The sequence below is a fragment of the Leptopilina boulardi genome, unplaced genomic scaffold, assembly GCF_019393585.1.
Source record: "Leptopilina boulardi isolate dan_hultmark-lab unplaced genomic scaffold, ZJU_Lbou_2.1 LbouV2_54, whole genome shotgun sequence".
Classification (NCBI taxonomy): domain Eukaryota; kingdom Metazoa; phylum Arthropoda; class Insecta; order Hymenoptera; family Figitidae; genus Leptopilina; species Leptopilina boulardi.
The window spans coordinates 1,498-73,586 of record NW_026137999.1 but is presented as its reverse complement, the minus strand read 5'-3'; the positions used below and the strand labels follow the sequence as shown (position 1 = coordinate 73,586).

Genomic DNA, 72,089 nt, shown 5'->3' with positions numbered 1-72,089 from the left:
TGGTCGAAATTAAAAGTTACGAATTGTTTATTTATTCAATTTTTCAAATGACATAATGGAGACATAAACAAATTTCGCATCATCTAAAATATTGTTTGAAAAAAATTTTATTTTAAAGATTTTTAATTTATACAAATTTTTAAATTTCTCAATTTTTATTTGAACAAAATCTCATTAATCTACATTATTATTATATATAACTTTTATTTGTCCAAACTTATATTAAATCGATTTATTATTGAACAGAATTTTTATTTAGGTGATCAGTATTGTTCATTATTGTTGAAAATAAATAAATAAATGTGTGGCGGACATAACTTGACTTACTATTTGTGAGAAAGTATATTTTAAATATTTTATGCAAAACCGGTCGGTTTTCGCATCGTTTCCTCCGCGTTTTCGAGCAGCAAAGTGGGGGTTTACTGTAGTGGAGAGTTTTACCGTCCACGGACGTAAAAATATAGTTTACCGGACTGTTTCGAGACCTCAAACGCACACTATTGGTTATACTCGCATCACTCTCTTACCGTGCATGCGCAGTTGACGTGACCGATGTTTGTCAAACGCATAGTATTGCTAAGACCATTAAAGCGTGTTGAATCGTGCTCGCCGGCAACACACTGTGACACTGTCGTAGTTAATTAGTTGCAGTTTCATTTTCTCATCCAAAAATTTGTGGTGGATTCTATCGAGGATTCAATGGATTGTACACCACCCGACTTAAGGGAACAGGTAGAAAATGCTACCGCGGATTCGCTACCTTCTAAATCGAAGGATAAATACGAAGCAGCGTACGACGCTTTTAAAAAGTGGCAATCTGGTCATAAAACGACATCGTGCTCGGAGAATACTATGTTGGCCTATTTTAAAATTCTCAGAGAAAAAATGTCACCATCAAGTTTGTGGTCAATATTCTCTATGCTCAAAAAAACACTTGTCCTTAGAGAGAAGAAAAGTATTAACTCTTATGGAACTTTGATTGCCTACATAAAAAAGGAAAATGTCGGTTTCGAGTCCAAACAATCAAGAGTATTCACCAAAGATGAAGTAAATCGTTTCCTAGCAGAAGTTCCAGACCTTGATTATCTAGTTATGAAAGTAAGAACTTTATAAAAGTATTAAAATATAATTTTTTATTTGATCTTACATGAACATAACCTCAAATTCAGTGTTACAATTTTAATCTGTCAAAATTTACTTTACGCAGTGCCAATATTTTCCTATTATTAATTAGAATTTAAAGTGTTAATTTAAATACCTTGAATTGTGCAACTTTTTTATTTTTTCTTTAATAAATATGTCTTTTTATGAATTTAGTTTAAAATGAGAATCAATTTGCCTTTTATACTAAGATTTTTTTAAAAGAAAAAGTAAATAAAAATGTCGCTTAATTCAGATTTAGAATATTTTGTACAAAATTATAACTATTTTTACGAATTTTTTTTTAATAATAAATAATTATTTTTCATTTAAAATTTAATTACGACCCCAGTAAAAAAAAAGAATTGGGAGTAAGCGATAAGAATTGGTGGTAACTTAAGCTGAATGCGGTTTGGCGAAAAAACCGAATTGGAACGTTACGGTGAATTATTTTTTCTTACCGTGAATTCTTTTTTCTTAAACATTTGAATTGACGTTTGTTTATTCGAGTTTGCATTATAAATGAATAAAATAAATGCTTCGAAGTCTAAAAAAGCCGATTTGAAATAAGAAATATATAACTTAAAAAAAATAAATAAAAGCGAAGTGTGACAGATTCACCGACGATTTTATCAAGTGAGTAGTGTTCATATGATAAATTTACCATATGAGTAGTACTCACATGGTAAAATTGTCGGTAAATCTATCACATTTCACTTTTATTTCTTTTTAAAAAATTATATATTTCTTATTCCAAATCGGCTTTTTTAGACTTCGAAACATTTATTCTTATTCATTTATAATGCAAACTCGAATAAACAAACGTCAATTCAAATGTTTAAGAAAAAAGAATTCACGGTAAGAAAAAATAATTCACCGTAACGTTCCAATTCGGTTTTTTCGCCAAACCGCATTCAGCTTAAGTTACCAGCAATTCTTATCGCTTACTCCCAATTCTTTTTTTTTACTGGGACATTAATAAAAAAATTAATAAATTAAACTTTTAAAAATAAAAAAATTCATCCTTCGAAATGTTTTTTCTGTTCTAAAATTGATCCGAGGCCTGTAATTAAAAAAAGATAAACAAATTTGAAATATTAATAATTAAACTTAAATAAATTATTTGTAGGTTGCCTTAGTCATCGGAATCATGGGGTTATGTAGATGTCAGGAATTAACTGATCTGTTAATTGGAGACCTTAAAGAAGAAGGAAACCTCATTGTCGTCACTTTGCGAAAAACCAAAACAAACAAGAAACGGAGCTTTGTCATCCCTGAAGAATACGTAGGAGTCATCAAGGAGTACAAAAATCTTCGACCTCCAGAAACAAAACTCGATCCCTTTTTCTTAGCTTACAAAAAAGGAAAGTGCAGCAACTAAGTGATTGGTAAACACACGATTGCAGCAATTCCCTCGCAAATAGCAACGTATTTAAATTTAGAAAACCCGAAAGAGCACACTGGCCATTGTTTTCGGATTACCGGGGCCACAATTTTCTCTAATCAAGGAGGATCTATGTTAGATTTGAAAAAATTGGGAGGGTGGACTTCAGACAAAGTTGCTCAAGGGTATGTTCAAGGTTCGATTCACAACAAAGAAAAAATCAGTAATGTTATAGCTTCTGCCCTAAATTCGAACAAAAATAAAAATCGTGAAGCTCTCATCCCTGTGAACAAAGAAATTCAATTCGAAAAAAATCTTTAGAAAGAATCGTCAATGCAATCGGTGACAGTGGCGGCGAAAGGAGAAATGGTATTTAATAATTGCGTTGTTCACGTTCACAATTATGAAAATAATAACAACTAATGTAAATTCTTATCTTTTATCGATATTATCAAAATCATTAACACTTTATAATATCTGAACCTATGTTAAATATATAAATAATTACTTTTCATCAAATTTTTTTATTATATCCCTTAATAATTGCCATTAATTCTTAAAAATTGTTTCTTCTTTATTCAACATTAAAACGAACAAATTCAATATTTAGATAAATTCTATATTTTTTAAATTAATTTAACTTCATAAAATTATAGACTACATTTTTTTTCATTTGAAAAACTAAAATTATTTTTCATTTTCAAAATCAACAGATTTGACTATAAAATGAAAAGAAATTCTATTAAAAATAAATGTTAAAAAATTGCAGTTTAAAAATATACTTCAATATAAAATTTATAATTTCATAAATTTATGTGACTGAAGATTTATTTTAAATTTTACTTATAATTATTTTTTATTCCTCAGGCACGAAACTCTTATGAGCGCTTGACAGTGGTTCTGTGTTTACTACGTGTTTCTTTTAGTTTCTGGTGTCTTTGGAAATAAAAATTTTTTTTGACGATTCTTATTTCGAAAACCTCCCGGTTTTGCATAAAATATCGTGTGTCACTCCTCAGCAAAGTTTTGACGTCCTTGCTCGATGTTTGCAGGACGTCAAAAGCACACTTTGCTGAGTCGTACAACAATATACTATAGTATTTAATATTTAATTTGAAAATTTACTACTGAATATAATTTTATAATTGTTTAGAGTATTTTTCTAATGTATATTTTGTTTTAAAAGAAGTTACAAGCTCCAAAAAATTACAAAATTTTATCAAATAGTAACAAATTAAATAATTCTTAATGTTGGTAAGTATACATCAAAATTTAATATTCAATTTTTTTTAATTGCAATAATAGTTTCTTCTTTCCAGATAACAATATTAACAATAAAAAATGATGTTAAATAAATTTTATTTAAAAACAAAATTATTTGATAGATGTATGGTTTTTATACATTATGAAAAAAAATATTTTAAAAGAAGAAACAAGTCTTTTTCTAAATTGCAACATTTTTAAGACGGTTTTTATTAATTTTTTTATAAGATTATTAATATTGATTTTCGGTTTTGAGAGGGCAAATTTCTGGAACTCTAAAACAATTTCAGGAAAAAGAGAAAGAAACTTGGGCAAGACTGAGATGTGGGAACATAGAGCGGGTAGGGAACAAAGGGCTCAAAGACACGAGATGCAGGGTCTGTAAATTGGGCGAGAAAACCTTGACCCACATTTTAACCTGCACAGAAGTAAGGAAAACTGTCGGAAAAGAGATGACATCCGAAATCGAGAAATGGGCGGAAAATAAGTCAGAAGTTGAAATAGAGTGGGAGCTCCGTAAAGACCTGATAAAGGAACCGAGCTTGTCGCTTTGCCACTTTTGTAATAGATTTGAAACTCAAACCAAAGGCTTATTGTAATCTAACTAGTTCAAAGTCAATCTATTTAAGATTTTTAAATTGTAATTCTAAATTAGCCTTAAGAACGGTATTAATTATTTTATTATTCTACTATTTTACTATTCTATTTTAAATTTCAGTTTTGTAATTAAGAGGGCAATTAATATGTAAAAACCTAAAGAGATGTACATAGAGATAAATAATAAATGTAAATATAATATTGTTTGTCAGTACTTTTGATGTGCTGAATATAACATAATTAATTATTAAAATCTTTACCATTTATTAAAATTTTAAAATTTTAAAAATTTACATTAATTAAAATTCAAATTGATTAAAATTTAGCCTAAATAAAATTAGGTTAAAGTGGAATAAAATTTTGTCATTAATTAAAATTGAGATTTTAATTTCCATTATTTCTAGATTCTACGTAAAATAAATAAACATTCCATCAAATTACAATTAATAAAAAATTCGGAAAAAATTTAAACTTTATGCAAGGAAAATTGGTTGAAATCTAAATTCTGATAAATTAGAATCTAATAAAATTAAAACAAAATTTAATTTTGTTAAATTTTTGGTAGTCACAATGTTAATTTAAATTAGAATTAATTGAAATTATCTGCTTTAAAATTAAGATGATTTTTTTTTAGTCAAATGAAATTTTTATTTTTGTGAATTCAAATTGAATATTATTAAAATTTTGATGAATTGGAATTTCAGATACTAATAAAAAATTAAGTTAATTTTCTAATTATAATTTTGACCAATAAATAAAAATTTTGAAAAATTGAAGAAATTTGTTTAAAAAATTTGTGAAATTAACAAAAAAAGGTGGGAAAGGTAATAAAATTTGAAAAAGCTGGAAAAATATAAATCACAATTTCTTTGGATGAATAGCATTTAAAAAAGAACATTATAGTGGGTACAAAAATAGAACTTTTTTCCAAAAAATACATTGATTAATATTATGTAGAAGACCATGCTGAGTTGTTGGTATTGTAGAAAGTATGCTTCTGCGGCGTTTAATTTAAATGATAAAACGTGCTCCAAAAATTCCAATGGAGTGAATCCGTTGACTTGACTTAATATTTCCCAGCTATGAAGAAGCAATCTTTGTTTTTGCAAGTTGACAACCTTTGGCAACCTAGTTATGGAGTAACCTCTTTCTAAATATATATCATGTAATAAAAATATATTAATTTAAATTTAGAAATTCGAGTTTTAATATTAGGCTTTAATTTTTTCAATAAATGTACAATGAAACTTTTTATGTGTACAGAAAGTATTATATAATAAACAGGGGTTAGAGTTATCCTTTTTTAAAAAAAATAGGTGAGAAAGTGAATTATTTACTGAAAATAGTTGACAAAATAATTCGTATGTTTTTAAATTTTGTTTAATGGAAATCTTCCATTTATGATTACACCATTAATATGTAGTATATAATTTAGGTCAATTGATTTTTCAATTCATTGAAAATTAAATCAATTACAATTTGTAAGGAATTGAAATTCGAATAATGTGACTTCATTTAAACCAATTAAAATTTTTAACAAGTTAAAATTCAGCACAATTAATAATTAAACTAATAAAAATTTAGTAAAGTTGAAATTTAATTTGATTAATCATTAGATTCAATTTTTATTATTATCAACTTATTGTTAATAAAAATTAAATAATTGTGTTTATTTATCAATAAAGAATTCAGTAGGATAAATTTTAAAGAAAAATAATTTAAAGTTACTTAAAAAACTTTTAATACCCTATTTTCAAAAATTATTAATATTCATAAATTCAATTGAATTAAAATTTGTATTGACAAAAATTTGAAGAAATTCATATTTAGATACATTAAATTTTAGATTGGTTGCATTGATAGTTAATACTTTAATAAGGAATTTAAATTTCATCAAGAACTTTGAGAAGAAATCATGTTAAACAAATAAATTATTTTAAACATTTATGAGCTGAAATTAATCTATCTAATTTGTTAATTAAATCATTTTTGAAGAATTATATATGTAAATTAATCGAATTGTATTTTTTTTCGTTTAATGGATGTTTAATAAAATATTATAGAATTTAAAAAATATATTGGAAAAGAAATCAAGATTGGAGTTATCCGTTTCACGTAGTAATATGCGTAATATTAATAGAATATAGATTGTGTATTTGTGAAATTCCATATCGCTGCATTAATTCCCAATTTTTCGTTTAGAGTTGTGTTCCAAAAAGTTGTTAGTACGATCGACTGCATTTATAGACGCTATAAACTTGTGGAGTAATTCTCCTTATCCATATTGTTGAGTAATAATTCAAAAATCGAAGAAGAATTCTTCTTTTGTCTGCATTTAAGGAGTTACAAATCTGTTCGCATGTCTCCTCAATTTGATTTGCGGGTTATTGGTAATCAATCAATTTTGCAATCGGTTTATTATAATAATTCATAAATAAATACTTTAATCCTGCATTTTTTGTTTATTTACTTGAAACAATTTGGGGGAATAATTAGCGGGCTGGCGAGTAAAAAATGTTTTAAATTTTTGAAATTATAAAAGAATGAGAATTTGTGGTAAAAATCGTTTTCAAAATCGAGAATTTTAGAAATTAAAATAAAAAAAAAATTAAGGAAATAGAATTTTTCTTTAAAGTGAAGAAATAAAAAAGGAAAATCAGTAACTTTACAAATTACAAAAAGAGAATTTGAGAAAAAAATCGAGAATTTTGTATCGTTTTTGTAAGAATAAATAAATTTTAGAAATTTAGAAAAATTAAAAAGAAATTCTAAAGAAAAATGTAGTAGATTTTATGCAGGAGTCATCAATTTGTATTTAAAATAATATTAAAAACTTTAAAATTATGTAAAAAATAGGATTTTAATAATTGTAAATACTTAAAAAAATTATTAATTGAAATTTCCATTATAAAAGTCGATTAATTAAATGCAGTTGTGATTGTTGCATATTAAATTTCTTCTCTGTTTTAAAAGTAATTATAAATGTTTTTGCAAAATAGGTGCGCATTTACTTACGTAAAATTAATTAATTTATTGCAAAACTTTAGATGTGGAAATGTTTAAATATCAAACAAATATAAAAATAAAATCAATAAATAGTAACAAAAGTGAATATTAATTACTTGTCAGTGATGACAGTGACATACATGAAAAATAATGCCAGGAAATTCTTCCCTTAAAGCCCTTCTAATTGCCGCTTCAAAATCTGTCATTCCTTCGTGAATGTGGAATTCAGGAATCAACCTGCGGATTTCTCTAAAGACTGATTTGTAGGCTTCAGTGGTTTTCCTTGACATCAAAGTCCAAACAACAGGAAAAGACTAAAGAAACAAATAATTAATCTTTTTTTATTATTCAACGTAAGTTTCTTTTTAATATGCATTCGATTAATTAGAATTTTTAGTGCTTTAAACATAATGTTCAATTTTCGTTTATCCGTTTTACATAAAAAAGAATTATCTTTCTGGAAGCTTCTAAGAATTTTCTTCAGAACATTAGTAAATTAATTTTAATTAGTAAATTAATTAAACTAAATAAATTCAAAACTTCACAATTGTTTTCAAATGGTGAATAGAAAACAACTAGGGATATAGAAAATGTACAAATTTAAAGGAATATGTTTGACAACATTTCTTGTACTATCAGAAAAAAGATTGACGTTTTTTACTCCTTTTTTATTTCACATTTAATTAAAAAATGCCAAAAATATCAAAGTTTCTGTGGCTATTATTTATAACAATGTTTATTATTTAATATTTTTACATTAAATTATTTACGTTTTTCTATTAAATACAAATAATTACTATAAAAAACCTACCTTATTATACTTTTTCGTCATTATCGTCAAAAACTGTTGAGCACCAATTGATGCTGGCGTTACTTTAAACGTTGCACCAATAAAGAAATATCCATTTACTGATACTTTTCTGACAAAGTTAGGATCCATGATTATAACCAACTCCGATAAATCTCGCCCAACAGCATGTGTAATTCTTATTTGTCTATCATTGTAGTTAATGAAGTGTTGTCACTCCTCTCGGTTAGCCGTTTCAGCGTACTCACGCAATGTTTTCACAACTGGAGGAGAACAACTTTGTCTCCATTTATACATCGAATTTTCTACTCTGCTAAACGTGGCAGAGACTGAAGCATCTTAATGACTGAATAATGAATTAATTTAATTGGATTTAAATTAGCTGTCAAAAATGATTTTTTTAAGTTATAAAACTGAAAAATTGACTCACAATGTCCGTAAATACAACTATTTAAAAAAATCATTGCATTCGCTTGGAAATTGTTACTCGGGGATTTTCGGGGTCGCAGATTACTAATAAGATGTCAGATTTTTAAAAATTAAAAATGGCGTATCCAATATGTTGTATTGAATCGATTTTTAAAAAAGTCGTCCGCCATTTTGGATCCTCCATTTTGATTTTTTATAACTGACCTTAGATTCGTAATCAGCGACCCCGAAAACCCCCGAATAACAAGTTCCAAGCGAATCTAATTATTTTTTAAAATAGTTGTATTTACGGACATTGTGAGTCAATTTTTGAGTTTTACATCTTAAAAAAATCATTTTTGACAGCTAATTTAGTTTGTTGTTGTCAATATCGCTATATCTTCGTGAAGTACACGGATCAAGCTTTAATTTGACTCTTAGGACAAGTCTCTAGCACGTCGGGTTTGCCCGGTAGAAATTTTCCAAAACTGCCAAAAACGTGATTTTTGGGACTTTTACCCCCACTTTTCTCAAAATCCTGACGTGATGGGAGGTTTTCGTCGCCAGATTCGGATTCAGCGCACCAAAAACTACGGAAAATGACACCTCGATCTCTGACATCCGAAATTTTTTTTAGTAGCCTTTGTTTAATAGATGTTATTGATGTACTGCGAAATGAAAAAAGTGTGACGCAGTGAAAGAGCATTTTGAGTTAAAAGCATCCACAATAAAAAAAAACTAAAAATCGGACAAGTACGAGTGCAACTCTCACTCATACCGAGGGTTTCGTACGTAAATTTTTGAGGTTATGTTTGAGGTTATGTTCGTTTCAAGACTCTGAATATAGCCGCAAGTCCCCTCCCCTCCCCCGCCAGAAATGACCTAAATTTTGAGGTTATGTTCGTTTCAAGGCTCTGAATATAGCCGCAAGTTCCCCCTCCCTCTTCTCATTTCCCCTCCTCCGCCAAAAATTAACCTAAATTTTGAGGTTATGTTTGTTTTAAGACCCTAATAAAGCAGTAAGTCCTTCCCCCTTCCCTCATCTCTCTTTGTATTTCCCGCCAAAAATAGGGGGGTTGGCGCGCGAAGCGCGCAGGGGGGCGTAGCCCCTCTAGTATATATATATGGCACGTTTCACGTCAACCGACCCAGAGCTCCATCCAAAATTCTAATCAACGAAAATCAACTTATTACGGCTCAAAATAATCTTCAGCTCATACTGCTTTGAATAAAAAGTAGTGAATTAAAAAATTCAAAATGGCGTCTTTACTGTACCATGTTTTGCAAATTTTTTTACTAACTCAGCAAACAAATGTATTAATTACCTTGAGAAAAAAATTGCAACTTGTTGGATAATGGGTCACTCTTATGTTTTTGGGGTCGCTGATTACAAATCTGAAGTCAGATTTTAAAAACTTGCAAAATTCAAGATGGCGGATCCTATATGGCGGACATTTTTATTAAAATTTGATCAGATTCGCTTGAAACTTGCTACTCGGGGGTTTTGGGGTCGCTGATTACGAATATAAAGTTAGATTTTAAAAATTCAAAATGGTGGAGCCAATATGGCGGATGAAATTGTAAAATTTGTTTTCATTTATAAACTTAAATGTAATGAGGCTGATTTTTGAGGTTAAGGTTTTAAGAGTTAATGACAGTTTTTGAAATTCAATTTGAGAATATTTGAAAGTTTCAGTTGTGCTTAAATTGTAAAAAAATGATATAGAAAAAATTTTTATAAAGGAAAGAAAAAATTTTTAAAAATTAATTTAAATATTTAAAGGACGAGATTCTTGGAGTTAAGGGTAGATTTTTCAAAATGTAATTTAAGGCTATTTAAAAGCCTCAAATTAGCTAAAATTATAAAAGATTTATGTAGAGTAAATTTTAAAAAATATTAAATTTCTATATTAAGGGGTAGTTTTGGGGATTAAGGGTAGTATTTAGAAAAACTACTTTTATGATATTTAAGATCCTTTAAATGAAGCCTAAATTTGTATGGAAGAAAAATTTAAAACAACTAATTGAATAATGTGAAAGGATTGGTTTATGGAGATAAGGGTGGCGAATCCATCCAATTTTTAAATACTTTATTAGCCATTTTGGAACCACCAATCTTATTTTATAAAATCCAGATTCAAATTCGTAATCACCGACCCTAAAAATTCCCGAGTAACAAGTTTCAAGCAAATCTGATAATTTTTAAAAAATTTTTGGTCGCCATATTGGATCCACCATTTTGAATTTTTAAAATCTGACTTTAGATTCGAAATGAGCGACTCAAAAAACCCCCGAAGAATAAGTTTTAAGCAAATCTGATTATTTTTAAAAAAATTTGGTCGACATATTGGATCCGCCATTTTGAACTTTGAAAATTTTTAAAATCTGACTTTAGATTCGTAATCAGCGACGCCAAAAACCCCCGAGTAACAAGTTCCAAGCAAATCTGATAATTTTTTAAAAAAATTTGGTCGCCATATTGGATCCACCATTTTGAATTTTGAAAATTTTTTAAATCTGACTTTAGATTCGTAATCAGCGACGCCAAAAACCACCGAGTAACAAGTTCCAAGCAATTCTGATAATTTTTAAAAAATTTTTGTCGCCATATTGGATCAGCCATTTTGAATTTTTAAAATTTTTAAAATATGACTTTAGATTCGTAATCAGCGACCCCAAAAAACCCCGAGTAACAAGTTTCAAGCAAATCTGATAATTTTAAAAAAAAATTTGATCGCCATATTGGATCCACCATTTTGAATTTTGAAACTTTTTAAAATATGACTTTAGATTCGTAATCAGCGACGCCAAAAACCCCCGAGTAACAAGTTTCAAGCAAATCTGATAATTTTTAAAAAAAATTTGGTCGCCATATTGGATCCACCATTTTGAATTTTGAAAATTTTTAAGATTTGACTTCAGATTCGTAATCAGCGACCCCAAAAACGTAAGAGTGACATATTATCCAACAAGTTGCAATTATTTTCTCAAGGTAATTAATACATTTGTTTGCTGAGTTAGTAAAAAAATTTACACAGTAGAAAATAAGTGAATAGACTTTCCAAAGCCGTAAAAAGTCTAGAATATCAAGAGATATCACGTTAATAAATATTATTATTTAAAAGACTTTGCAGTTAAGTTTAAGTTTTCATACATAAAAAATTAGCATAAATAAAAAATATACCGGTTTTTTTAGACAAATCGAGAAAAATAATAAAATTTCATATTCTAATTTAATATAGAAATTAATCAACTAAAATAATCAATTTACCTGTTCTGTTTAATTAAAAATGTTATCTAAAACAATTTTTGGCTACTTATGAAATAAAGTTTGTTAAAACAAGGAAAAAGGGGACTCCAACAGTTCCTTGGAGTTTGTAATTGGGTGCGTGAATATGTTCCCGATTTTGCAGAATTAACATCACCGCTCACTGATCTACTAATAAAGAATCGTAAATGGATTTGGACCGAGGAAGCAGATTCAGCATTCAAAAGAATCAAAGAGCTTTTCAAAATGGATCTACGCTTAGCTCGACCAGACCCTCATTTGAAACTCCAACTCCACACCAGTCTTAGCGAAAATGGAATGGGCGCGTTGCTCTTTCAGACGCACCCAGATGGACACAACCAAGTAATCAGTTACGCAAGCGCTAAACATCGCGACGTGGAGAAGCGTTACCGTTGTTGTGGGTTCCTGAAGGACCTCAGCAGGGGGTGTTGTTTGAGTTCCACGACGTTGATTTGGCTGGTCATCCGGGAGTTGACGAAACATCAAGAGCGATACAGGAGCATTTTTATTGGGTGGGAATGCATGAACAAATCAAGAACTACGTACGATCATGTCGCATTTATAACCAAAAACACCGTGGGACATGATATCAGTCGATTTAATGGGGCCTTATCCTCGGTCCAGTAGAGGAAAGAAATTTTTATTCGTCGTGACTGATCTCTGTTCGAGGTGGGTCGAAGCGTTCCCACTAGGAAATTCAGCGGCTTCTAAACTCGTTAAAGTTTTAGAAGTAGAGGTATTCCAACGTTTTGGTTATCACCGCGAAGCCAGATCCGAAATCTGAAAGAGAGGTTCGATTACGGGAAGTCCGCGAGCACCAAGCTTCTTATCAGAAAGACTCTGCTACCCTTTCTGTTAAAACGCCGCGCTTTAAGGAGGGAGATTGGGTGAGAGTCAGGGCGCATCACCTCTCCGACAAAGAGAAATTTTTTAATGCAGGTTTGGCAATTAAATGGGAGGGCCCTTTCCAAATCATTCAAGTGTTGAGTAGCGCAGTGTATCTCGTTGCGTTGGGTGAAAGGAGAGTGAAAATTCATGCTAGGGACCTGCGCCCAGCTCAATTCGAGGAACAGCCGGTCGTCTTGCCAAGAGGAGAAGAACCCAGAGGTAGATCAGATTTGGATGAAGTTGAGTCTCCCAAGCGAAGAGGTCGCCCCCCAAGAAAAGAAGAGAGAATCTCGAACCCGAATTTGTCGAAAAATCAATGGAAGTTCAAGGCCAGGAGTCCACCATATTCGAAAATTGTAAACTCCTTTATGATAAAGACGGATACCTTCAGGTGTTTACCGACGGCGCTTGTTCATTCAACGGCACGGAGCGTGCTTGGACCGGGGTTGGAGTTTATTTCAACGAGCTACATCCTTGTAATATTTCAATGCCCGTGGAAGGCAACCAAACGTGCAACGCGGCCGAGCTACGATCCGCGCTGTTGGGCGCTCAACAGGCTCTGAAGATGGGTGCTAAGAAACTCACTATTAATACTGACTCCAAACCCTTGATAAACAGTTTCCAACAGTGGATACCTACCTGGATTGACAGGGGCTGGGTTAATACCCGAGGAAAACCGATAAAAAACAAAGAAGACTTGATCCATTTACACAAACTTCTTGGATGTTTTGAGTCGGTGAAATGGAATTATGTGCCGAGCCACGGCGGAACACCTGGAAATGAAAGCGCGGATAAATTGGCAAAGGATGGAATTCAACGAATTTCAGAAGAACAGCATCTGGCGTCCGGTAGCGAAGTAGCGTATAATGACGGAAAAGTGAATACGTCATTAATCACCCACGGAAGGTATAATTTACGACCTCGAAAAAAATGAGAAAAGAAATTCGTGATAGCCCGAATCAAGTGGCCAAGTACCGGCGAGTTCGATTGTTTCTTTTTGTCATTTGCTTCTATTTTTTGTATATATATATAGATAATTTTTTTTTACTACTTTTTATTTTACCGTTGTAAATATTTCAAAAACAAAGTTTTACTTCATTTTTTGTTCTCGTTACTGTAAATATTTACTAGTTGTGATTTCCGTGTAAAAGGAACTTATGTTCGAAAAAATATAAATAAAATTTCGCGGTACACGTTTAAGTTCAGAATAAACGAACGGCGCATGCGCGTGGGAAGTACATATGGCGACTCATAAGCAGAGACGCCCCCCTCCCTTTCCTTCTTTTACTGCATCATCTTCCTTCCGACGATCAGTTTTTCGCAAATAGCGACCGATGCAACATCAAAGACGGAGTCGCGGAAAAATGGACGCTGTGATAACTACTGTCGTCAAACCGCCAAAACGACCCTCTCAAAACAAAAGGAGGACCGAGCGACGCCGTCAAGCCTGGGAGGAACAGCTTCGGAACCCCGATGTTTACATTCCCTTACCGGTAGGACGTCGACGAAAGAAAAGAAAAAGTAAAAATGTTATGGTTAACCCGTCCATCGATATCTCAGCACCTGAAAAAGAAAATTCTGCCAAGACGGTTTTGGAAAATGTAGCGCCGCTAACTCTCTTTCCTGTAAAAATGGGGGTTCCTATCGAGTGCTCAACATTAGACCCAGTACCTACGGCTCTTCCTCCGGTAGTAACTGTAGCTGCAAATACATTTCAAGTGGTTACTCCTTTAATCGACTCGAGCATCATTTCCCAAGTGACGCCCGAACCTGATGCCGCAGTCATTTTCCCGTCGTCAGTGCGGCGAGAACCGTTGGACGAGGACGTGCCTATTCTATCACTACCTGAAAATGTGCCGTCAAACAATATTCGCGAAACGGGCATTCCGACAGAGGGCTCACTCCGCGACGACCCCACAGCCAACACCGAGATGTTACTATTTTCAATCGAAGAAGCCATCCGCATTTTATCCCCCCCCAGTCCAGCACCAACTTCTACAACAGCTGCTATTGAGGATGATGACATGGATGTCCTCGAGCTGCACACCTCTCCAGTCAAGTTATCCCCACTCCGCCTTGCGTTTTTTCGAACGGGTGAACCGACTCATCCACAACAAAAGAACCTCCTGCCAAAATCTTCCGCGACGCGATCAGTCTGGAAAGTCTCATCAGAAACGATAAACGAAAATTTGAAAATAACCCTTTCCAGGAACAGTTCAGACAGAAAATTACCAATCAAGGCACAGTGGGAAAAAAATGACCCTCTGTGGACAAAAATCTACCGACAACACAAATCTTAACCGATTTTAATATTTTTTTTTTAAATACTCGGATAGGTTTTTCGTGTAACGCACAACTGCGATAAATTTGATTTATTTAAAACTAACCTTAAAAATGATACCTATATATGAAATTACGTTATTAGGATGGTTTAAAAAATGAAAAAATAATTAATTTTGATATAGCAGAGAGTATTGTGAACCCTTTTTGATCACTGAATGCGAATTTGACATTAAAATTGCAAAATTTTAAAATTCAAAATGGCGGATGCAATATGGCAGGCAATGTTTTATAAAAGTCACCAAATTCACTCCCAAGTTGTTATTCACGGGTTTTTAAGGTCGCTGGTTACGAATCTGAAGTCTGATTTCAAAAATTCAAAATGGCGGATCCAATATGTCGGATTAAAAACTCATTGAATTTGCTTGAAAGTTGTTACCCGGGGGTTTTTGGGGTCGCTGATTACAAATCTGAAGTCTAATTAGAAAAATTCAAAATAGTATTAGATTAGAGTATTATATTATTATTAGATTATTAGTATTAGATCTGCCATCTCAAATTTAAAAAATTTGACTTCAGATTCGTAATCAGCGACCCCAAAAACCTTCAAGTAACAACTTTCATGCAAATTCAATGAGTTTTTAATTTTTTAATCCGACATATTGGATCCGCCATTTTGAATTTTTGAAATCAGACTTCAGATTCGTAACCATCGACCTTAAAAACCCCTGAATATAACAACTTTCGAGTGAATTTGGTGACTTTTATAAAACATTGCCTGCCATATTGCATCCGCCATTTTGAATTTTAAAATTTTGCAATTTTAATGTCAAATTCGCATTCAGTGATCAAAAAGGGTTCACAATACTCTCTGCTATATCAAAATTAATCATTTTTTTATTTTTTAAACCATCCTAATAACGTAATTTCATATATAGGTATCATTTTTAAGGTTAGTTTTAAATAAATCAAATTTATCGCAGTTGTGCGTTACACGAAAAACCTCTCCGAGTATTTAAAAAAAAATATTAAAATCGGTTAAGATTTGTGTTGTCGGTAGATTTTTGTCCACAGAGGGTCATTTTTTTCCCACTGTGCGACGTCAATTGGAAGCGCAGAACAATATGTTTAGAGAAAATCCGTCAACATTTTTGGAACCATCTTCTTTTGATAAATCTTCCAACATTGAGCCGTACCCAAATCCTCTCCACGAAACGGAAAGGGAGAAAAATCTAAAGAAACAATTGAAGGTAGGTTAAGGGATCTCACACTTTTTTCCAAGTTCCTTATTTGCTATTTTCTGAGTAATACTATTTTTCAGGTTATGAAAAAACAACTTTATTATAAAAATAATTTTCAACGAGGTGGTAAAAATGGGCGTGGCGGTAGAGGTGGGAGTAATAATTATTATTATTAGAAAAGATACCTGTTGTTCCTTTATTTTGTCAATTACATTTGTAAGTGGTAAGTTTAATTTTTTTAATTAACGCGATTTTCATATAAAAAAGAAATGATGTTTTTTGTTGTGTTTTACAATAAAGCATTGTAAAACCGAGTTTTCCTATAAGCTATTTTACCACGATGCTGTATTTCATGTTACTTAAATAAAAAAAGAATTAAAATATTCTATTTAATTACTACTTTTTATTGTAATATTAGAATTTTAGAATAAAAGTGAATAGTGTAAATTTTTTTAATTTCATATATCAGAATATATTGCAATAAAAATTAAAGAGTAAGAAAACTAATACATATTTATACGTGAAGATACTTTACAACTTTGTTTATAATATATAAAATATTTTCATAATTATTGTAGTAGAGCGTTATATTCAAAATATGTTTTTTGTACTGAATATACTTTAATTATTTCTCTTTGTTAAATAAAATTTACTTTTTGTAATATTAAGATTTTTAACTTTTTATCCTTGTTCTAAATTTATAGAGTTTAAGTGTTTTATTTTGTTTTGTATTCTATAATATCTAATATTTACCTATCCTTTTAATTTTAGTACAAAATGTTCGCAGAACTAACTTCAGAAAACGTAAAACTGAACATTTACAAATTAACTTGAAACCTATTCGTTATTGTGCCTCACAACATCCAGCAATGCAAAAAGTTTCAAAAATTCGACAAGGCTCAGAAATAAAGTATTCCATTGAATGTACCACTGATGTCCGTAGATATCCTATGGACATTTCAGCGATATCCCAATTTACGGAAACTGCCGAAAAATTTATGATGGATTTTTGAAAGATGTCCAAATAGATAGTCAGTTATTCTGAAAATGTCCACGTGATATTTTGAGATTTCGCCAGGTTATCCTAACTGTCACTATGTACACTATTTTTTATGGATAAATGTCGATCATTCAGTAGATAACTCTTATACATATCTTGAAAATATTCTATCAATATTTACAAAAGATCTCCAGAATAGCTACAGTATGCAGTCCTTAACTTACTATACAGATAATATGCTTATTGCAAAAGTGAAATTATTTTTGTAAATTAAATTTATTCATATATTATACTCAGTTAATATGAAAAATGAAAAATTTTATGAGCATTATTACCATGCGGAAAGAAAAGATATGATTGACTCAATCATTTATATGATAAATATGGTATATTCATTTTCTATTGTTACCACATTCATATTTCTAGATAACGTAGCAATTTTATGGTTGATACCGATTCACTCCTATGGTTGACACTTTCATACATTGTAATTACAGTACAAAATAATAAATGCTAAACCTGACACCTGGTTATCAAAAGAAAGAATTTTAGTATTTGCACTGTAAAAAAGTACTAAAATAGTACCGATTTTATGTATCAAAATAGAACATAATGACAATTAAACACCTAAAGTCGGTATTAAATTAATACCTTCCGTTTTACAGTGTGAAAGTATCAACTATAGAAATCGATATAACAATCATTAAAGTAGTAAGTCAATTAGAGATATAGATGTGACCATTGAAAATGGATGTAAATTCTAAAATATGTATCTCGCAACCAGTAATATGAAACTGTCAACTAGAAAAATATAGTCTTGACAGTATAAAATAGACATCTATTATTTATCAATGTGAATAGATATAACAACTATGCTCTATTTTCGTTTCTAAAATCATAATAAAATAAATTTATAATTATGATAATTAATCATTTATTTTAATCGACAACTAGCTAAAATTATGAACGCTATACTATGATAAATTGTGGAAAAATCAAAATTTGTATGTATCAAAAGATGACGTTGGAGGGATGTAAAATAAATAAATAACAATAAATAAAATAAATAAATACTAAAAAATATTCAAATTCATTTTTAATAATTTGTTAACTTTTGTTAAAGATAGTAAACATTTTCTAAATCACTTGTATTCAAATTCTGAAGGTTAAAAAATTCCGATCTTGAAAAGTACACAGTTTTTTTTTAAATTAAGTACTTTATAAAGAGAAGCAAATTTTTCAAAAACAACTACATTTTAAAAGTTTCATCAATCTCAAAATAGAATTAATTTTTTGAAGCACAATCTATTAATATAACATTAAATTTTCTTAAATATTTACAATAAAAGAAACTTCTTTCAAAACAAATCAACATTTATTTAAAAAACAAGAATACATAATTAATTATGCATTAACCTTTGATTAATTACTTAATTAATTAATTTATGGAAACCTATGATGTTTAAATAATTAAAACTACTCTAGCCGTAAAATAAAATGTGACTATGTTAGAGAATTTTAGAAGAAAGTATAATCCTACATTGAACTGATAGCTTTATAAGGAAATCAGTTTTGAAGTTTAATAATCCATGAATACGACGATTATTATAGATATCAGAAAAGGTATAGAATAAAGACAAAATTAATGTTTTTTAAAAATCAGTTTTTTTATTTTGAATGTAATAATAATACCATACTCACGGTGAGTTGTTCTGTTGATTTGAAATGCAACACACCATTCGATTGAGATCTGACCTTATATTAAATACAATTCAGCCAGACCAGAATCAGACGGGGCGTTACACACATAAGTTGTATTTTCTGCAGTTTTTTACCTACAAAGAACTAAATGTAAATTAATTTAAATATATTGAATAAATGCATTTGCGTATTTTGTTTTTCAACACTTGTATAATAAAATTTAATTTTAACATCGTTTCCTTTCTATTATTGTAAATCTACACAAATATTGTAAATACGAAAAAGAACTAATATATATTTTTAAAATAAATAACGTGTTTGCAATTAATATGAAAATATTTATCAAGAATATGCAAACATCATTATTTTAACTATTTTAGTTAAAATCAAATGGAACGTAATATGAAATAAGACATTCATGTGTGTACTTTATTGTAAAATTTGATATTTGCATTTAAAACTTTTGAATTATATATGTGCATTCATGTATATTGAAATTTCATTTTTAAATGTAAGAAAATATTTCTTTCAATTCTTTTAACAAAAAAACAAATAAAATGTACATTACTTTAAACCTATTAAAAATTGTCATATTGTATACTTTGGTAATTCAATATCCAAGTTGTATGACATTCCTTTTAATACGTATTTGCAAAATACATAGACTTATTTTCATGCCTATAGGATTAAGCATGATCGTTTTGACTGCTTTCGTCAAACTAAAAAGGAACGTACATGAATTAAAACTTTCATGTAATTAGTACAAAATATGTACGTCATTACAAATTAATTGTAAAATTTAAGAAGTGACATATTGTATTATTTTAAATCGATTTTTGGAAGACAGGTGAATAAAACACATTCACATATATAATGACAACGTTTCGGAGGCACAGTTCGCCACCATCCTCAGGTCACTTTATTACATTCTAAACAAATTCAATACATACAGAACAAACCAAAAAACTAATTTAAATTATTTAAAAATAATATTTACCTAATTAAAAAAAAAAAAAAGAAATTGCACCAACACTTCATCAAAGGAGTAAAAAATTAAAAAATAAAAAATTGTAAAAGTTTAAATTATAAATCACGAACATGATTATTGTAAGCGATTAGTCAAACTGAGTCTAACGGTGACAATTTTCACATTATATACAGAATAATGGGTCAATGAACCTTCATAGAAATATTATGAATATAATCATTGTTTCAATTTGCTAAGTAAAGGAAAATAAGTATTGCTAAGAAATTGTACATCTTCTTTCTTATTAATAGTAAATTCGTTGCTTTTAATATGGATCATTTCTGAAATTAATCTTTTTCTGTAAGAAAATTCGTAATCTATAATTTTTGCATCCTCGAAATTGAAAGAATGATTATAATCAGCTTGATGTTTGTTTACTACTGAATCAGAATTTTTATTATTTTTATGTTTATGATAAAAACCCGTTCTTTCAAAATAAATCAAAAAATAGTTAATGACAAACAATCTAATAACTCGGTTTCTATTTATCATCAACTTCCTAAAGTTTCTATTCCCTTTAATAATATTTACTTTAAATTATCCAATATTCTCAAAAAATACAATGTTTTAACTATTCCACTGGTTCAAAAAAGTTTAGCTTCTGTCATAAAATTGGGTAAAGACTTGACAAAGAAATGGGATAGAACGAGTATTGTGTATAAGTTCAATTGTAATAATTGCCCTGCTACTTATATAGGTGAGTCAAAACGGACTTTAAAAAAAAGAATTAATGAACATAAAAATAATAAAAATTCTGATTCAGTAGTAAACAAACATCAAGCTGATTATAATCATTCTTTCAATTTCGAGGATGCAAAAATTATAGATTACGAATTTTCTTACAGAAAAAGATTAATTTCAGAAATGATCCATATTAAAAGCAACGAATTTACTATTAATAAGAAAGAAGATGTACAATTTCTTAGCAATACTTATTTTCCTTTACTTAGCAAATTGAAACAATGATTATATTCATAATATTTCTATGAAGGTTCATTGACCCATTATTCTGTATATAATGTGAAAATTGTCACCGTTAGACTCAGTTTGACTAATCGCTTACAATAATCATGTTCGTGATTTATAATTTAAACTTTTACAATTTTTTATTTTTTAATTTTTTACTCCTTTGATGAAGTGTTGGTGCAATTTCTTTTTTTTTTTAATTAGGTAAATATTATTTTTAAATAATTTAAATTAGTTTTTTGGTTTGTTCTGTATGTATTGAATTTGTTTAGAATGTAATAAAGTGACCTGAGGATGGTGGCGAACTGTGCCTCCGAAACGTTGTCATTATATATGTGAATGTGTTTTATTCACCTGTCTTCCAAAAATCGATTTAAAATAATACAATATATATACATATGGAAGAATTAAATATATAATTTTTATTTAAGAAGTGACAATTTAAAATTTAAGTTTTTTTATAGTTCCTTTTTCGTCATTATTAATGAAAAGAGTATGGCACATAAACAAAATAAAAAATGCCTATATTTTAATTACGTATTTGCAAAGCTATGCAAATATTTATCATACTCATGAAAGCATGATTATTTTGACTCTTTCAGTCAAATTCAAAAGAAACGCACAAGAATTAAGACCTTTATGTTAAATACATTATGTAAACTTTTGCAGATTATTATTTATTTAGAATTAATTTCTAATGTAAAACACTATTTCTGCGCCGTTTCTTTTCCGTCATTACAATTCGTACACAAATAAAATGGTACTACATTTTCCTAATGAAATGACGTACTTTAAATTAATATGCAAATATTTATAATGCAAGCATGATTATTTTATTCCCTTCAGTCGAAATAAGATGTAGTTTACATGAAATTAAAAATGCAAATTTAATTTCAAGAGTAAAAGGATATTTTTTCATTGCATTTACACATATACAATGTTACTCTTCAATCATAGCGATGAACACCTGAAAAAAACAAAATTTATTGTATTAATAATTTATTCTCAAGACATATTCGATTATATCATACGCATGCCTGCATGATACTCGACACTTTAGTTAACATTTTTTTCTTTTGAGTGTTTGGAATAATTAATTTAACTCTGTATAGTATTTGAAATTCAAAAAGATCTTAAAATTCAGGAAAAGCTGTTAACCTTCTCGTAGATATAATATTTGCAAGATGCTCTCTTAATTTCATAACATCACGAGAAAACTTATATGTAAATGGATCTCTACCCAAACCTATGCTTGTACCTCGTGCTGCCGTTTCCACGCCACAACAATAACCGTCAGGCTGTTTTTGAACTAAAAGAATATGTATGTCCTTTGGAGATAACTTTGGATATTGCTTTTTTATAAATAAATGACATCTGAATGGAGATTGTCGTAAACCAGGTTTTCAAACATACTGTCAAAAATTGTGAGTTTGCCATCTTTGTAAAAGTATATTCTCTAGTGATCAATGCAATTTCCACCAACAATTTGAGCATCACGATTACTCCCGAGAAAAAATAAAAAGTAAATTCGAGATCAATTTTTGATCTACAAAAGTATAAAAAGTATAGCAAAATGAGATTTTCCCATACTTTAAGTATGGGACAAGTAAAGTATTGTAAAAATATATATAAAGTAAATATGAAGTCGTTTTTAAGTATTTATGAAATATTTATAAACTATGGGTAAAGTATATAATTTTTTATAAAGTAATTATAAAGTATTTACAAAGTATATATAAAGAATTTAAAAAGTATATATTTAGTATTTATGAAGTATCTGAAAAAATTTATGAAAAGTACGTAAAAAGTATATATCATATAGTTATTAAGTATATATGAAGTCCTTGTTAAGTATACCTAAAGTATTTGTGAAGTATATGAAAAAGTATACGAAAAGTACATAAAAAGTATATATAGCAAACACTTATGAAGTATATATTAAGTCCTTAATAAGTATACCTAAAGTATTTGTGAAGTATATGAAAAAGTACACGAAAAGTATATATAAAATATTATGAAGTATAAATGAAGTACTTGATAAGTATACCTATAAATTATTTGTGAAGTATATGAAAAGTATATAAAAAGTATACATCAAACAGTTATGAAGTATTTATTAAGTTCTTGCTAAGTATACCTAAAGTATTTTTGAAGTATATTAAAAAGTATACGAAAAGTACATAAAAAGTATTTATATCAAACACTTATGAAGTATATATTAAGTCTTTAATAAGTATACCTAAAGTATTTGTGAAGTATATGAAAAAGTATACAAAAAGTATATATAAAATATTATGAAGTATAAATGAAGTCCTTGGTAAGTATACCTATAAATTATTTGTGAAGTATATGAAAAGTATATAAAAAGTATATATCAAACAGTTATGAAGTATTTATTAACTTCTTGCTAAGTATACCTAAAGTATTTTTGAAGTATATGAAAAAGTATACGAAAAGTACATAAAAAGTATATATACATCAAACACTTATGAAGTATATATTAAGTCCTTAATAAGTATATCTAAAGTATTTGTGAAGTATATAAAAAGTACACGAAAAGTATATAAAATATTATGAAGTATAAATGAAATTAGTATACCTAAATTATTTGTGAAGTATATGAAAAGTATATAAAAAGTATATATCAAACAGTTATGAAGTATATAATAAGTCCTTGCTAAGTATACCTAAAGTATGTGTGAAGTATATGAAAAGTATACGAAAAGTACATAAAAGTATATATCAAATATTTATGAAGTATATATAAATTCCTTGTTAAGTATATCTAAAGTATTTGTGAAGTATATGAAAAGTACATTAGAAGTATATATCAAATGGTTTTGAAGTATATATGAAGTCCTTATTAAGTATACCTAAAGTATTTGTGAAGTATATCTGTAAGTCTTTCTGACGTATATAAGGAATCTTTATGAAGTATATGTAAGGAATTTCTGCAATATTTATTGAAGATAATTTTTTAAGTTTTGAATTTTGAAGAGTAAGGATTATGCTATTTTATATAAAAATTGTAAATAACTGACTATTTAATATATTATAAGCTGATTTTTATTTATTAATATTCTTCACTATCTACGATAATTACAATTTTTATTTAAACGTAAAAGTTACTGTCAAATAATAATTTTCAACAAACAATTATTATTCATATTCTGACAGTGTCGCGGGCTCTATTGCGTAGACGACATTTGGCTCCTTTGGCTTTCCTGCAATTACAAGTTTAAAACAAACTGTAATTAAATCGTTGACATCAATTAAAAGATATTCTTCGTTTTGAGAATTTGTAAATTTGTGAATAAATGATAAACAAGTATTTTGTAACGGAGCAAAGAAGTTATTTGTCGTCTTACACTTTTTAACAATAGCATATAATTTGCAGTTATCATAGCATGCATTACAATTTTTACCACATGAACATTTTGACATTCTGAGGAAACATTGGACCACTCCAATACTTTTAACGCCATTGTATCGATATTTCACACAACATGTTGTGGTTTTAAACTTTGCGTCGTACATTTCTGAAGAATAAACTAGGTTACTTTTCAGAAGTCTGTAAAATACATTTAAATTAGAACCAATGTTAAGTCCAAATGATGTCAAACAATTTCGAAATTTTTCAAATGACTCATTAAACTGTTTACATTTGCCGATAATGGCGATTTTTTCCATCACAAAATATGCTTTTAATCTATGTGTGCCGCTCTTTTCTATTTTTTTGCAAAATTTATAAGCCAAAGAACCTACCTGTAAAACTTTTGATTTTAATTCTGCATGGCACATCAACATATTTGCAGCTGAACATATTTGTAATTCAGCATATTTTGTACCATGAACCATACTTTTCAAAATTCCATTCATACTTTCAAATGCGAAACACGACGTTACCCACAGAGGACCAAAATCTAAAACACCGAGTGCTAAATGACGCAGAGAATGCAAATTTGATGTCATATGGTCTAAGCCATACAAAACTTGGAATTTGCTCACATATTCTTTAAGTGCTCTGTCTGCAAGATCAACCATATCTTTTGAAACGCTTTTTTGACTTAACAAATAAATGGCTAATACAAGAAGTTTATGGTGCGATAAGTATGGTTCTGGCAGAATGTCGTTCAAAATCGGTAAAGAATAATATAGAAGCCATATTTTTAATTCTGAAGCTTTCCAATACTTATGATCTGAAATGTTTCTTGACAGTCTCTTTACAAACGATGGAGGAGTTAAAGATGTTATTCTTTTATCAATAACTTTTATAAACTTTGACAAAGACCAAGATTTTCCATGAAATTTAGAGTGAAACCACAAGAATAAAAGTCGTTTTACAACTCCTAGGAATACACAGTGCATTGCGTCAAGAGTCATCGTTCGAATAAAATCATGAGTTATTTTCGATAATACAGAGGGTCCTTTTACTCCAAATACGGGTTTTTTTTCTTATGAGCCTTTGCAGCGAACTTTTCTGTTTCTGATGACGTCCGTAAGTTCAGTTCATCTTGGTGTGGATATACACGAAGATTTTTTCGCAGTTTTTTGGTTTGGATTTTGCATTTCGGGCAACCGAATTTTGAATTGAATTGCTTCGTATTTAGAAATAAAGATCGCGCAGGTGAATCACAGGTTCCACATATTACAATACCCCTTACTTTCACTTTATTCGTCTTTCCATGAATTGTAAAATTTACACCATTATACAATTTTTGTAGTGACTCTTGAAGAAATTGTAAAAACAGATTAGGAGAAGGTTTTGAAGGACCGAACCATAATCCGGCAAGAATCATATTTTCCTTTTTAATTCGTTCTGCGAATGGTAGCTCATTGATGGTGAAATAAAATGGCCATATGCTAATTTTAGATGACTTGAATAACGGCACACCGTCTGTATTCCACATTAGCGAAATATTGTTAACACTAGACAGAATGTTGCCATTTTTGCTAAGTTTTTTATATATTTTACCGTCATAAATATCTTCCAAGTTATCTTCGTTTTGTTTTTTCCGTGTAAACCTATGACTTAAACTTGCAAAAAAACCGGGTCGTTTGAAAAAGACTTGTAATTGCGTTAAAAGAGGTATTTCGATTAAATAACTTATTCCTTTAAATTTTTTGCATTTAGTACACTTGGATGAACGCGATGGTAGTTTTTTTAAACATTTCGAACAGTAATAATGTCTAACAAGTGGTACTCCAATATTTCTAAAAAATTTTTTAAAAAAATAAAGGGTTTTTTTGCATAAATTTGGTTGTATACAGTGCATTGCAATCACTTCTAGTATGCTTGCTAAACAGGATCCTGTTAATTGATATCTTATCAGAAGAGACAAAATTACGATCATACTTTGCGCAACAGTTAACGGTGCTCCTGGATATAAAAATTTATCGTTTTCATCTTCATCTTCATTTTCGCTGCTGCTGCTGCTGTCATCTTCATTCGAACTACTATTCGTTTCTTCTTCTGATTCGTCACTTTTGACATAATCTCGGTGTTTATTGCAATCACTATTATCATCGCTAGAATCTTCCTTATTTTCTTTATTTGCATGTGTACTTGTGTCTGAGCTGTCAGAGCTACTCTCATCAGTGGATTCGTCACTGGTTCTCGAATTCTCTCTGCTAGAATTCCTCGATTCATGATTTTCAAATTCTTGATCTGCATAAAAATTATTCTAATTATACTTATAAGAATTTTTTTAATTTATAAATTTTTTTAAATAATTTTTTCTGGCTTGCATGACATAGTGAAATTAAAATTGCCAATTGAATTATTGTCTTGTAATAAAAATTACGAAACATAAAAATCTGTGAACAAGAACTATTATAAATAATTTGTTCTGAAAAAGAATTAATAAAATCACGATAATAATTTCTTATAGAAAAAATAAATTATAGTAGACTTTATTCGCAAATTATAAAATTCTGTAATTTTTATTTGAGGACAATTTTATTTCAAAAAGTTTTTATAATTACAAATTTTTACAGAAAAATAAATTTCTTTATTTATTAAATTTATAATTTAATGTAACTATTACAATTTATTTTTTTAAAGAAATTTATAGTGAGAAAAATTATATTTCTCTATACAAAATTATTTTTATAAAAACAAATTATAATTACAATAGTAAATTTCATTAAAAAATTTTTTCAGTATTTTTTTAATTTTAACTTTAAAAAAATAATTTAAACATGTTGTTTTATGTAATTAGTTGTAGGTTCAATTGTAATTTCAATTTGTCATAAATATAAGCAAAGACAAAAATTTTAAGTTTGAAAATGGCTTCATAAAAATTACACATACAAAAATAATTTTTCGTCAATTTTTTATCCGTTTATTTATTTATTTATTATTATTTATGTATTCATAATAAAAAATCCCATTATATTTATCAAATTTGTAATGAAATCAATAACATATGCTCTATATAGTATATAGAAAAGAATATTTTTGAAGTTGAGTGACGTTTTTTACCTGATAAGTCATTACTTGGTGCATTTTCGAAAATGGGATCTTCAGTCTCATCAATATTTTGCTGCAATTTTTTCTTCTTTTTGTAGTCATGAAGAAGGCGATATCGGCTAGGCCGGGAATATTCACTAAATGTACGTATTTTTGGCATTTTTATATTCCAAAAAACTGTTTAATGTTTTGTTGACAAAACAAATAATAATCGACACATCTTTCTTGTTCGCTTTTTTTTCTGCTGGAGCTAAAATCGATGCATCATACAGGGCGAACGTGACGTACAACTAGCGCGCTTATCATTTGTTTTAAAAAAGTGTAATGTCATGCAAACCTACAAAATTTTGTCTCGTTTTGTGGAAAAATACTAAATGTAAAACATACTCAATTCTGCCAGAAAATCGGATAAGGACAATTAAAAAAGGAATTTTTGAAGCAAAGTGGAGAAACAAATATTACCCTGCAAGAATCTTACAAAAAAGTGGTAAGTTAAATGCAAACGTCATTGAATTTCTGAATGCATAATTTTTATATTAACGAATTTTTTTAACTTGAATTTTCCAATTTTTTTAGTTTTTTAGTTTTTTATTTTTTTAATAATTTTTCACTACTTAAATTTTTTAATTTACATTTGTTAATTTTTATTGTTAATTTTCGAATTAAATTTGAATTTTTAATGAAAATTCGATTCTTATTTCATAACCTAATTTTTTTTATCACATTTTGTCACAGCCTTCTTTTACCTTTATATACATGTATAAATACTTTCAATAATTTAAACTTTTTGATTATGCAATTATTGCAGACAATAAATATAAATAATAAATAGTTGGAAATTTCCTTGTAAAAAAAATTTTTTTTAAAATGTTTTTTAAAAAATGTTTTCAAATTTTTTTAAAAAATTTTTTTTAAATTTAAATTTACAATTAAATAAATAAATAAATAAATAAATTTTTTTCAAAAATTTTTTTAAAATTTTCCATAACAAAATTTTTAATATTAAAAAAAGGTTTATAAATCAAAAACTTCATTTATAAATAATAAAAAAATATAAATATTAAATGTAAATAAAATATAAAACAAAAAAAACAAATTTTTAAATATAAAAAATGCATTATAATAAATAATTAATACAAATTTTATATTTTTATATAAATATTAAAACAAAATTTTTTTCTCTTTTTTTTAACAAGTGTATCACATAAAATTTATAAAATACATATTTTGAAAAAAAAGAAATTACATGTAATTTAAAAACTATCTAATTTAATTTAATTTCCACTTAATTTAATTTTCTAAATAAATAAATAAAATTTTTAGAAGACAAAAAGTGGCTTGAATCGTTGACAGTGGCTACAGATGGAACTCTAAGCATTGAAGTTAGCTCGATTAAAAACAATGCTGCAAGAATGGAAGAGAGAAAAAAAGTAGTCGACATGGAAAAAGAAAATGATAAGAATAAAAGGTCTGTTGAAGAGGATTTGGAAAGGGAGTTAATTCAACAATCATCGATTTTTGAAAATTATGGCGAATCATCCATGTGTAATATGGACACTCGTTTACTGTCTCCCTCTAATAATTTGGACGAATCTGACGAGGATTCCAGTACTGAACCTCCTAATTTTGAAATCAATGCTGAAGATTTTGGTTCACAACAAAACCTCAAGAAAGGTTCACCAACAAAACCAGACAACGGCCCGGATTCAAATGCTCCAAGTGGTTCGCATTTCAATGACAGTTTTGCTTCTCAACAGGATGACGAAGAAGGTTTAATATCAAAATAATATAATTTTTAATTTACCTATAACTTATTTTATTTTTAACAATTTTCCAAATCTTTCAGTCACTATTGAAAATATACGTTTTTTGGAGGGGATTTTGAGATGGTCAAAAGATACATTCAAAGAACAAACTGGTCAAGACTATGACAGTATCACTGGACAGCCCTCAAGTTCTCAGGTTTATATGTCTTATCATTTTTATTTTCATATTTATAAAATAATTTATTTGTCATGTACAAAATAAACATATAATTATATTTTTTTTATTAGGTACCGGTTATGGAAGAAAACCCAAGAAATAAAGTCCTTGGAACGTATCGAATTAAAGGACTTGGAAAGGTATACATAATATTTGTAATTATTAAAACTTTTTAAACCTTTTAGAGTATCATCTGAGTGTCTAAAAATTTCCTTGGGATTTCAATATTAATATTTACATCATTTAGGAAAAATTTTAAATAAAAATTTTTTTTTTTTAATTCAAAAATTACATTTGACATTTTCCTCTGGACATGAAAAAAAATAATAATAAAACAGCTAATAAATTATACATATTTTATAGGTTGAAATTGCTCCTGACACAAATATTTGGATGGACAAAGTGGAACTCGAATTTATTAAAACAGAATTTCGAAAAAATCCAAAAGAAATGGCATGAAAACTGATGAAAAATTTGCTGGGTGAAAATAACCTAATTAACATGTCGCCAACTGGAAGAGGAGATCATACGGCCATACCTAAACAAGTCCTAGATAATGTTGAATGTGAGTTTTACGAAAGTAGAAAAAAATAGTCTGTCTTACAATAAACATTCAACTCTCTAAAACTGAATCAGTGAAAATCTACTGGTTCTCAGTGACCCTCTTCTCAAGATATGAATCAGTGAAATTTCATTGGGAATCAGTGAAAAATGACTGAAGTGTCAGTCATTTTCTACTGATTCGACAGTTAAAAAATGACTGAAATTTCAGTAACCATTATTGAAAATTCCAGTCATTTTTTAACTGGCCAATCAGTTGAAAATGACTGAAACTTCAGTCATTTTTCACTGATTTCCAATGAAATTTCACTGATTCATATCTTGAGAAGAGGGTCACTGGGAATCAGTCATTTTTCACTGATTTACCAATGAAATTTCACTGATTCAGTTTTAGAGAGAACGTAGATCATAGAATGTCACATGCATTCACATATTTTAATATTTTTAAATTTTGTTATTAATTTTGATTTTTTCAAAAATTCAATTTCAAAATTTAATTACTTTTAATTTATCTATTCCAAAGTTTAAACATTAGTGATTCAATTTTTCTAAATTTTAATTTTATAATTTATGGAAAAATCGAAAAAATCACTTACATTTAAATTTTCTTCTTCAGTTCACTTTCTAGTCTCCTATTTTCGAAAAATATTTCACCTTTTCCCACTTTTTTTTACAAAATGCATTGTAATTCCTGATTAATTTCTATTGAAAACCAGTTAAACTGTGACACATCTTCTGATTTTGCCCTAATTTTGATAGTTATTTTCGTATTTGTAAATTTTTAAAATTAAAATTGAAGAAAGACAGAAAATAAAAAGGGCTATCAAGAGCCAAACAAATCTAAACAGCCTATTGCAGTTTAATGATTTCTAATTGTCTACTTAATTTCAAAATATCTATAAAAATTCTTTATTTTTCAGCATTTGTGAAGGAAAACGTTAAAAAAGGTTTCAAAATTAAACATCAAGAATATATTAGAACGTTAACTTTAATGTGCAATACGCTTCGCAATCAACTCAAGGCGAAAAACAAAACTGGAAATGATTCAAACAAAGGAAAACAAACCAAAAAGAAGAGAGGTGCAAAAAACAATGAAAAAGTGGACAAGGAAAAACAGAAAAATGGAAAACGCAAGAAAGCCTCGAATGAAAAAGACGAAAATTCAAGTGCTACTAAAGACGAAAATCAAGAAGAAATTGAAAATACAAGAAAGAAACGAAAACAAGATTTGACTGTGATTGATGAGAATCGGAACGAAGAAATTAAGAAAAAGAAGAAAAAGAAGAAGAAACATGAGCATGAACAAGAAAAAGGTGACGAAAATCTGAAATTGTCAGAAGAAACAAGAAATGAAAACGACAATGTGAACTTTAGTAAAGACAGTGATGAGATCTTAAAACTAAAAGAGGGAATTAACAAAGATCAAAGTAAAGAAGGTAAGAAAAAAAGGAAAAAAAAGAGGAAACAAGGTAACGAAGAGAAAGAAGACGAAGATAGTGCAAAATGGACAGAAGAAAGTATTAGCGGAAATGAAAAAGAGAATTTGAATCCCAGTGAGGAAACTGACGAAATTTTGGAAGTAAAAGATGGAATGGGTGAAGATCGAGATGAGGAAAGTAAGAAGACAAACAAGAAAAAGAAGAAACAAGTCAATGAAGAGGAAGAATGAGAAAAAACTGAGAAATTTTCAATGAAGCAGCAGTAGAAATGAAGAAAAGGATGAAGTTTCGAATGAAGAGAATAAAGAAAATAAAGAAACAAAGCTACGAAGAGAAAAAAATTGAAAAAAATATCGAATGAGAATGGAATGAATAAAGACGACAAAATGAGAGATAAATAATTAATTTTTTTAATAATTCGTTAATTAATTTAAAATTTAGAAAAAAAATAATTTTCAATATAGTGAAACCTGTGTAAGTGGGACATGTGTAAACCGTCCCAATTAAAGAGGTTTTATTGTATCTACATTTTTACACTTACACTAAAAAAATTTATTTTTAAAGAACGATGTTAATTTTTAATACAAATTTCATTTTGTTCCGTTTTTAAATTACGCTTACTTAATTTGAAATAAAAATGTTCAAGAAAAATTTTATATTTTTGATTGGCTTTAAATACTTTTAATATACTTTTGCTATATATACCTATAATATGCTATATTTAAATAGTACTTCCAAATTACTATTGATATACTTCAAATATACATTATATATACTTGAGATTGATTATGGAAAAGTTTCATATATACAATTAGTAGACTTTATAGATACATTAAAGCATTTAAAAAACGATTCATATATTTTTGCTATACTTTAAATATATTTTGCAAATATTTAGACAGATAGATACTTCCAATTTAATAACAAAATACTCCAAAAATACGTAAAATATACTTTAATAATACTTTTTTTCAAATGTATTTTCAGCATACCTTTTCCATACTTATACTTGCAGTATGGGATGTACTATACTTTTAATACATATATTATAGGCTAGAGGAGTGACAGATGATTAGATGATAGATCTCTCCGATACTAAAATATTTTTACACGGGTATAGCAAATAAACAAAAAAATTTATTTATGGTATACTTCAAATATACTTCAAATATACTTTAGGAATACTTTAAATATACTTCAGAAATACTACAAACATACTTCAAATTTACTTAAATATACTTCAAATTTATTTCAGATATACTTCAAACATACTTCAAATGTATTTCAGATATACTTCAAATGTATTTCAGATATACTTCAAATATACTTTGTATATATACTTCAGCTATACCCCAGCTATTTACTTCAATGATATACTTCAGCTATACTTCAAATTCACTCAAAATATACTTTGTATATACTTCAGCCATACCCCAGCTATTTACTTCAATTATATACTTCAGCTATACTTCAAACATACTTTAACTGAAATTCAGATATACTTCAAATTTACTTCAACTGTACTTCGGATATACTTTAAATATACTTTGTAGCTACTTTAGCCATACTCCAGCTATTTACCCTAATTATATACTTTAGCTATGCTTCAAATATACTTCAAATATACTTTAAATATACTTTGTATATACTTTAAATGTACTTCAAATATACTTCAAATATACTTTGTATATACTTTAGCTATACTCCATCCATTTACTTGAATTATATACTTCAGCTATACTTCAGATATATTTGATATATACTTTAGATTTACTTTAAATATACTTAAGATATATTTTAGATATATTTTAGATATACTTCAGATATACTTCAGATAAACTTATCTACATATACTTTGAGTATGGGATAGTCTCATTACATATACTTTACATATACTATATGATAGATCACTTATAGATTTTTTGCCATACGTTTTACTAGATCTCTCTAATACTAAATTATTTTTACACGGGAATGAAAACTAATATCAATTTTGTAATTTGAAACACAAAAAAGTTACTTTAAATTAAGTCACCTAAATCCAATAAATAATTTCAAGAAAATTGGTTAATTTCTTACTTTTTAATAGAAGCTCATAGTTTTCATTACTTTTATACTTTTCATGAACAACGCTGTGAAAAAGTATAGTTTTTTGAAATGAGCTACGTTTTGAATTTTCCTCTTTGACGTCATTGTATTCTTTATTTCTATATAATTAATATAACTAATATAATTAAAATATTTAGACTTAGAAGTTTTAAAACCTTAAAATGGTATCACTTGTTATCTAATCCTATACTGATGATATACCAAACATGATAAAACAGAAATGTCAAAATAAAATTTTTTGAAGGAATTTGAAATTTTATAATATTAATGTAATAATAGTAGGGTAAAAATTTTATTCTTATTTTTTAACATTATATTTTTAATCTAGTATTCTATTAGTACAAAGTTATTTCCCTTAATTCTTTATCTTAACGGAACTAACATCCCAATGTTATATACACAGGAAATCCCAAAGATATTCAGAGAGTGTACCAAAAATATCCACAAACTGTCTTAGAGATATCCATAAAATATCCACAAAATGTCCCAGGGATAACTATAAGACATCCACAAAATGTCCTAGAGATATCCATAAGATGTCCACAGAATGTCCCAGGAATATCCATAAGATATCCACAAAATGTCCCAGAGATATCCATAAGATATCCACAAAACATCTCAGAGATATCCACAAGATATCCCAAAGATATCTTAAAAACATCTTTTTGGATATTCAATGGACATCTTATGGATATCCCTAGATATCCAAGAGATATCCATAAGATATCCAAACCGCCGCTGTTTCAGATATCCCGAAATTATCCCTCCGATATCTGTAGGGCATCCATGGGATATCCACTGGATATAATTCGGATATCCAGCGATATCTTATGCTGTGAGGGAATGACTTCTTTTTCTCACATTTAATAGATGAAATTTGCAAATTTAGGTTATTTGAAAGGCGAACTTGAAAATCATATTTTATATATTATTTCACATATTTAAATAATTATATCAATTGATAATGATAAATTTATTCATTCTTAGTAAATTACAACAATTTTTTTTTATTTTTATGGTAAATTCTGTTTTTTTTGCATATTTTCTAATGGCTAAAAAATTGACAGTTTTCAGCACCTCATAAACTTCAAATTCATATTTTGCAATAAATAATTAAAATTTTAATAAAATTCTTTTCATTTCGTGATGTTGATAACTTCAAAATCATTCCTGCAAAGTATTATAATTTTTAAAAATTAGTCAGCGACGACTTCATTCGAAATATAATGGATTGACCCTAATATTTTTTAAAAATATGTAAACATATGTATAATTGTAAATAATAACTATCTAAGTTATTAATTAATTGGATACAATTATTTATTTATTATTTTTGATGAGTTATGTTAATTTTAATAAGATACTTTTCTTTCAATCCTCAAGTACAACATATATTACCGACCTTTTGTCCGTTTTATGGCAGGTTTTTTTATAATTATGATTTTCTTAATTTTCACAATACATAAAAATAATAAAACAATCAATTTAAAGACCTCTTTGAGAATATATACTTATGCTAAGTCATTCATTTATCGAAAACTTCCTACATTACCGACCATTTTTAAGTCTATAAGCAACATATCTATAACTAGAGGAGCTGCTGTTATCTTCCCAAAAAGTAAAAAACAAGAAAAAAATTTTTTTTAACAAAATAATTAAAACTAACCAGAAAAGGATACTACTTTACATCCTTTTTCATGCCCTAAAATATCTTTTCAAAACATTTTACCGTTCAAGAGATATCTTACGAAAATGAAAGTACTTCAGTTACCGTCCGATGTCCGCCATAGTTTTGTCACATTGTGTTCAATCGTAATTATTAATAAAAAATGTTTTATTCAAAATATACTATATAGACCAGAGAAGGGTAGATAATTATTCCCTTTTTCATGTCCTAAAATATTTTTGCAAAATTTCTTTTTTTTTAAAAGATATCTCACTTTTAAAAAATTAGTCAAAAAAAAAAAAAAAATTTTTATTTTAAATACATAATACAAACCAGAAAAAGATAGATAAACCTCCCCTTTTTCATTTCCTAAAATATTATTCGAAAATTCTTATCCTTTAAAGAGATATCCCACTAAAAAAATTATTGATTTTTTTTCAAAAAATAACGTGACCTCTGAATAACATGACCTTATAAAGTTGGACGAAAGTGGATAATTGCAATATTTATTTGATTTCTTAAAGTTTCTTTTAAGATTTTTAATCAATTTTATTATGTGTATGATAAAATGTTTGTGACGTATTAAGAAAATGGTTGCTAACAATTATTATTATACAATGAAAGAAATACTCTCAAAAGTACTAAAATAAATAATATACTTTACGAAACTATCATTATACAGAACCTAAAATTTTTTAATACTTATATGAAAAAGATAATTCTAGATAAATTTCCAATACAAGTTTAAGAAAATTATCATACTGTTTAAAAAACTTTGTTCGAAGATTTTCGGTTAGGTAGGTAATTATTAAGTATAAATAACCATTAGCAATTATAATGTATGTAAGTGGTGAAGAAAATCAAATTGTGGGTGAAATATCAAGATATATGGTGCTTCAATAAATTAAAATTCCAAATTATTTTTTTTTTTGATAAAGTTCCGGTTACCCCAAACCTCCAATCTTTCTAAAAATGTGTTTATCCACATATTTTGGTGCGCTGATTATGAATTATTATAGTTATTTTGCGATTAACTCGTAAGAAACGCAAAGATTCAAAAAAAAATTCCAGACAAAAGAACACACATTTTATTTTCTATACATTTTTCACCTAAATTGATTAGTTTTTGAGAAAAGTTCAAAAAACTTCGAATATTATTGACAAAGAAAGTTACGCGGCCTACGGCCGCGTTGCGTTTATGCATTGCTTACATGCATTTTAAAGAAACCTTGGCGAGAGGGGTCGAATATTGGCGAAAGTGGTCTGCGACAAAAGTAGTTACGGCCTATGGCCGCGTTGTAATTTTCGTCTTGTATAGCTTTGCTTGCTTGCATTTTAAAGAAACCTTGGCGAGAGAGGTCAGATATGTTTATATCTTTGCTCGCTTGCAATTTAAAGAAATCTTGGCGAGAGGGGTCGGATACGGCCGAAAGTATTCTCCCCACACAACATCAAAAATTCCCTGAAACTTGACAGAGCCTCACACGGCGAGGTTAGGAAACTTCAGTGGCAAGGTTCATACAAGTTTGTGTCGATGTTTAAATGTCCACATGAAAAGAATATTTACACGAAACTTTGAGGAAATTTTACACTGTAAATATTCACGTGCAATGGTCAGTTAATAATGTGTCAATATTCACCTATACATATTATATTAGTAAATGAAATTTTTATAACTAGGCGAAAATGTATTTTCAATATTGACACAACATTGACTGAACATTGCACGTGAATATTTATGTGTAATATTTCCTCAAAGTTTCGTGTGAATATTCTTTTCAAGTGGACATTTAAACATCGACACAAACTTGTATGAACCTTGCCACTGAAGTTTCCTAACCTCGCCGTGTGAGGCTCTGTCAAGTTTCAGGGAATTTTGGGTGCTGTGTGGGTGCAGACAAAGTCGAGTGGGATCCAAATTTCTCTCTAGTTATGATGTTGCGCATTTTTGCGCCAATTTTAACTATCAGTTTCGTAATCAGCGCATCAAAATACGTTAGTATACCTATAAGTACCAAATTTCACTCTACTTCTGATGTGCACTGTTTCTCCATAATTTTTGATGCTTTTACTGGATTTTTTGATTTTTCTCAAAAAATAATCACTATTGGTAATAAATGTATAAAATATAAAATGTGTGTCTTTTTGAGACCTACAACTTTTGTCTAAAACATTTTTCAAAATTTTGCGTTTTTTACGAGTTAATTGCAAAAAACCATAATTTTATGGTGTTTTTTATGGTTTTTACCATGATAATTACATTTGCGCCAATTTTCATTATGATTTTCGTAATCAGCGCACCATTTGTTCCAATAAAAAGTTTGTCTCACATCCCAATAAATAGGAGAGACATCAGGCAGAAAAAAATTTTCGATCACTGCTTATCTTCCAATCTAGTGGCACCTCAACTGTGAGAAACAGTGTTGTTCGCCCTCCCTTTGCGGGGTTAAGCGAAATAAAGGCCAGAGCTAAGCTATCAGCGCAGCGCGGGAACATTTGAAAAATTTGATTTTATTAGATATTTTATTTTATTTTAAATATGATAATTAATTTAATAAATAATTATTAATAACATAATGTCATAGTTAATAATTAGTTAATTAATTTTTTCAACGAAAATTTGTCAAAAAAAATTAAAAAATTAATTAACTAATTATTAAGTTATTTAGTTAATTAATTTTTCTTACAGAGAAATTTTGACAAAAAATTATTTTCTCATCATGATATTTTTTTTGGGCCACAAATAATTTTTTTACAGAGAAAATTAAAAAAATAAGTAAAGTTCTCATCGTAATTTTTTTTTGTGCTATGTATAATTTTTTTTTTAAATTGTCGTAGTAAAAAAAATTAATTAACTAATAATGTAATTAGGATCAGTTGGGGTAAATGGGGAAAAGAGGTTTTGGAGCTTAATTTACAGTTTTAAAATTAAGTTCAACGTCAATATTTTAACCTCAGATCACATTCAAGAGGTTTTGAGTATTGCCAATTTTTTATCTTGACAATTGGCAGCAAGATAATTCAAGGTATGGCTCAATGCATAAAAACTTGAAAATCAAAGTCAAACGGTTTCAGTATTTTGTCGAGTATTTCAAAGAAAACAGTCTTAAAAATCATACCAAATTTTTTTCTTATTCCTCATGACTCCTATAACAGAAATTCACTTGAATTTTTTATTCTTTTCATTATTAACTAAATTATCAAAAATCAAAAATTCAAATGTATTTCTGTTATATCACTAACTTTCAGTGCCGTATTCCAAAGACCGATCGTAAAGCAAAAAATATAAATAATTAAAAATTTGAATTGATTTGTTAATTAAAAGAATAAAGATATATTGATATACTTGTTAATAACGTGAAATTATTTTACAAAACAAAAATCCCTTTTCAATAAAATTGAAGTTACTTGTTTTACAACCGCAAAGTACCTTCTCAAGGCGAGCCTGAAAGGGTGTGTAGTAGAAGTGATTTCAGATCCACATGGTACGGAATCATGGAGAGAAGGAAATTTCAGAAAACTGCACGGTACGGAGACACGACTGTATCTACTACAAATTTTTTTTCAAGTTTTTTCATCCCTTAAGGGGGGAACACCAGTTGTAACTTTCGAAAAATCGATTATTTTTTTTTTGCATTTTCTTAAAGTATACATATTTAGAAATGTGTCTGTAAATTTTAAACTTGATCCGGTGAAAAATAAATGAGATATACAGAACACTGCAGCGGCGCGTCCCGTGGCTTCAGACAAGGTGGCCAGCCATACCTGACCCTAACGACAGATGGCCTTTTCCTATGATTTAGAAACGGCAACCACTGCGGAAGAGTTATTATATGGTCCAGGAATCGATGACTCTTTGTAAATTGGAAACAAAATTTCTTCTGAACAAAAAAAAGTAAGTTGAAACTTTGAATGCATTTTTCTCAAAATGACATTTTCCAAGTCGGTGACCACGATTACTCGAATACCATGAAACCGATTTATTTAAAATTTAATGTGCTTGATTTACACATATAAGTCTAGTTCGTGATCGAAGGATTTTTTTTTTATGCAAAACTTTTTTTTATATAGCTGAAAATCGACCGTATTTTTTTAACGAAAATTATACTTTTGACTTTGACAGGTCGCCATTTTGTCAAATTTTTTTTTTTTTTTAAATCCTTCGATCACGAACTAGATAATCTTATAATAAATGTAAATCAATTTCATTTTTGTATTTCAGACGAAGTATACTTGCAGAATGCTGGTCACCGCAATTCGCCTTTTTTCTTAAGGCGCCACTTCAATGGCTCATATCTCTAAAAGTTTTTGTTAAAAAAATTTTTTTTTTCTTTTAAATTACAGCTTTTAACATGTACTTTTAACTAATAAATAGTATTCTTTAAAAAGATTCATTGTTCTTTTGGAAAATATTCTTGTAAAAAGCATTATTTCTTGAGTTACAACTGGTGTTCCCCCCTTAATACAGTAATATACTTAAGGAAACTTTTTTCTTAAAACTTGAACTTTAAAATAATTGAGGAGCCGAGAGGAACAACTCGCCGAGCGCTCGACTTGACGCTTTAAAGACAGTCAAACGACCCAAAATGTTCGAAAAATTGAAATTTTGATATTTAAAATATATTACCCTGTTTGATATAAAAAGGCGCATCTTTTTTTCCTTTGACTTTTTTTCATAGGACAAAAACCTTGGATATTATATTAAATGCAAAGAACTGAAAAAAATTTTTTCACTAATTTCATTAAATTTTTAAACTTAAATCGTCGTATCTTTGACAAATGTTAATGAAATCACCTGTCATTTCGTATACACACTTATTAGGGTACATAGAAGACGATAGCAAAAATTAAAGAATTATTTATTTTCTAATAATAATTAATTATAAATAGTGAACGGTCGGTAATCGCGTTTTCTAACATTTAACGAAAAAAAGTCTGTGGGGAACTTTAAAATTAAAAAAACTTCCAGTGAGACATCTTCTATTATATTAAGTTAACAAATTTCGAAAAACGACACCGACCCCGTGACCTCGACACCGTCCTTGAAAAATCTATTTTCAATTATTTTCAAATAAATCAAAATACTTTGCATATATGCTGTTAGAAAACCTTACAAACTATTTTTATGTAACATCTTTTTTCAATTTTAACCCGAAAAAGGGTTATTTTGCAATTTTTTAAGAATTTTTTGATTTTTTTAATTTTTTATTATTATTTTTTATTATTTATTGTTGTTTTTTCAATTTTTAGTTAGTAACCTATAATATTGTGTCTTATTTTAAGTGTCATTAAAATCAAATGTTTTTAACTTAATAATTTTAACATTTCTTAATTTAAAACGAAACATCTTCTATTATATTAAGTTAACAAATTTCGAAAAACGACACCGACCACGTGCCCTCGACCCCGTGACCTCGACACCGTCCTTGAAAAATCTATTTTCAATTATTTTCAAATAAATCAAAATACTTTGCATATATGCTGTTAGAAAATCTAACAAACTATTTTTATGTAACATCTTTTTTCAAATTTAACCCGAAAAAGGGTTATTTTGCAATTTTTTAAGAATTTTTTGATTTTTTTAATTTTTTATTATTATTTTTTATTATTTATTGTTGTTTTTTCAATTTTTAGTTAGTAACCTATAATATTGTGTCTAATTTTAAGTGTCATTAAAATCAAATGTTTTTAATTTAATAATTTTAACATTTCTTAATTTAAAACGAAACATCTTCTATTATATTAAGTTAACAAATTTCGAAAAACGACACCGACCCCGTGACCTCGACACCGTCCTTGAAAAATCTATTTTTAATTATTTTCAAATAAATCAAAATACTTTGCATATATGCTGTTAGAAAACCTTACAAACTATTTTTATGTAACATCTTTTTTCAATTTTAACCCGAAAAAGGGTTATTTTGCAATTTTTTAAGAATTTTTTGATTTTTTTAATTTTTTATTATTATTTTTTATTATTTATTTTTGTTTTTTCAATTTTTAGTTAGTAACCTATAATATTGTGTCTAATTTTAAGTGTCATTAAAATCAAATGTTTTTATTAGATATATTTTATATAGAAATACTATATTTATCGCTGATTAAGAATTTTTGAAAATTACGAAATTGAAGAATTCGACTTTATCAGCAAAGTGACATCTATTAGATGTCATTAAAACTCCTTGGTTCAGAGTTAGGTGTTTCATGTGATAATTATATCGATATGATTTGTCGACAAATAATTATCAATTTTTGAATTAATTTTGATCTGAAAAAATAAGCTGCGTGCTCGAGTACACTGTGCATCTGTGAGGACTCGAACCTCCTTAGTTGCTGCCTAACGCGGGACTTCTGCCGACTAATGCACCATGCCAACACAGCCTGAACGACCAAGCCTCTTATATTCTCAGATCAAGCCCATAACTAGTCAAGAGCTATAGTTAATGTTAGATATATTTTATATAGAAATACTATATTTATCGCTGATTAAGAATTTTTGAAAATTACGAAATTGAAGAATTCGACTTTATCAGCAAAGTGACATCTATTAGATGTCATTAAAACTCCTTGGTTCAGAGTTAGGTGTTTCATGTGATAATTATATCGATATGATTTGTCGACAAATAATTATCAATTTTTGAATTAATTTTGATCTGAAAAAATAAGCAGCGTGCTCGAGTACACTGTGCATCTGTGAGGACTCGAACCTCCTTAGTTGCTGCCTAACGCGGGACTTCTGCCCACTAATGCACCATGCCAACACAGCCTGAACGACCAAGCCTCTTATATTCTCAGATCAAGCCCATAACTAGTCAAGACTTATAGTTAATGTTAGATATATTTTATATAGAAATACTATATTTATCGCTGATAAAGTCGAATTCTTCAATTTCGTAATTTTCAAAAAATCTTGATCAGCGATAAATATAGTATTTCTATATAAAATATATCTAACATTAACTATAGCTCTTGACTAGTTATGGGCTTGATCTGAGAATATAAGAGGCTTGGTCGTTCAGGCTGTGTTGGCATGGTGCATTAGTCGGCAGAAGTCCCGCGTTAGGCAGCAACTAAGGAGGTTCGAGTCCTCACAGATGCACAGTGTACTCGAGCACGCTGCTTATTTTTTCAGATCAAAATTAATTCAAAAATTGATAATTATTTGTCGACAAATCATATCGATATAATTATCACATGAAACACCTAACTCTGAACCAAGGAGTTTTAATGACATCTAATAGATGTCACTTTGCTGATAAAGTCGAATTCTTCAATTTCGTAATTTTCAAAAATTCTTAATCAGCGATAAATATAGTATTTCTATATAAAATATATCTAACATTAACTATAGCTCTTGACTAGTTATGGGCTTGATCTGAGAATATAAGAGGCTTGGTCGTTCAGGCTGTGTTGGCATGGTGCATTAGTCGGCAGAAGTCCCTCGTTAGGCAGTAACTAAGGAGGTTCGAGTCCTCACAGATGCACAGTGTACTCGAGCACGCAGCTTATTTTTTCAGATCAAAATTAATTCAAAAATTGACAATTATTTGTCGACAAATCATATCGATATAATTATCACATGAAACACCTAACTCTGAACCAAGGAGTTTTAATGACATCTAATAGATGTCACTTTGCTGATAAAGTCGAATTCTTCAATTTCGTAATTTTCAAATGTTTTTACGTTAATAATTTTAACATTTCTTAATTTAAAACGAAACATCTTCTATTATATTAAGTTAACAAATTTCGAAAAACGACATCTACCCCGTGACCTCGACACCGTCCTTGAAAAATCTATTTTCAATTATTTTCAAATAAATCAAAATACTTTGCATATATGCTGTTAGAAAACCTTACAAACTATTTTTATGTAACATCTTTTTTCAAATTTAACACGAAAAAGGGTTATTTTGCAATTTTTTAAGAATTGTTTGATTTTTTTAATTTTTCATTATTATTTTTTATTATTTATTGTTGTTTTTTCAATTTTAAGTTAGTAAACTATAATATTGTGTCTAATTTTAAGTGTCATTAAAATCAAATGTTTTTAACTTAATAATTTTAACATTTCTTAATTTAAAACGAAACATCTTCTATTATATTAAGTTAACAAATTTCGAAAAACGACACCGACCCCGTGACCTCGACACCGTCCTTGAAAAATCTATTTTCAATTATTTTCAAATAAATCAAAATACTTTGCATATATGCTGTTAAAAAATCTTACAAACTATTTTTATGTAACATCTTTTTTCAATTTTAACCCGAAAAAGGGTTATTTTTCAATTTTAACCCGAAAAAGGGTTATTTTTCAATTTTAACCCGAAAAGGGGTTATTTTTCAATTTTAACCCGAAAAAGGGTTATTTTGCAATTTTTTAAGAATTGTTTGATTTTTTTAATTTTTCATTATTATTTTTTATTATTTATTGTTGTTTTTTCAATTTTTAGTTAGTAACCTATAATATTGTGTCTAATTTTAAGTGTCATTAAAATCAAATGTTTTTAACTTGATAATTTTAACATTTCTTAATTTAAAACGAAACATCTTCTATTATATTAAGTTAACAAATTTCGAAAAACGACACCGACCCCGTGACCTCGACACCGTCCTTGAAAAATCTATTTTCAATTATTTTCAAATAAATCAAAATACTTTGCATATATGCTGTTAGAAAACCTTACAAACTATTTTTATGTAACATCTTTTTTCAATTTTAACCCGAAAAAGGGTTATTTTTCAATTTTAACCCGAAAAAGGGTTATTTTGCAATTTTTTAAGAATTTTTTGATTTTTTAAATTTTTTATTATTATTTTTTATTATTTATTGTTGTTTTCTCAATTTTTAGTTAGTAACCTATAATATTGTGTCTAATTTTAAGTGTCATTAAAATCAAATGTTTTTAACTTAATGTTTTTAACATTTCTTAATTTAAAAAGAAACATCTTCTATTATATTAAGTTAACAAATTTCGAAAAACGACACCGACCCCGTGACCTCGACACCGTCCTTGAAAAATCTATTTTCAATTATTTTCAAAAAATCAAAATACTTTGCATATATGCTGTTAGAAAATCTTACAAACTATTTTTATGTAACATCTTTTTTCAAATTTAACACGAAAAAGGGTTATTTTTCAATTTTAACCCGAAAAAGGGTTATTTTTTAATTTTTTTAAGAATTTTTTGAGTTTTTAAATTTTTTATTATTATTTTTTATTATTTATTGTTGTTTTTTCAATTTTTAGTTAGTAACCTATAATATTGTGTCTAATTTTAAGTGTCATTAAAATCAAATGTTTTTAACCTAATATTTTTAACATTTCTTAATTTAAAACGAAACATCTTCTATTATATTAAGTTAACAAATTTCGAAAAACGACACCGACCACGTGCCCTCGACCCCGTGACCTCGACACCGTCCTTGAAAAATCTTTTTTCAATTATTTTCAAATAAATCAAAATACTTTGCATATATGCTGTTAGAAAATCTAACAAACTATTTTTATGTAACATCTTTTTTCAAATTTAACCCGAAAAAGGGTTATTTTGCAATTTTTTAAGAATTTTTTGATTTTTTTAATTTTTTATTATTATTTTTTATTATTTACTGTTGTTTTTTCAATTTTTAGTTAGTAACCTATAATATTGTGTCTAATTTTAAGTGTCATTAAAATCAAATGTTTTTAATTTAATAATTTTAACATTTCTTAATTTAAAACGAAACATCTTCTATTATATTAAATTAACAAATTTCGAAAAACGACACCGACCCCGTGACCTCGACACCGTCCTTGAAAAATCTATTTTCAATTATTTTCAAATAAATCAAAATACTTTGCATATATGCTGTTAGAAAACCTTACAAACTATTTTTATGTAACATCTTTTTTCAATTTTAACACGAAAAAGGGTTATTTTTTAATTTTTTTAAGAATTTTTTGATTTTTTAAATTTTTTATTATTATTTTTTATTATTTATTGTTGTTTTTTCAATTTTTAGTTAGTAACCTATAATATTGTGTCTAATTTTAAGTGTCATTAAAATCAAATGTTTTTAACTTAATATTTTTAACATTTCTTAATTTAAAACGAAACATCTTCTATTATATTAAGTTAACAAATTTCGAAAAACGACACCGACCACGTGCCCACGACCCCGTGACCTCGACACCGTCCTTGAAAAATCTATTTTCAATTATTTTCAAATAAATCAAAATACTTTGCATATATGCTGTTAGAAAATCTAACAAACTATTTTTATGTAACATCTTTTTTCAAATTTAACCCGAAAAAGGGTTATTTTGCAATTTTTTAAGAATTTTTTGATTTTTTTAATTTTTTATTATTATTTTTTATTATTTGTTGTTGTTTTTTCAATTTTTAGTTAGTAACCTATAATATTGTGTCTAATTTTAAGTGTCATTAAAATCAAATGTTTTTAACTTAATAATTTTAACATTTCTTAATTTAAAACGAAACATCTTCTATTATATTAAGTTAACAAATTTCGAAAAACGACACCGACCCCGTGACCTCGACACCGTCCTTGAAAAATCTATTTTCAATTATTTTCAAATAAATCAAAATACTTTGCATATATGCTGTTAGAAAACCTTACAAACTATTTTTATGTAACATCTTTTTTCAATTTTAACCCGAAAAAGGGTTATTTTGCAATTTTTTAAGAATTGTTTGATTTTTTTAATTTTTCATTATTATTTTTTATTATTTATTGTTGTTTTTTCAATTTTTAGTTAGTAAACTATAATATTGTGTCTAATTTTAAGTGTCATTAAAATCAAATGTTTTTAACTTAATAATTTTAACATTTCTTAATTTAAAATGAAACATCTTCTATTATATTAAGTTAACAAATTTCGAAAAACGACACCGACCCCGTGACCTCGACACCGTCCTTGAAAAATCTATTTTCAATTATTTTCAAATAAATCAAAATACTTTGCATATATGCTGTTAGAAAATCTTACAAACTATTTTTATGTAACATCTTTTTTCAATTTTAACCCGAAAAAGGGTTATTTTTCAATTTTAACCCGAAAAAGGGTTATTTTGCAATTTTTTAAGAATTTTTTGATTTTTTAAATTTTTTATTATTATTTTTTATTATTTATTGTTGTTTTCTCAATTTTTAGTTAGTAACCTATAATATTGTGTCTAATTTTAAGTGTCATTAAAATCAAATGCTTTTAACTTAATGTTTTTAACATTTCTTAATTTAAAAAGAAACATCTTCTATTATATTAAGTTAACAAATTTCGAAAAACGACACCGACCACGTGCCCACGACCCCGTGACCTCGACACCGTCCTTGAAAAATCTATTTTCAATTATTTTCAACTAAATCAAAATACTTTGCATATATGCTGTTAGAAAATCTAACAAACTATTTTTATCTAACATCTTTTTTCAAATTTAACCCGAAAAAGGGTTATTTTGCAATTTTTTAAGAATTTTTTGATTTTTTTAATTTTTTATTGTTATTTTTTATTATTTATTGTTGTTTTTTCAATTTTTAGTTAGTAACCTATAATATTGTGTCTAATTTTAAGTGTCATTAAAATCAAATGTTTTTAATTTAATAATTTTAACATTTCTTAATTTAAAACGAAACATCTTCTATTATATTAAGTTAACAAATTTCGAAAAACGACACTGACTCCGTGACCTCGACACCGTCCTTGAAAAATCTATTTTCAATTATTTTTAAATAAATCAAAATACTTTGCATATATGCTGTTAGAAAACCTTACAAACTATTTTTATGTAACATCTTTTTTCAATTTTAACCCGAAAAAGGGTTATTTTGCAATTTTTTAAGAATTGTTTGATTTTTTTAATTTTTCATTATTATTTTTTATTATTCATTGTTGTTTTTTCAATTTTTAGTTAGTAACCTATAATATTGTGTCTAATTTTAAGTGTCATTAAAATCAAATGTTTTTAACTTAATATTTTTAACATTTCTTAATTTAAAACGAAACATCTTCTATTATATTAAGTTAACAAATTTCAAAAACGACACCGACCACGTGACCTCGACCCCGTGACCTCGACACCGTCCTTGAAAAATCTATTTTCAATTATTTTCAAATAAATCAAAATACTTTGCATATATGCTGTTAGAAAATCTAACAAACTATTTTTATGTAACATCTTTTTTCAAATTTAACACGAAAAAGGGTTATTTTTCAATTTTAACCCGAAAAAGGGTTATTTTTTAATTTTTTTAAGAATTTTTTGATTTTTTAAATTTTTTATTATTATTTTTTATTATTTATTGTTGTTTTTTCAATTTTTAGTTAGTAACCTATAATATTGTGTCTAATTTTAAGTGTCATTAAAATCAAATGTTTTTAACTTAATATTTTTAACATTTCTTAATTTAAAACGAAACATCTTCTATTATATTAAGTTAACAAATTTCGAAAAACGACACCGACCACGTGCCCACGACCCCGTGACCTCGACACCGTCCTTGAAAAATCTATTTTCAATTATTTTCAAATAAATCAAAATACTTTGCATATATGCTGTTAGAAAATCTAACAAACTATTTTTATGTAACATCTTTTTTCAAATTTAACCCGAAAAAGGGTTATTTTGCAATTTTTTAGGAATTTTTTGATTTTTTTAATTTTTTATTATTATTTTTTATTATTTATTGTTGTTTTTTCAATTTTTAGTTAGTAACCTATAATATTGTGTCTAATTTTAAGTGTCATTAAAATCAAATGTTTTTAATTTAATAATTTTAACATTTCTTAATTTAAAACGAAACATCTTCTATTATATTAAGTTAACAAATTTCGAAAAACGACACCGACCCCGTGACCTCGACACCGTCCTTGAAAAATCTATTTTCAATTATTTTCAAATAAATCAAAATACTTTGCATATATGCTGTTAGAAAACCTTACAAACTATTTTTATGTAACATCTTTTTTCAATTTTAACCCGAAAAAGGGTTATTTTTTAATTTTTTTAAGAATTTTTTGATTTTTTAAATTTTTTATTATTATTTTTTATTATTTATTGTTGTTTTTTCAATTTTTAGTTAGTAACCTATAATATTGTGTCTAATTTTAAGTGTCATTAAAATCAAATGTTTTTAACTTAATATTTTTAACATTTCTTAATTTAAAACGAAACATCTTCTATTATATTAAGTTAACAAATTTCGAAAAACGACACCGACCACGTGCCACGACCCGTGACCTCGACACCGTCCTTGAAAAATCTATTTTCAATTATTTTCAAATAAATCAAAATACTTTGCATATATGCTGTTAGAAAATCTAACAAACTATTTTTATGTAACATCTTTTTTCAAATTTAACCCGAAAAAGGGTTATTTTGCAATTTTTTAAGAATTTTTTGAATTTTTAATTTTTTATTATTATTTTTTATTATTTGTTGTTGTTTTTTCAATTTTTAGTTAGTAACCTATAATATTGTGTCTAATTTTAAGTGTCATTAAAATCAAATGTTTTTAACTTAATAATTTTAACATTTCTTAATTTAAAACGAAACATCTTCTATTATATTAAGTTAACAAATTTCGAAAAACGACACCGACCCCGTGACCTCGACACCGTCCTTGAAAAATCTATTTTCAATTATTTTCAAATAAATCAAAATACTTTGCATATATGCTGTTAGAAAACCTTACAAACTATTTTTATGTAACATCTTTTTTCAATTTTAACCCGAAAAAGGGTTATTTTGCAATTTTTTAAGAATTGTTTGATTTTTTTAATTTTTCATTATTATTTTTTATTATTTATTGTTGTTTTTTCAATTTTTAGTTAGTAAACTATAATATTGTGTCTAATTTTAAGTGTCATTAAAATCAAATGTTTTTAACTTAATAATTTTAACATTTCTTAATTTAAAACGAAACATCTTCTATTATATTAAGTTAACAAATTTCGAAAAACGACACCGACCCCGTGACCTCGACACCGTCCTTGAAAAATCTATTTTCAATTATTTTCAAATAAATCAAAATACTTTGCATATATGCTGTTAGAAAATCTTACAAACTATTTTTATGTAACATCTTTTTTCAAATTTTAACCCGAAAAAGGGTTATTTTTCAATTTTAACCCGAAAAAAGGTTATTTTGCAATTTTTTAAGAATTTTTTGATTTTTTAAATTTTTTATTATTATTTTTTATTATTTATTGTTGTTTTCTCAATTTTTAGTTAGTAACCTATAATATTGTGTCTAATTTTAAGTGTCATTAAAATCAAATGCTTTTAACTTAATGTTTTTAACATTTCTTAATTTAAAAAGAAACATCTTCTATTATATTAAGTTAACAAATTTCGAAAAACGACACCGACCCCGTGACCTCGACACCGTCCTTGAAAAATCTATTTTCAATTATTTTCAAATAAATCAAAATACTTTGCATATATGCTGTTAGAAAATCTTACAAACTATTTTTATGTAACATCTTTTTTCAATTTTAACCCGAAAAAGGGTTATTTTGCAATTTTTTAAGAATGTTTTAATTTTTTCAATTTTTTATTATTATTTTTTATTATTTATTGTTGTTTTTTCAATTTTTAGTTAGTAACCTATAATATTGTGTCTAATTTTAAGTGTCATTAAAATCAAATGTTTTTAACTTAATAATTTTAACATTTCTTAATTTAAAACGAAACATCTTCTATTATATTAAGTTAACAAATTTCGAAAAACGACACCGACCCCGTGACCTCGACACCGTCCTTGAAAAATCTATTTTCAATTATTTTCAAATAAATCAAAATACTTTGCATATATGCTGTTAGAAAACCTTACAAACTATTTTTATGTAACATCTTTTTTCAATTTTAACCCGAAAAAGGGTTATTTTGCAATTTTTTAAGAATTGTTTGATTTTTTTAATTTTTCATTATTATTTTTTATTATTTATTGTTGTTTTTTCAATTTTTAGTTAGTAAACTATAATATTGTGTCTAATTTTAAGTGTCATTAAAATCAAATGTTTTTAACTTAATAATTTTAACATTTCTTAATTTAAAACGAAACATCTTCTATTATATTAAGTTAACAAATTTCGAAAAACGACACCGACCCCGTGACCTCGACACCGTCCTTGAAAAATCTATTTTCAATTATTTTCAAATAAATCAAAATACTTTGCATATATGCTGTTAGAAAATCTTACAAACTATTTTTATGTAACATCTTTTTTCAATTTTAACCCGAAAAAGGGTTATTTTTCAATTTTAGCCCGAAAAAGGGTTATTTTTTAATTTTTTTAAGAATTTTTTGATTTTTTAAATTTTTTATTATTATTTTTTATTATTTATTGTTGTTTTTTCAATTTTTAGTTAGTAACCTATAATATTGTGTCTAATTTTAAGTGTCATTAAAATCAAATGTTTTTAACCTAATATTTTTAACATTTCTTAATTTAAAACGAAACATCTTCTATTATATTAAGTTAACAAATTTCGAAAAACGACACCGACCCCGTGACCTCGACACCGTCCTTGAAAAATCTATTTTCAATTATTTTCAAATAAATCAAAATACTTTGCATATATGCTGTTAGAAAACCTTACAAACTATTTTTATGTAACATCTTTTTTCAAATTTAACCCGAAAAAGGGTTATTTTGCAATTTTTTAAGAATTTTTTGATTTTTTAAATTTTTTATTATTATTTTTTATTATTTATTGTTGTTTTTTCAATTTTTAGTTAGTAACCTATAATATTGTGTCTAATTTTAAGTGTCATTTACATCAAATGTTTTTAACTTAATAATTTTAACATTTCTTAATTTAAAACGAAACATCTTCTATTATATTAAGTTAACAAATTTCGAAAAACGACACCGACCCCGTGACCTCAACACCGTCCTTGAAAAATCTATTTTCAATTATTTTCAAATAAATCAAAATACTTTGCATATATGCTGTTAGAAAACCTTACAAACTATTTTTATGTAACATCTTTTTTCAATTTTAACCCGAAAAAGGGTTATTTTTTAATTTTTTTAAGAATTTTTTGATTTTTTAAATTTTTTATTATTATTTTTTATTATTTATTGTTGTTTTTTCAATTTTTAGTTAGTAACCTATAATATTGTGTCTAATTTTAAGTGTCATTAAAATCAAATGTTTTTAACTTAATATTTTTAACATTTCTTAATTTAAAACGAAACATCTTCTATTATATTAAGTTAACAAATTTCGAAAAACGAAACCGACCCCGTGACCTCGACACCGTCCTTGAAAAATCTATTTTCAGTTATTTTCAAATAAATCAAAATACTTTGCATATATGCTGTTAGAAAACCTTACAAACTATTTTTATGTAACATCTTTTTTCAATTTTAACCCGAAAAAGGGTTATTTTGCAATTTTTTAAGAATTGTTTGATTTTTTTAATTTTTCATTATTATTTTTTATTATTTATTGTTGTTTTTTCAATTTTTAGTTAGTAACCTATAATATTGTGTCTAATTTTAAGTGTCATTAAAATCAAATGTTTTTAACTTAATATTTTTAACATTTCTTAATTTAAAACGAAACATCTTCTATTATATTAAGTTAACAAATTTCGAAAAACGACACCGACCCCGTGACCTCGACACCGTCCTTGAAAAATCTATTTTCCATTATTTTCAAATAAATCAAAATACTTTGCATATATGCTGTTAGAAAATCTTACAAACTATTTTTATGTAACATCTTTTTTCAATTTTAACCCGAAAAAGGGTTATTTTTCAATTTTAATCCGAAAAAGGGTTATTTTGCAATTTTTTAAGAATTTTTTGATTTTTTAAATTTTTTATTATTATTTTTTATTATTTATTGTTGTTTTCTCAATTTTTAGTTAGTAACCTATAATATTGTGTCTAATTTTAAGTGTCATTAAAATCAAATGTTTTTAACTTAATGTTTTTAACATTTCTTAATTTAAAACGAAACATCTTTTATTATATTAAGTTAACAAATTTCGAAAAACGACACCGACCCCGTGACCTCGACAACGTCCTTGAAAAATCTATTTTCAATTATTTTCAAATAAATCAAAATACTTTGCATATATGCTGTTAGAAAATCTTACAACTATTTTTATGTAACATCTTTTTTCAAATTTAACCCGAAAAAGGGTTATTTTGCAATTTTTTAAGAATTTTTTGATTTTTTAAATTTTTTATTATTATTTTTTATTATTTATTGTTGTTTTTTCAATTTTTAGTTAGTAACCTATAATATTGTGTCTAATTTTAAGTGTCATTAAAATCAAATGTTTTTAATTTAATAATTTTAACATTTCTTAATTTAAAACGAAATATCTTCTATTATATTAAGTTAACAAATTTCGAAAAACGACACCGACCCCGTGACCTCGACACCGTCCTTGAAAAATCTATTTTCAATTATTTTCAAATAAATCAAAATACTTTGCATATATGCTGTTAGAAAACCTTACAAACTATTTTTATGTAACATCTTTTTTCAATTTTAACCCGAAAAAGGGTTATTTTTTAATTTTTTTAAGAATTTTTTGATTTTTTAAATTTTTTATTATTATTTTTTATTATTTATTGTTGTTTTTTCAATTTTTAGTTAGTAACCTATAATATAGTGTCTAATTTTAAGTGTCATTAAAATCAAATGTTTTTAACTTAATATTTTTAACATTTCTTAATTTAAAACGAAACATCTTCTATTATATTAAGTTAACAAATTTCGAAAAACGAAACCGACCCCGTGACCTCGACACCGTCCTTGAAAAATCTATTTTCAATTATTTTCAAATAAATCAAAATACTTTGCATATATGCTGTTAGAAAACCTTACAAACTATTTTTATGTAACATCTTTTTTCAATTTTAACCCGAAAAAGGGTTATTTTGCAATTTTTTAAGAATTGTTTGATTTTTTTAATTTTTCATTATTATTTTTTATTATTTATTGTTGTTTTTTCAATTTTTAGTTAGTAACCTATAATATTGTGTCTAATTTTAAGTGTCATTAAAATCAAATGTTTTTAACTTAATATTTTTAACATTTCTTAATTTAAAACGAAACATCTTCTATTATATTAAGTTAACAAATTTCGAAAAACGACACCGACCCCGTGACCTCGACACCGTCCTTGAAAAATCTATTTTCCATTATTTTCAAATAAATCAAAATACTTTGCATATATGCTGTTAGAAAATCTTACAAACTATTTTTATGTAACATCTTTTTTCAATTTTAACCCGAAAAAGGGTTATTTTTCAATTTTAATCCGAAAAAGGGTTATTTTGCAATTTTTTAAGAATTTTTTGATTTTTTAAATTTTTTATTATTATTTTTTATTATTTATTGTTGTTTTCTCAATTTTTAGTTAGTAACCTATAATATTGTGTCTAATTTTAAGTGTCATTAAAATCAAATGTTTTTAACTTAATGTTTTTAACATTTCTTAATTTAAAACGAAACATCTTTTATTATATTAAGTTAACAAATTTCGAAAAACGACACCGACCCCGTGACCTCGACAACGTCCTTGAAAAATCTATTTTCAATTATTTTCAAATAAATCAAAATACTTTGCATATATGCTGTTAGAAAATCTTACAACTATTTTTATGTAACATCTTTTTTCAAATTTAACACGAAAAAGGGTTATTTTTCAATTTTAACCCGAAAAAGGGTTATTTTTTAATTTTTTTAAGAATTTTTTGATTTTTTAAATTTTTTATTATTATTTTTTATTATTTATTGTTGTTTTTTCAATTTTTAGTTAGTAACCTATAATATTGTGTCTAATTTTAAGTGTCATTAAAATCAAATGTTTTTACTTAATATTTTTAACATTTCTTAATTTAAAACGAAACATCTTCTATTATATTAAGTTAACAAATTTCGAAAAACGACACCGACCCCGTGACCTCGACACCGTCCTTGAAAAATCTATTTTCAATTATTTTCAAATAAATCAAAATACTTTGCATATATGCTGTTAGAAAACCTTACAAACTATTTTTATGTAACATCTTTTTTCAATTTTAACCCGAAAAAGGGTTATTTTTTAATTTTTTTAAGAATTTTTTGATTTTTTTAATTTTTTATTATTATTTTTTATTATTTGTTTTTGTTTTTTCAATTTTTAGTTAGTAACCTATAATATTGTGTCTAATTTTAAGTGTCATTAAAATCAAAAAGCAAAGTGACATCTATTAGATGTCATTAAAACTCCTTGGTTCAGAGTTAGGTGTTTCATGTGATAATTATATCGATATGATTTGTCGACAAATAATTATCAATTTTTGAATTAATTTTGATCTGAAAAAATAAGCAGCGTGCTCGAGTACACTGTGCATCTGTGAGGACTCGAACCTCCTTAGTTGCTGCCTAACGCGGGACTTCTGCCCACTAATGCACCATGCCAACACAGCCTGAACGACCAAGCCTCTTATATTCTCAGATCAAGCCCATAACTAGTCAAGAGCTATAGTTAATGTTAGATATATTTTATATAGAAATACTATATTTATCGCTGATAAAGTCGAATTCTTCAATTTCGTAATTTTCAAAAATTCTTAATCAGCGATAAATATAGTATTTCTATATAAAATATATCTAACATTAACTATAGCTCTTGACTAGTTATGGGCTTGATCTGAGAATATAAGAGGCTTGGTCGTTCAGGCTGTGTTGGCATGGTGCATTAGTCGGCAGAAGTCCCGCGTTAGGCAGCAACTAAGGAGGTTCGAGTCCTCACAGATGCACAGTGTACTCGAGCATGCAGCTTATTTTTTCAGATCAAAATTAATTCAAAAATTGATAATTATTTGTCGACAAATCATATCGATATAATTATCACATGAAACACCTAACTCTGAACCAAGGAGTTTTAATGACATCTAATAGATGTCACTTTGCTGATAAAGTCGAATTCTTCAATTTCGTAATTTTCAAATGTTTTTAACTTAATAATTTTAACATTTCTTAATTTAAAACGAAACATCTTCTATTATATTAAGTTAAAAAAATTTCGAAAAACGACACCGACTCCGTGACCTCGACACCGTCCTTGAAAAATCTATTTTCAATTATTTTCAAATAAATCAAAATACTTTGCATATATGCTGTTAGAAAATCTTACAAACTATTTTTATGTAACATCTTTTTTCAATTTTAACCCGAAAAAGGGTTATTTTTTAATTTTAACCCGAAAAAGGGTTATTTTTTAATTTTTTTAAGAATTTTTTGATTTTTTTAATTTTTTATTATTATTTTTTATTATTTATTGTTGTTTTTTCAATTTTTAGTTAGTAACGTATAATATTGTGTCTAATTTTAAGTGTCATTAAAATCAAATGTTATTAACTTAATATTTTTAACATTTCTTAATTTAAAACGAAACATCTTCTATTATATTAAGTTAACAAATTTCGAAAAACGACACGGACCCCGTGACCTCGACACCGTCCTTGAAAAATCTGTTTTCAATTATTTTCAAATAAATCAAAATACTTTGCATATATGCTGTTAGAAAATCTTACAAACTGTTTTTTTTATGAGTCGAAAAAAATTAGGGACTTAGAAAAATATTGATTTCTTTATTTTTAATACTTAATTTTCATTTACAATAATGTAAAGTTATAATATGTTTTAACTTATTCATCGCATCCATTCTGCAATTTTCGTAAGTTGTTTTATTTCTTATTAATTTTTAAATTAATTTTTTATAATTTAGTTTTATATGAGTGATGTTATTAAGGGGGGAACACCAGTTGTAACTTTCGAAAAATCGATTATTTTTTTTTTGCATTTTCTTAAAGTATACATATTTAGAAATGTGTCTGTAAATTTTAAACTTGATCCGGTGAAAAATAAATGAGATATACAGAACACTGCAGCGGCGCGTCCCGTGGCTTCAGACAAGGTGGCCAGCCATACCTGACCCTAACGACAGATGGCCTTTTCCTATGATTTAGAAACGGCAACCACTGCGGAAGAGTTATTATATGGTCCAGGAATCGATGACTCTTTGTAAATTGGAAACAAAATTTCTTCTGAACAAAAAAAAGTAAGTTGAAACTTTGAATGCATTTTTCTCAAAATGACATTTTCCAAGTCGGTGACCACGATTACTCGAATACCATGAAACCGATTTATTTAAAATTTAATGTGCTTGATTTACACATATAAGTCTAGTTCGTGATCGAAGGATTTTTTTTTTATGCAAAACTTTTTTTTATATAGCTGAAAATCGACCGTATTTTTTTAACGAAAATTATACTTTTGACTTTGACAGGTCGCCATTTTGTCAAATTTTTTTTTTTTTTAAATCCTTCGATCACGAACTAGATAATCTTATAATAAATGTAAATCAATTTCATTTTTGTATTTCAGACGAAGTATACTTGCAGAATGCTGGTCACCGCAATTCGCCTTTTTTCTTAAGGCGCCACTTCAATGGCTCATATCTCTAAAAGTTTTTGTTAAAAAAATTTTTTTTTTCTTTTAAATTACAGCTTTTAACATGTACTTTTAACTAATAAATAGTATTCTTTAAAAAGATTCATTGTTCTTTTGGAAAATATTCTTGTAAAAAGCATTATTTCTTGAGTTACAACTGGTGTTCCCCCCTTAATAAATTATTATAATTTATTATATTATTTTCTTTATGTTACGCAGCCGTTACTACTCAGCGCAGCCAGTTTACAGTTTTTGTTATTACTTGATTATATTTTATATATTTTTTTTAATGAGGGAGCATATTTTATATATTTTTTTCTTTTAAATGGTTTTTTAATCCTTTCTATGCCATATGATCAGTATAATGATAATTATAATATTTTTTTATGGCGCTGCCGTTACTGTTCAGCGCAGCCATTTCCAATTCAATGAATTAATTTATTTATAAAGTAGAGTTAGTAGATTTCTTCGTAGTCGAATTTTTTTAAAACATGTGTTAAATATTATTGTAATACTTCTTGGTAAACAATGTTTCTTACATAAATTTCTTTTTCATTGCCTATCTTTTTTTTTATTCCTTTTTCGCTATGTGTAATACTTGAATTTTTATATAATAATACTTTAAGATTATATTTTGAAGTTACTCTTGATAAAGCAACATATAATTGTCACGGTCTAAAAACATGTGAAGGAAGGTATATGCCTACTTTTTGGAAAGATTGGCCTTGAGATTTGTTGATTGTTAAAGCAAATCCAAGCCTTATTGGAAAATTGCTTTCTTGACATTTGAAATGGTATTTCTTCGTTAGACGGTGACAATGTAATTCGTGGCAAAATTACAATCTCATTTTTATAATTTCTCGTTATTACTTGTGCATGAATAGAAAAACTACCCATTTTAATAACTTTTAGTCTTGTTCCATTACAAAGACCTCTTTCTAAATTAATATTCCTTAAAAGTATCACAATTGCACCAATCTTTAATATTAATTTGTGAGGAGGAAGTTCATTTGGAGTTAAACTATTTAATACTTCAATTGGTATTAAGTTAGTTATTGTGTCACACTTTTCATCTTCTTCAGATGAATCTATACTTAAATATTCTCTAGGTTCACCTGTCATTCGTTTAACAACATCATTATTTAATTCAAATACATCATTATTCCGGAGAACTAGTAATATATGTAAAATCAAACAAGAATCTCTTTATAACGGTTTACTATAGATAATAAAAATAAAAACCGATATTTTAAAAAGTATTTCGATTTATTACGAATATTTTTCTCAAAAATTTGCAAAATCTACATGTGTTTGTGGGACAATTTACATCAATATAATATAATATAATATAATTTAAGATAAAAAAAATATATTATAATATAATATAATTAATATTGTTGTCATAATTATAATAAAAAAAAATCTAATATTTAACAATTGTCATTTCATCCTTCAATGAAACTGATCAAAATTAAGATAAATTTTATACAATATTAATAAGATATTAATTTAAAACATAAATTATATATATAATATACATAAACTACAATAAGTAAACAACAATAAGTACAATTTTAACCGAGCGTGCGTTAGCGAGCGAGGAATACATCGCTAGTTTGTTTATTATAATATAAGGAAGTTTTCTGGAAATTTTCAAATCGATTCATTTATAAGTTTTGAAAATATAAGTGTTTTTCCAAAAAGCGGCGACGCGCTAGCGAGACGCCACGCGGAGCGAAACATTTTCAGTCGCTTGAAAGAACGTGTTATTAATACTTAACTTTTTGAATATGAAATAAAATAAGTTGAAATAGATAGGGTAACTGTGGGTATTACTGTGCTTTTTTTGTATATGCTAACTTTGCAAAGCTCAATTTAACCTCAAAAATACATCAAATGTTGTATTATAATAAACAAATGTCTCACTGGAAGTTTTTTAATTTTAATGTTCCCCACAGACTTTTTTTCGACAATTGTTAGAAAACGCGATTACCGACCGTTCACTATTTATAATTAATTATTATTAAAAAATAAATAATTCTTTAATTTTTGCTATCGTCTTCTATGTACCCTAATAAGTGTGTATACGAAATGACAAGTGATTTCATTAACATTTGTCAAAGATACGACGATTTAAGTTTAAAAAATTAATGAAATTCGTTAATAAAGTTTTTCAGGTTTTTGCATTTAATATCCAAGGTTTTTGTCCTATGAAAAAAAGTCAAAGGAAAAAAAGATGCGCCTTTTTATATCAAACAGGGTAATATATTTTAAATATCAAAATTTCAAATTTTAATTTTTCGAACATTTTGGGTCATTTGACTAGCTTTAGAGCGTCAAGCCGAGCGCTCGGCGAGTTTTTCCCCCCGGCTCCTCAATTTGTTTGACCCATTAACGCTGAAAACCAGAAAATTTTTTGTTCACTTTCCACCTAAGTTATTATTAATAATTTATATTTTTTAGCAGAGGTATGTTTCCCGTAGGTCTTAAGTGTGCTCTTTCTCATTCCGGTGTCAAAAATCAATTTTGTTCAAGCCATAATTAAATATGGCGGTTTTATTATCAAAAAACACAAAAAAATCATTTTTTCAAGTTTGGCAATTTTTTTTACCCTGAAACAGTGTGAGAATAAAATTCTATTTTTAACTATAGGTGCATAAAAATGGTATACTTTCGAGAAACGTAAAGTAAAATTAAAAATTTGAAGATGGTGGACCAATATGGCGTTAAGTATAAAGTAAAATGTGAAAGTTTTGATCAATATGTGCCGAACTGTTCTAATGTCATTGAATTTGCCTGAATTTTACAAATTGGGGGTTTTTGGTGTCGCTGATTACCAATACGATGTTAGTTTTCAAAAATTCAAAATGGCGGATTTAATTCGGAGGATGACTTTTTGAAAATACAATGCAATTCGCTTGAAATTTGTTACCCGGAGGTTTTCGGGGTCGCTGATTTTTAAAAATTTTTTGGATTTGCCTGAAAACCTCGAGTAACCAGTCTTAAACGAATCCTATAAGTTTTTAATTTTTTTTGTCCGCCATATTAAAACCGCAATTTTGAATATTAAAAAACTAACACTGGATTCGTAATCAGCGACGCAAAAAAACACTGAGTAATGAGTTTCAAGCCATACAAGCGTGAAGGAGTATCAATATTAACTTGTTAACTTTTTCTCGAAATCTTGTTTTCGCACGTAAACCTTCAATTGATAACTTCAAAAATATGATAACATTATTTATTTGTAAATTATTATGTACAAAAAACACGCCAAAAAAAATTTCTAATTTTTTGAGTGAATTATATTTATTTTTGTTAATTCGAAGTAATTTGAATAGAAATAAAAAAACACAATGACAAAAATTCTCCTCTAAAACAGACTCCTAAATTAATTCAAAAATTATTTTAATTTTAAACCCTTCGCAGTCTAGTAGAAAAATCGATTGTGGGCCCAAAACGGTCAAAAAAAAGTTTCCAAAAAATATCATATCATTGTATTAAAAGTTTCCTCCATATTGGTTTGACATTTTGAACTTCTTATGACTTTCTCATTATGATGAGAATGTAAAAACAAATTTTTAATTAAAAATTAAAAAAAAATTCGGAATTTTATGAGTAAGTTACAGTTATTTGTGTTAATTTAAGGTGGTTTAAACAGAGATAATACATAGTTGCACATATTTTTTCAAAATAAAATAATTTTGCCCTGCATTTTACCATTTTTAATCCGTTTTTGTCTGTCTTTTGAAAAAAAGAGGTATAACTTTTTTGTTTTGATCGATATTAAAAAATATCTTTAAAAAAGTGTTTATTTTTACTCGTGTGTTTCAAAAAAAAAATTTTTTTTTAATTTTTGGAAATTTAAAATTAAAAAAAAATTTGTAACTTTGTTGTTTTTACTCCAATCAAAAAATGTTAAAGGGAAAAAGTGTTTTATTTTACTCACATTTTTCAAAATAAATTTAAAAAATTGAACCTTTTTAGGTTTCATTGCTTCTATGTAATGATCCCACCTTGCGGAATTAAATGCATTACGTATGTCGATGGAAATGAGCGCGCAGTATCCTTTTCTTTTCCCCTCTTTGGCTTTCTATGCCTTATTGACAATAGTGAGTATTGCATCAACTGTTGACAGGCCTTTTCGAAAGCCGAACTGATTCTCTGATTGGCTATTTTCGCCTACCAGGTTTTCCTGTAGTCTCTGCAGAACCATACCCTCTAGAAACTTACCCATCGTATCCAATAGACATATCGGTCTATACGATGTGACCTTATCTAGAGGTTTATCTCCTTTCCTAAGAAGGACCAACTTCTGTACCTTTCAGTAATTGAAGAACTCTCTAGCTTTCAAATACGCATTAAAGACGTTGAGAAGAAGCTCTGGATAGACAGCGGTCACCTCTTTTAGGATTTCGCTGACTATTCCGTCATTGCCTGGCGCTTTGCCATTTTTCAACGTCTTTGCCACCTTTTTTAGTTCTTTAAGCGTGAAGAGCTCCTCCCTCTGTACTACACATAATCTATACATATTATTTTAAAATGATGATTTCTTTCCCTATAAATAAATTAATCCACGTTCTAAAAATTAAACTAACCCATATAATTTCTTCAATAATTAAATAAAAAAGATTGACATTTCTGAACTTGACGTAGGATTAGATATATAAGAGGAAAAAATGAGTCAAAAGAAGAGGAATCCTCTAAAATTAAGAACTTATTTTTTTCGGTTAAATTTTTGTAAAAAGTGTGCAAGATAATATTTTCATAAAAACGTGTATTCTAATCTAAAGAAATGTTTACTATACAATTTAAAAAAATTTCAATAATATTGAATTTAAAAAAATGCTTCGATTGACCAAAAACTTCTAGTCGAAGTCTTTTCAAAAAGTTCGGAAAACTCTTGTTTTAGAAAAACGCGTTTAAACATAAATGATTGAATAATACATGATTGGAGAAACTTATGACTTAATTCGCTATACCAGGGCCATAAATTTCACCTTCTTCAATTAAAAAAATTTTCCCTGTTTGTCACTTAGAAAAAGAATGGCATAATAATTTATTAATTTACCAGAAAGAATGATAGCGCTACCACCTACTGCAGAGGCGCGTGGTAGGACCGAGTGAAAAGCCAACTTGGGCGTTCAGTTACATATTAACTAAATAGTATTCGTATTTCTCAATATCCTTTATGGGGCCTATTTCTAGTAACCTCTAGATTAAAAATATGAAAAAAAAGAAAAATTAATTTTTTCAAACCTTTAACGAGGACTGCCTTCTTAAATATATATTACTTAGATAACTATTTATAAAAGTATAATTTCAATGTATTTAAATAATTATTTAATGATAATATTTAATTTCCAGGTATTGGTTACGCCGTTGCATTAATTGCATTTTACGTCGATTTTTATTACAATGTGATAATTGCTTGGGCCCTACGTTACTTTTTTGCATCTTTTGCCAGTTCATTGCCTTGGACTACTTGTAATAATACTTGGAACACAGATAAATGCCGTCAGTTTGACGGTAATGTTTCGTTTGTCGATGACTTTAGTTTCTTACAAATTGACGGACTCGAAAATCGTTCACTAATACTTAACCTTGAGAAGGAAGCAAACGAAAATGGGACTAAATACACCAGTGCTGCCCAAGAATATTTTAAGTACGAATTAATTCCTTAAACTCTGCTCTGTAAAGCACATACATTATACTTTTGTGAAATATTTCTTTAGTTATTGAACTTCAAAACTTGATATGGCTGAAATTTGCACAATGTTTAATTGTATAAATCTCTGTGTATACCCTGGCGGATAGCCTATTACGAATGTGTGACAAACTCGTTACACTTTTGTTACACACGTGACTCTTTGGTAAATTCTTAAAATTATGAGGAAAATGAATAAAAATTCAAAAAAATGCTATTTAATTGAATAAATCAATTATTTAATCAATTTATTTATTGATTTTTGTAGGTATTAAATTAACTCGTAATTATTAAATTATTAATGTTTAAAGTCAGCAACGTTAATCAGTGAGTTTGACAGTCTCAGACTTTTTATTATTTTCCAAGTGACTCATTTTTATCCCTTAGTAGTCACTAAGGGATAAATTAGATAAATCAGATAATCATCTTGATTCATAAGTGACTCCGGAACGAGTTCTCTATGAGTCACCGTGAGTTACTTATGAATCACGAAGAGTCACTGAAGGGTAAAAATGAGTCACTTGGGAATCGTAGCAAATCACGAGAGTGAATAACCCCTCGAATACGAATAAAAACTATAAGAAATTATTTTACAAATATTTAAAGTATTTATTTTAATGTTGCCAATTTACATTGGTCCGTATTTAATGTATAAAACATAAATTTAATGTTAAATTATCATTTTGTTGTGAAATGATAAACAATTATAGACAAAACGATGACTGCGCGTTTTATACTCTAGATGTCAGTTCAACAGTTTTCCTTGTCCTTTAAATTGAAAATAAAGAATAAAATAATACATTTTTTTTATTTCAATTAAATATTTATTAATTAGTAATTTATAATAATTTATAATAATAATTTGTCTTCTTAAAATTAATAAAAAAAAATTTTTTATTAAATAAAGTACATAATTAGGAGTGTTGAACGCTCTCTGAAGTTTTTAGCAAAGAGCATTCTATTTATCGCGCTATAAAAACGATACTGAACGTGAAAATGATAATTATTTATTTTAAAACTTGAATTATGACAGTTGCGATTTTGTGCTCCCTGAACGCTATTGCTTATGCTACCTGACGGGGACAAGACGTAATAAATCAATGCAGATCTGATTTTTAAAAAACTTCGATTCTTCGAAGGAAAAGTGTTTTAAAATCAATTTTTTTTTCTTTTTCACGTTCAGTGCCGTTTCACGTCAACTGGCCCAGAGCATCATCCAAAATTCTAATCAACGAAAATCAACTTATTACGGCACAAAATAATCGTCAGCTCATACTGCTTCGAATAAAAAGTGTCGAATTAAAAAATTCAAAATGGCGTCCTTACTGTACCATGTTTTGCAAATATTTTTAATAACTCAGCAAACAAATGTATTAATTACCTTGAGAAAATAATTGCAACTTGTTGGATAATGGGTCACTCTTATGTTTTTGGGGTCGCTGATTACGAATCTGAAGTCAGATTTTAAAAATTTTCAAAATTCAAGATGGCGGATCCAAGATGGCGGACATTATTATTAAAATTTGATCAGATTCGCTTGAAACTTGCTATTCGGGGGTTTTTGGGGTTGCTAATTACGAATCTAAAGTCAGATTTTAAAAATTTTTTAAATTCAAGATGGCGGATCCAATATGGCGACCAAAATTTTTTTCATAATTATCAGATTTGCTTGAAACTTGTTACTCGGGGGTTTTTAGGGTCGCTGATGACGAATCTAAAGTCATATTTTAAAAATTTTTTAAATTCAAAATGGCGGATCCAATATGGCGACCAAATTTTTTTAAAAATTATCAGATTTGCTTGAAACTTGTTACTGGGGGGTTTTTAGGGTCGCTGATTACGAATCTAAAGTCATATTTTAAAAATTTCAAAATTCAAAATGGCGGATATAATATGTCGACCAATTTCTTTTAAAATAATCAGATTTGCTTGAAACTTGTTTCTCGAGGGTTTTTGGAGTCGCTCATTACGAATCTAAAGTCAGATTTTTAAAATGTTCAAAATTCAAAATGGTGGATCCAATATGGCGAACAAAATTTTTTTATAAATTATCAGATTTGCTTGAAACTTGTTACTCGGGGATTTTTGGGGTCGATGATCACGAATCTTACGTCAACTTTTAAAAATCAGGTCACAGATCACGATTCTGATGTAAAAGTTGTTAAAAATTCAAAATGGTGAAGCCAATATGGCGGATGAATTTGTAAAATTTGTTTGCATTCATAAACTTAAATGTAATGAGGCTGATTTTTGAGGTTAAGGTTTTTAGAGTTAAGGACAGTTTTTGAAATTCAGTTTGAGAATATTTGAAAGTTTCAGTTGTGCTTAAATTGTAAAAAAATGATATAGAGGAAATTTTTATAAAGGAAAGGAAAAATTTTAAAAAAGTAATTTAAGGGTAGATTTTTCAAAATTTAATTTAAGGCTATTTAAAAGCCTCAAATTAGCTAAAATTATAAAAGATTCATGTAGAGTAAAATTTAAAAATCTTAAATTTCTATATTTAGGGGTAGTTTTGGGGATTAAGGGTAGTATTTGGAAAAAATACTTTTATGATATTCAAGATCTTTTAAATGAAGCCTAAATTTGTATGGAAGAAAAATTTAAAACAAATAATTGCATAATTTAAACGGGGTGGTTTATGGAGTTAAGGGTGGCGAATCCATCCAATTTTTAAATACTTTATTAGCCATTTTGGAACCACCAATCTTATTTTATAAAATCCAGATTCAAATTCGTAATCACCGACCCTAAAATTCCCCGAGTAACAAGTTTCAAGCAAATCTGATAATTTTTAAAAAAATTTTGTTCGCCATAATGGATCCACCATTTTGAATTTTAAACATTTTTAAAATCTGACTTTAGATTCGTCATGAGCTACTCCAAAAACCCCCGAGTAACAAGTTTCAAACAAATCTGATTATTTTTAAAAAAATTTGGTCGACATATTGGATCCGCCATTTTGAATTTTGAAAAATTTTAAAATATGACTTTAGATTCGTAATCAGCGACCCTATAAACCCTCCAGTAACAAATTTCAAGCAAATCTGATAATTTTATAAAAAATTTGGTCGCCATATTGGATCCACCATTTTGAATTTTGAAAATTTTTAAAATCTGACTTTAGATTCATAATCAGCGACCCCAAAAACCCCCCAGTAACATGTTTCAAGCAAATCTGATAATTATAAAAAAATTTTGGTCGCCATATTGGATTCACCATTTTGAATTTTGAAAATTTTTAAAATCTGACTTTAGATTCGTAATTAGCAACCCCAAAAACCCCCGAGTAGCAAGTTTCAAGCGAATCTGATCAAATTTTAATAAAAATATCCGCCATATTGGATCCGCCATCTTGAATTTTGAAAATTTTTAAAATCGGACTTCAGATTTGTAATGAGCGACCCCAAAAACATAAGAGTGACCCATTATCCAACAAGTTGCAATTATTTTCTCAAGGTAATTAATACATTTGTTTGCTGAGTTATTAAAAAAATTTGCAAAACATGGTTCAGTAAGGACGCCATTTTGTATTTTTTAATTCGCCACTTTTTATTCGAAGCAGTATGAGCTGACGATTATTTTGAGCCGTAATAAGTTGATTTTCGTTGATTAGAATTTTGGATGGAGCTCAGGGCCGGTTGACGTGAAACGTCCCATATATATGGGACGTTCCACGTCAACAAGGACAGGCTTCTGCCCAAAAATGGTTTTGACGGATTTCAATGTTCTAGGGCTTAAAAAATTCGTAAATTTCTATACTTTTGAATGCCGAGTGGCGTTTTCAAAATTTTAAATGGCGGCTCCAATATGGCGCATAAATGGCAGTAAGTTTGAAAATTTAAAAATAAATTTGTGAATTAAACGTCTTAAAGAATTCCATTCAATCTAAAACACCTCATAGAACAGTTTTTGGGGTCGCTGAATGCAAATATGATGTTAGTTTTCCAAAATTCAAAATGGCGAATTCAAAATGGCGGTCAAAATTTTTAAAATCGATCAAAATGGCTTAAAACTTATTTCTCAGGGGTTTTTTGGGTCGCTTATTATGAATTTAAAGTTATTTTTAATAAATAAGCAAAAATAAAATAAATTTTAAAATGGTGGATCCAAAATGGCGGACAAATTTTTTTAAAAACGCTCGAAATTAATTGAAACCCTATTCTAGAGGGTTTTCCTGGCCGCTGATTACGAATTTAAAGTTATTTTTAATAAATAAGCAAACATAAAATAAATTCCAAAATGGCGGACTAAGATTTTAAAAACGACCAAAAATGATTGAATCTCTATTCTAGGTGGTTTTTCTTGCCGAACGTAAAAATGAAAACAAAGAGAGCCGTACATAATATTTTATGCATGTACATCTTTCTTTGGAACTTGAAATTTTTAAAAATTAATAATTGTCGAATAGTATTATTAATAATAGAATATAATGAAATTAATTAATAATAAATTATTGATAAACAAAAAAAATACAAATTTATTTTTCCGGTTATGTATATGAAGTACATCGGGCACAAAGATCCTTTTAGGTATACGTTACTGACAGACACTGCAGAACCTCACTATGCTCTCTACTTTTCCTAGTTTGCAACCGAAGGAAACAGTCTTATCGAACCGGAGCTTGTCGATCTGGCTTCAATTGTAATTTAATGATTTCACATTTTAATAATAAAATAATGGTAATTAATTTTTTTTAATAATATTGCCAGTCACAAAACAAACCTATTGATCCAGTTTTATTCCACAATTAGTCGCTTCTTATATGACCATATATGGACATGTTCTAGAAATCATGTGACTCCGGCGGACCAATCAGCGCGTTGCTGGGTCCTACCACGCCGCGTATCCCCACCACTGTAAAAACTATCCTAGCTCGTTCACATTATTTTGTCTTTAATTTAAACTACAATCAGTCTTTTTCACGACTACCAGTTAGCATAATTCCAAAATCGTTAATTTAAACTACAATCAGTCCTTTTCAGGACTACCAGTTTGCATAATTCCAAAATCGTTAATTTAAACTACAATCAGTCCTTTTCAGGACTACCAGTTTGCATAACTCCAAAATCTTTAATTTAAACTACAATTAGTCCTTGCAAGGACTACCAGTTTGCATATTTTCAAAATCGTTAATTTAAACTACAATCAGTTCTTTTCAGGACTACCAGTTTGCATAATTCCAAAATCTTCAATTTAAACTACAATCAGTCCTTTTCGGGAATACCAGTTTGCATAATTCTAAATCAGTGGCCAGATACTTCCCATTGAATAGAGTTTTAATTAATCTCAAGCGTTTTTTAAATTTTTGTCCGCCATTTTGGAATTTATTTTATGTTTGCTTATTTATTAAAAATAACTTTAAATTCGTAATCAGCGGCCTTGAAAAACCCCTAGAATAGAATTTCATGTAATTTCGAGCGTTTTTAAAAAAATTTGTCCGCCATTTTGGATTCGCCATTTTGGAATTTATTTTATGTTTGCTTATTTATTAAAAATAACTTTAAATTCGTAATCAGCGGCCAGGAAAACCCCCTAGGAAAGAGTTTCAATCATTTTCGAGCGTTTTTAAAAAAATTTGTCCGCCATTTTAAATCCGCCATTTTGGAATTTATTTTATTTTTGCTTATTTAATAAAACTAACATTAAATTCGTAATCAGCGGCCATGAAAACCCCTTAAAATAGAATTTCAATTAATTTCGAGCGTTTTTAAAAAATTTGTCCGCCATTTTGGATTCGCCATTTTGGAATTTATTTTATTTTTGCTTATTTATTAAAAATAACTTTAAATTCGTAATTAGCGGCCAAGAAAACCCTCTAGAATAGGGTTTCAATTAATTTCGAGCGTTTTTAAAAAAATTTGTCCGCCATTTTGGATCCACCATTTTAAAATTTATTTTCTTTTTGCTTATTTATTAAAAATAACTTTAAATTCATAATAAGCGACCCAAAAAACCCCTGAGAAATAAGTTTTAAGCCATTTTGATCGATTTTAAAAATTTTGACCGCCATTTTGAATTCGCCATTTTGAATTTTGGAAAACTAACATCATATTTGCATTCAGCGACCCCAAAAACTGTTCTATGAGGTGTTTTAGATTGAATGGAATTCTTTAAGACGTTTAATTCACAAATTTATTTTTAAATTTTCAAACTTACTGACATTTATGCGCCATATTGGAGCCGCCATTTAAAATTTTGAAAAACGCCACTCGGCATTCGAAAGTATAGAAATTTACGAATTTTTTAAGCCCTAGAACTTTGAAATCCGTCAAAACCATTTTTGGGCAGAAGCCTGTCCTTGTTGACGTGGAACGTCCCATATATATATTTAGAGGGGAAGGAGTAGGGTGGTCGACAAAAAATATAAGTACTGAAAATTTAATAGGACACCCCCCAGAATTGTTCTATATTGAAAATAAAGAGACACTTTTTTTTTTATTTTGAAATGGGTTGATGTTTAAGGGGGGTACAGTGGGTCAGAATCCTGAAAACGTACCGAAAACCTCAAAACATTCTTCGATTTATACAAAATTTAGTAGGGGAGGATGGGGCAAGGATAGTTAGTTGCTGTTATGCTTAGACGGCTTGCTAAAAAATCGCGTCATTCATGGTATATTTACGTCCTACCACCAATAGATGATAGTAAAAATTGGAAGTCAATCTGACACCATTTGCGAAGTCAGGAGTTTATTTTTGTAAAAAATCTGTTTTGCTAAAATGTCAAAGTAGTGTCCATCATATTGTTTTTTATATTAGTGCTTTCGAATATTTATTTACGTAAGTGTTTTCCAGAGTGGAATTTCCTGCTGAACACGAATATCGTATTTATTTTTAAATTAATTCACGCCGTTCCTTAAAATTGAGAAAAAACTGAAATGGGGGCTCATGCGGCAAGGATATTTAGAGCTATTACGGCTCAATAAAATCCTGCTTATACGACTGCAAATTATAAAAAAATGTTTTATTGTTCTTTTTAGGTTGATATACATATGGTGCGTAATTATATACGGAAAACGAAGCTTATTGACCAAGAAATTGGTGATCATCTGAAGAAAATTGATTAAACCTCAGATTCTAGTTCAGACCAATTTTAATGCAATAATTGATGTGTAGAAAATGTTCAAAACATGTTGTTAACACTTGATATATCAATATTGACCAATTTTGTTAAATAATAATTATTAAGGGGGTTCCCCGTGTCATGGATTCAAAATATCAAAAAAAAATTTTTTTCATTAATTGCATCTATAACTTATGTAGAATATGTGGTTAAAAGGATTTTTTTAAATTCGATGTCGTTAGAAAGTAATAGTGCTTCGGTTTCTTATCAGCGACCGTTTTACACACATGTAATATAATTATAATAATAAACATATATAATATTATAATATATATATACATATACTACCGTCGAAAATTGTCGGTACGGCGACACTGAGCACCATCGAAAACATACCTATCTTCAAACTAAGCTAACTCAATCAATAATTAAGATAGATACGTGATTCGTACTTGAACTTTTAAACGCGTTTTTCTCGAAATTACCTTTTTTCAACTGGTCGCCATGATATCTCAAAAACGACTTGACCGATCGTCTTTAAATTTATAGGCTACAGTAACACACATTAAAATGCTTTTTTGTTTTTTGATTTCTAACCATTCTGTTGGCCGGAATCGTCGCGACCAGTGCAGTACTTTTATTTTACATACAGTACTTCCCCGCTCTGTATCACAGAAAGTTTCCATTACTTTAACTTCAAAAAGTTTTTAAATGTACTTTAATAGTTACTAAATATATAGTAAAAAATTCAATGTTTTAAGTTTTAATCGCTCTTCATAAAAAATTCCCAAAATATAGTTAAAAAACGGCCGTCACACGGGTGAACCCCCTTAATGTAATAATAAATAAAATAAATAATTTTATTTCGATTAAATAGTTTTGCAATTTTTTAATTAAACTCACTGGAAGATTCAAGAGTAATTATGATTTTTAAATAAATATTTAATATATACGATTTATTTTTCAAAATACATTGAGCGTTATATCCGAAGAATATAAACTAATTGTGCAGGCGTAACTATTTTAGAATTTAATTGCGCATCTTGCAAATTTTTGCAAGCTTCCATCGGTTTTACTGTAGAATGATAATTAGTGTCGCAAAAAACAGCCTTACTCCAAGATTTGTTAAAAAAAAAAGAAATTTTTACAATTTTTGGCCGCCATTTTGAATTTTAATAAATCTGACTTCTTTATAATCAACGATCAAAAAACTCTTTAAGTATTAATAACTGCAATATTAGTTGAATAGAATAGAAAATCCAATAGAGGGGTATGTAATTTAATTTGAGTAATTGAATAAAAATACATTTAAATCAAAAGGGGGCACATTTGGGCAAGTTTTGTTTCTAGGATTAGTTTCAGAGATGTTTAATAATGTAAGAAAATGATTAGCGTGGGGAACTTAGATTTAAGGAAAGGGTCCGACATTTTACTTGTAATATTTTCTAATAAAAGGAGTGACACTACTTTTCTTAATAATAGAAACAAAAGTGATGAAAATAAAGCAAGCCAGGCGTTATGAATAAAATAAAACGTCCTAGCTTTGCTTTTAATTGCGTGCTATGAAATTTGAAAAAGAGTATCGATTATAGCGTGGTCCACAAAAAATCGAAGTTCTGAAAGTTTAATAGGTCACCCCCCAGAATTAGGGGTGAATATATTTTATATTAGAAATAAGAAGACACGTATTTTTTTATTTTTATATGGGAAAAACTCGTTTTTCGTAAAAGAAATAGAAATTCGCTGTAAAGTATTGTTTCCCAATCGGCAAAAAACATTTCTCTTCTGAAATGTCTAAACTATGGAATCCTAATAATTATTTATTGTAAAATTTATAATAACTCCTTCAAAATTTGGTTAAAATATCGTTTTTGGGTAAAAAAATTCAGTTTATAGGCCAAAAAAGTAACAAGAGAAAATAGAGTTTAAAATAGAAAGTTGTTGGTTAGGAGTTTTCGAGGTCGCTGATTTTCAATCTGACATCAGATTTTGAAAATACAAAATGGAAGATCCAATATGGCGAACAAAATTTTTGAATATTATCAAATTCGCTTGAAACTCGTTACTCTGGGGTTTTTGGGATCGCTGATTATGAAAAAATTGTTAACACAATCTAAATAAAGTTAATCTTTTCTATGTAATATATTTAACAAATTAATAAGCAGTTAGATAATTTGTTAAACTAAAGTTAATGTTGCGCTTTATTAGTGTTTATTTACAGATTTATAAAGTGTTGAAATTAATAAGTGCTTTTGACTTTGAATTTAAACACATTCACGTTTTCTACCAAGGGTCGAGCCACCATGCATGCTCACTGCTCATGTGACTCTTCCTGGCTGTCCGTGCTTTCACAGTTGTTCACCCCTAGTTGAGTTTCTCTGATGCTTCTATCGAAACCATGGTCTTTATATACTTTTTACTTTTATATTAGTTACACTTTTACATTGTAATCTCATTTAATAAATGTCTTGACTTGTTCAATCTTTATCTGATTGTTTTCCCAATTTATTTCAACATAAAGTAAGGTAATTTGAAAAATATAAAAACATTGTGTTATTCGATTTATATTTTTCTATACATAAAATTTTAAAAATTCAACATGGCATTAGTTTTAAAAAAT

The 72,089-nt window shown here is 27.7% G+C and overlaps 3 protein-coding genes across 5 annotated transcripts; 2 read left to right on the top strand and 1 right to left on the bottom strand.

The window, feature by feature from the left end:
- Positions 1–13,099: 13,099 nt before the first annotated feature.
- Positions 13,100–13,717, top strand: LOC127289989 (ribonuclease H1-like). The gene has a single exon (XM_051318324.1). The coding sequence runs from the start codon at positions 13,100–13,102 to the stop codon at positions 13,715–13,717; it is 618 nt and encodes a 205-aa protein (XP_051174281.1).
- A 10,345-nt stretch (positions 13,718–24,062) lies between these two features.
- On the bottom strand, positions 24,063–27,630 carry LOC127290000 (uncharacterized). The gene is made up of 2 exons (XM_051318335.1): positions 27,483–27,630; positions 24,063–26,666 (listed from the first exon to the last, which is right to left on the bottom strand). The coding sequence occupies exons 1-2, from the start codon at positions 27,628–27,630 to the stop codon at positions 25,429–25,431; spliced, it is 1,386 nt and encodes a 461-aa protein (XP_051174292.1). The 3' UTR covers positions 24,063–25,428.
- Positions 27,631–27,782: 152 nt separating this feature from the next.
- LOC127290001 (uncharacterized protein DDB_G0283697-like) lies at positions 27,783–32,117 on the top strand. 3 transcript variants are annotated; one of them, XR_007844244.1, is made up of 6 exons: positions 27,783–27,957; positions 28,794–29,240; positions 29,317–29,432; positions 29,525–29,593; positions 29,817–30,018; positions 30,935–31,079. XR_007844244.1 is itself a non-coding variant. In XM_051318338.1 (5 exons), exons 1-5 carry the CDS (start codon positions 27,795–27,797, stop codon positions 30,941–30,943), a joined length of 804 nt encoding a protein of 267 aa, XP_051174295.1. In that variant the 5' UTR covers positions 27,783–27,794; the 3' UTR covers positions 30,944–31,073. The 3 variants fall into 3 exon arrangements, 2 of the variants coding, with proteins under 2 accessions (XP_051174295.1, XP_051174294.1); XM_051318338.1 differs by lacking the exon at positions 29,817–30,018 and having other exon boundaries at positions 30,935–31,073; XM_051318337.1 differs by lacking the exons at positions 27,783–27,957; positions 28,794–29,240; positions 29,317–29,432; positions 29,525–29,593 and having other exon boundaries at positions 29,911–30,018; positions 30,935–32,117.
- Positions 32,118–72,089: the final 39,972 nt, after the last annotated feature.

What these genes read in the sequence shown, in the direction of transcription:
- LOC127290001 (XM_051318337.1), top strand. Translation starts at nt 29,919, where the DNA reads ATGAAAAATTTGCTGGGTGAAAATAACCTAATTAACATGTCGCCAACT. An exon ending in AGTCCTAGATAATGTTGAAT is followed by an intron (nt 30,019 to 30,934) that starts GTGAGTTTTACG and finishes TTTATTTTTCAG; the next exon opens with CATTTGTGAAGGAAAACGTT.
- LOC127290000 (XM_051318335.1), bottom strand. Translation starts at nt 27,630, where the DNA reads ATGCCAAAAATACGTACATTTAGTGAATATTCCCGGCCTAGCCGATAT. An exon ending in ACCAAGTAATGACTTATCAG is followed by an intron (nt 26,667 to 27,482) that starts GTAAAAAACGTC and finishes ATTTTTATGCAG; the next exon opens with ATCAAGAATTTGAAAATCAT.
- LOC127289989 (XM_051318324.1), top strand. Translation starts at nt 13,100, where the DNA reads ATGGAAGTTCAAGGCCAGGAGTCCACCATATTCGAAAATTGTAAACTC.